The sequence below is a fragment of the Ziziphus jujuba genome, chromosome 2 (genome assembly GCF_031755915.1).
Source record: "Ziziphus jujuba cultivar Dongzao chromosome 2, ASM3175591v1".
NCBI lineage: Eukaryota > Viridiplantae > Streptophyta > Magnoliopsida > Rosales > Rhamnaceae > Ziziphus > Ziziphus jujuba.
The window spans coordinates 10,910,569-10,979,040 of record NC_083380.1 but is presented as its reverse complement, the minus strand read 5'-3'; the positions used below and the strand labels follow the sequence as shown (position 1 = coordinate 10,979,040).

At 33.6% G+C, this 68,472-nt stretch overlaps 11 protein-coding genes and 3 long non-coding RNA genes across 21 annotated transcripts; 7 read left to right on the top strand and 7 right to left on the bottom strand.

Annotated features, from left to right (window-relative positions):
- The first annotated feature begins 7,088 nt into the window (after positions 1–7,088).
- Positions 7,089–11,340, top strand: LOC107418304 (protein JOKA2). Its single transcript, XM_016026991.4, has 7 exons — positions 7,089–7,421; positions 8,070–9,193; positions 9,287–9,410; positions 9,492–9,749; positions 9,954–10,103; positions 10,238–10,831; positions 10,986–11,340. Exons 1-7 carry the CDS (start codon positions 7,398–7,400, stop codon positions 11,079–11,081), a joined length of 2,370 nt encoding a protein of 789 aa, XP_015882477.3. The 5' UTR covers positions 7,089–7,397; the 3' UTR covers positions 11,082–11,340.
- A 2,373-nt stretch (positions 11,341–13,713) lies between these two features.
- Positions 13,714–17,761, top strand: LOC107407629 (serine/threonine-protein kinase STY13). The gene is made up of 8 exons (XM_048473046.2): positions 13,714–14,026; positions 14,167–14,283; positions 14,554–14,689; positions 15,262–15,394; positions 15,586–15,781; positions 16,750–16,874; positions 16,986–17,144; positions 17,275–17,761. The coding sequence occupies exons 3-8, from the start codon at positions 14,559–14,561 to the stop codon at positions 17,587–17,589; spliced, it is 1,059 nt and encodes a 352-aa protein (XP_048329003.1). The 5' UTR covers positions 13,714–14,026; positions 14,167–14,283; positions 14,554–14,558; the 3' UTR covers positions 17,590–17,761.
- Positions 17,762–18,125: 364 nt separating this feature from the next.
- On the bottom strand, positions 18,126–20,743 carry LOC107408559 (pentatricopeptide repeat-containing protein At1g08070, chloroplastic-like). Its single transcript, XM_016015965.4, has one exon. It carries the CDS (start codon positions 20,400–20,402, stop codon positions 18,300–18,302), a length of 2,103 nt encoding a protein of 700 aa, XP_015871451.3. The 5' UTR covers positions 20,403–20,743; the 3' UTR covers positions 18,126–18,299.
- Positions 20,744–21,717: 974 nt separating this feature from the next.
- LOC107407897 (uncharacterized) lies at positions 21,718–24,009 on the bottom strand. 3 transcript variants are annotated; one of them, XM_025069901.3, is made up of 2 exons: positions 23,066–24,009; positions 21,718–22,219 (listed from the first exon to the last, which is right to left on the bottom strand). In XM_025069901.3, the coding sequence occupies exons 1-2, from the start codon at positions 23,335–23,337 to the stop codon at positions 22,093–22,095; spliced, it is 399 nt and encodes a 132-aa protein (XP_024925669.1). In that variant the 5' UTR covers positions 23,338–24,009; the 3' UTR covers positions 21,718–22,092. The 3 variants fall into 3 exon arrangements, with proteins under 3 accessions (XP_024925669.1, XP_060670461.1, XP_015870717.1); XM_060814478.1 differs by having other exon boundaries at positions 21,718–22,213; XM_016015231.4 differs by lacking the exon at positions 21,718–22,219 and having other exon boundaries at positions 22,884–23,842.
- Positions 24,010–24,138: 129 nt separating this feature from the next.
- LOC107406500 (pachytene checkpoint protein 2 homolog) lies at positions 24,139–28,051 on the top strand. The gene is made up of 14 exons (XM_016013630.4): positions 24,139–24,402; positions 24,553–24,616; positions 24,787–24,893; positions 25,153–25,220; positions 25,318–25,421; positions 25,498–25,602; positions 25,941–26,030; positions 26,127–26,202; positions 26,365–26,434; positions 26,518–26,588; positions 26,740–26,830; positions 27,127–27,254; positions 27,378–27,506; positions 27,604–28,051. Exons 1-14 carry the CDS (start codon positions 24,273–24,275, stop codon positions 27,742–27,744), a joined length of 1,374 nt encoding a protein of 457 aa, XP_015869116.2. The 5' UTR covers positions 24,139–24,272; the 3' UTR covers positions 27,745–28,051.
- Positions 28,052–28,405: 354 nt separating this feature from the next.
- Positions 28,406–30,458, bottom strand: LOC107407107 (pentatricopeptide repeat-containing protein At3g48250, chloroplastic). Its single transcript, XM_016014339.4, has one exon. It carries the CDS (start codon positions 30,360–30,362, stop codon positions 28,470–28,472), a length of 1,893 nt encoding a protein of 630 aa, XP_015869825.3. The 5' UTR covers positions 30,363–30,458; the 3' UTR covers positions 28,406–28,469.
- Positions 30,459–32,282: 1,824 nt separating this feature from the next.
- Positions 32,283–33,553, top strand: LOC112490087 (uncharacterized). The gene is made up of 2 exons (XR_003054369.3): positions 32,283–32,649; positions 32,833–33,553. It is a non-coding gene; the product is annotated as an uncharacterized LOC112490087 (long non-coding RNA).
- A 5,206-nt stretch (positions 33,554–38,759) lies between these two features.
- Positions 38,760–42,915, top strand: LOC107418302 (protein DEHYDRATION-INDUCED 19 homolog 5). 5 transcript variants are annotated; one of them, XM_048473048.2, is made up of 5 exons: positions 38,760–39,080; positions 40,845–40,909; positions 41,163–41,240; positions 41,326–41,540; positions 42,514–42,915. In XM_048473048.2, exons 1-5 carry the CDS (start codon positions 39,002–39,004, stop codon positions 42,605–42,607), a joined length of 531 nt encoding a protein of 176 aa, XP_048329005.1. In that variant the 5' UTR covers positions 38,760–39,001; the 3' UTR covers positions 42,608–42,915. The 5 variants fall into 5 exon arrangements, with proteins under 5 accessions (XP_048329005.1, XP_048329004.1, XP_024929843.1 ...); XM_048473047.2 differs by having other exon boundaries at positions 38,763–39,080; positions 40,797–40,909; XM_025074075.3 differs by having other exon boundaries at positions 38,766–39,080; positions 40,695–40,909.
- A 1,549-nt stretch (positions 42,916–44,464) lies between these two features.
- On the bottom strand, positions 44,465–46,333 carry LOC107418301 (elongation factor Tu, chloroplastic). The gene has a single exon (XM_016026987.4). It carries the CDS (start codon positions 46,179–46,181, stop codon positions 44,712–44,714), a length of 1,470 nt encoding a protein of 489 aa, XP_015882473.1. The 5' UTR covers positions 46,182–46,333; the 3' UTR covers positions 44,465–44,711.
- Positions 46,334–47,226: 893 nt separating this feature from the next.
- Positions 47,227–52,052, bottom strand: LOC107418314 (probable serine/threonine-protein kinase WNK3). 2 transcript variants are annotated; one of them, XM_048473978.2, is made up of 8 exons: positions 51,560–52,052; positions 51,286–51,323; positions 50,868–51,095; positions 50,533–50,756; positions 50,276–50,424; positions 49,321–49,504; positions 49,107–49,244; positions 47,227–48,783 (listed from the first exon to the last, which is right to left on the bottom strand). In XM_048473978.2, the coding sequence occupies exons 1-8, from the start codon at positions 51,644–51,646 to the stop codon at positions 47,951–47,953; spliced, it is 1,881 nt and encodes a 626-aa protein (XP_048329935.1). In that variant the 5' UTR covers positions 51,647–52,052; the 3' UTR covers positions 47,227–47,950. The 2 variants fall into 2 exon arrangements, with proteins under 2 accessions (XP_048329935.1, XP_048329934.1); XM_048473977.2 differs by having other exon boundaries at positions 50,276–50,433; positions 51,560–52,051.
- Positions 52,053–54,026: 1,974 nt separating this feature from the next.
- On the bottom strand, positions 54,027–56,786 carry LOC107418297 (uncharacterized). Its single transcript, XR_001581474.4, has 2 exons — positions 56,141–56,786; positions 54,027–54,387 (listed from the first exon to the last, which is right to left on the bottom strand). It is a non-coding gene; the product is annotated as an uncharacterized LOC107418297 (long non-coding RNA).
- A 1,758-nt stretch (positions 56,787–58,544) lies between these two features.
- LOC107418279 (uncharacterized) lies at positions 58,545–60,441 on the top strand. Its single transcript, XM_016026967.3, has one exon. It carries the CDS (start codon positions 58,899–58,901, stop codon positions 59,889–59,891), a length of 993 nt encoding a protein of 330 aa, XP_015882453.1. The 5' UTR covers positions 58,545–58,898; the 3' UTR covers positions 59,892–60,441.
- Positions 60,442–61,574: 1,133 nt separating this feature from the next.
- On the bottom strand, positions 61,575–65,448 carry LOC107418293 (uncharacterized). Its single transcript, XM_060814019.1, has 9 exons — positions 65,316–65,448; positions 65,024–65,223; positions 64,647–64,727; positions 64,413–64,499; positions 64,160–64,292; positions 63,986–64,057; positions 63,026–63,175; positions 62,406–62,549; positions 61,575–62,161 (listed from the first exon to the last, which is right to left on the bottom strand). The coding sequence occupies exons 2-9, from the start codon at positions 65,210–65,212 to the stop codon at positions 62,064–62,066; spliced, it is 954 nt and encodes a 317-aa protein (XP_060670002.1). The 5' UTR covers positions 65,213–65,223; positions 65,316–65,448; the 3' UTR covers positions 61,575–62,063.
- On the top strand, positions 61,849–62,259 carry LOC125422243 (uncharacterized). The gene is made up of 2 exons (XR_007240599.2): positions 61,849–61,986; positions 62,088–62,259. It is a non-coding gene; the product is annotated as an uncharacterized LOC125422243 (long non-coding RNA).
- Positions 65,449–68,472: the final 3,024 nt, after the last annotated feature.

Here is a 68,472-nt window from a genome sequence, read left to right as displayed (position 1 = left end):
GTAGCTTTACCTTTCAATTTTCAGAAAACTATAGTCGACGGCAAGAGGAGGAAGTAGAAGAAGTGTGGAAAACTTAGAAAATTATGTTATTTGGAATTAAAAAGGTTTAGGCAGACTCTGATGCGACAAAATTTCCAAAACGTAGCTTTACCTTTCAATTTTCAGAAAACGTAGTCAACGGCAAGAGGAGGAAGTAGAAGAAGTGTGGAAAATTTAGAAAATTATGTTATTTGGAATTAAAGAGGTTTGAGTAGATGCAATAAAATTTCCAAAACGTAGCTTTACCTTTCAAATTTTCAGAAAATTAGGAAATAGATATGTTTTAGTAATATTCTATAAATAAGAATATATTGGCATATTCACACTAATAAAAGAGTTAAATAACTTTGTTTTCATAAACGGGGTTTCCGTTCCATTAGAACCTTAATTTATGAGTTATGTAATAAAATTTCCCTCCAAATGGCTCTTGGAAAAATCTCGGGTTTTTCATTTTGAAATCATTTTAGAAAAACTTTTTAGAGAAATTTGTTAGAATACATATTGTAGAATATATCTTTGAAACAATTGTACGTGTTGCTCATATTATTATAATTTTTTACCATGCTTATATTTTTAATTGGTTAGATTTGTTTCCTTTTTACAAAATATGCAAATATGTACGATATAAAAATAATCATAAAAAAATTTAAAGATATTGCTAACCATTTTTTTTCAACCAAAAAAATGACAGAAAAATCCCATGAAACAAACAACTATTAATCCATATTTTTGATAAAAATAAAATCAAATACCATGAAAGAGAGATGAACAACAAACGGACCAATAAGGAAAGAAGATCAATTCTTCGCACTTCAAGATCAATCTTATCAATATCCCCTATCTACCAACTATTTCAAATTTGGAAAGTAATAGTAATTAATCACATAAAACATTCCCACCCCATTATTTGAACCCACTACTCGCCTTTTTTCACTCACAAATATATTCTCTTTGGCATACCACATACATTATACCTATATAAATATATATATATAAAGTTTGGTGTTGGTACAATTTTTGCCGACCTCTCCATGTGCACCACATGGTAGCCAATTCCTTTCTAATTCCAAATCTCTCATCAACCAAATAATATAATCAGAACAAATCCCCATTACAACCACACAGCACCTTCCTCATCATCATCAACATCTTCTTTCTTCTTCTATTCCATACACATGAACCTGTCTATACCCAGATCAAGAAAAACCACGTTGTTTTTCTTTTTCTCTGTTTTGGTATCCTTTTTCATCTTATTCTTTTCCTACACACACAATTTCACAGAATGGTCTCCTCCCCTGATCTACTCCTCTGTAGTACTACTACCTCTTTTGGGTGTGCTTTTGATATCAGCATTGGTTATAGTCGCGGCCCGAGCCGCCATTGTTACGTGGATCACGGTGTTGGTGCTCTTAGCTTTCGCGGGGAATCGCCGGAAGGTTTTGGTTCGGCAGGGATGGAAGATCACCACGGATATAGCAATTTTTTTGGTCAGAGTTTTGCTTAAAGAAAGAGACTTTGTTGCTTGTGCAATCATTGTGAGCTTCATGGCTGTGATTCACATAACATAGATGTTAGGACCCTGTTTTGGCATGGGACGTGCATGCCTACGTGGGCAGTGGGTGGCTTTGCCTATTTTCTTGTTGTTTGGGTATTCTGCTATAGTAGGTGAATTAGTGGCTGGTATGTAGGAAATTAGTGGCTGGTATGTAGGAGTTAGTGGGACTGTTTTTATTATGATTATGAATGAAGTATAATTCCTCCAACTGCTGCTTGTGATATTCTTTCTCTCTTCTCTCGCGGTCTCCTCTCTTCTTCTCTTTCTCTTTGTCTCTTCCTCTGTTTCCTTGCTGCAAAACGGGACTCTTTCTCCCCTGTTCCAACCTTTATTCTCTTGATACAAAATAGGAACATATCAATAGACTGATTTCGATCATTTCGTTATAATAATTTAACATACTCATAGCTTCAATTGTGTAGTTTACTTTAACTGTTTCATATGAATCTGATTAAAAAATAAAATAAAATAAAATAAAAAAATCATTACTTGTTTGCAATGTAAATTTTGTTATTACAATGATATATATATATATATATATATATATATATAGGTGGTCTCTTATATTGTTGATATGAAATCATGATCACCTTCATTTCTCAAGATGTGAGCTTGGGAATAATTTCTTTCTGGATGTAAATATGTTTGGTAAAATATTCAATACATAATTAAATAATAACTTACAATTAGTTAATCCTCTTGAAACCCAAAAAAAAAAAAAAAATTATAATTAATTAAGGAAAAAAAAAAAGTAAAAGAGAGAAATAGAGAAAGAGAGTTTCATCACTGGTAATTTCTTAATATATATACCATTTTTTTTTTAATATGGGCAAAAAACAGAAGAAACGACAAGGAATAAAATAAACTAAATATGAGTTGTCTTTTTCCAAAAAAAAAAAAAAAAAATCGAAATTGAAAAAAATTCTCTTGATGACCATCTAATTCTTTTAGGATAGTTACCAAAAATCTAATTCTTCTAGGACCGAACATAAACCTTTGGTTGATTCCTAAATAGTTTGGAAAAAAAAACATAAAAGCAAAAACCAACTTTTTAAACCATTCCGTATAAGTTAACCTGGGGGGGTCTATGTTGAGAATATTACAATTTACAGTTTTTTTTCTTTTCCCCAAGCCAACTGTATAGATTCTGTTGACAATTTAGTGGGACGTTTATTATTCGTTTTCTAAGTTTTTTTCTGGTGCTCATGCTATGGGTTCTATTATGTTGGTCAAGGTAAGAAAGATTTTCTCGTTTAGAAAATAAATAAAAAATAAAAAAAATAATCTAATTTTTCGTTTCTTTTGATGTTTTTATGTATGTGTTTGGAGCTGTTGCAGGTAAAATATAGGGATACAATTAGGCGCTTCAGTGCTCTGGTTGATGATTACAATGAGCTCGAAGTTGACATGGATGGACTGAGGGAAGAAATTTGTAGCATGTTTAATTTTTCCCCTGATGCTGATCTAACTCTGACTTATATTGATGAAGATGGTGATAATGTTTTACTAGTTGATGATGGTGATCTATGTGGTGCAATGGACCAAGATTTGGATTCCTTAAGAATTAGTGTGGTATTGAACAATGACAACAAACATGGAAGTTCTTCCAAACAAAAACAACACAACAAAATCAATTGCCGAACATCAACTCTGTTGCTGCTGATATACTCAAATCTCTCACTGTGCCACTTCCACAAGCTCTTTCTTGACTTTGCTTCAAAATCTGTGGCTGAGCTTGTTAGCTCTGTGTCGAAGATGGCGCTGAATGATGGGGATTCTGGTGCAGCAGTGTTATCAAATGCTTCAGAGAAGGAGGATGATGGCAGGCCAGAAGTAGTGTTGGCAAAGAATGCTACAAGTTACAAAATCAATCAGAAGATGGATATTGATAATGCTACTATTGCTTCTCTTAATCCAAATTCCCTTGCTTCTAATTCTAATCCACCTGAGAATTCTCCACCAGTTATGTCAACTTTTCATGCTGCTGATAACAGGAAAAGGGGAAAGCGGAATGTGAAGGATGTTGATGATCATAATCCTTATGGTTACTCTTTCAGTTATTATGATCCTTGGAAACTTAGACCGCTTCCACAAAAAGCAAAATGCGTTTGACATGACGGTTTTGAGTTTTAAATCATTTCATAAGGGGAACTTCTTGGAGCTATTCATGATACGAATTTTAGGATATCTTTGAGTTACACAGATAGTTGTTCAAAATGTAATTACTTTTTTAATGTCTAGTTTTGTTTCTTTCAATTTTCATGGAATTTTATTTAGTTTCTCCTTTTGGTGTTTGATTGTTAACGATCTTGTCATATTGTCCATGTTTCTTCTTCATCAATGGTTCAATCACATACTCAAACTGAAAGCCATAAGGGGGAATTTACATTTGAAATCTTTTATTAACGTTTACTAAAGTGATAGGTTAGGAGATGAAAAAAAAACAAATGGAAATTGGTTGAGAGGATAATCATTTTTTTTTTTAATCAAGATATTCTACTTTATAATAAAGTTTTTTTTTTTTTTTTGGAAGGCTTTTATAAAGTTAATATAGTGCAAATAAGTTAAAGATACATTGTAAATGATCAATTTATCCTTAAATTATTATCCAAAAAAAAAAATTTGTCCTTAAATTATTCTGATGTAATCAACCACTGTGTTCAATAAATCCATCTAAGTTATGGAATTTTTGTATACCATAATTACCCTTTTCATAATTTCATTGGGATTACTCTGATTGAAATATTCGGCATGTTTCAACATGCTCAAAGATTCAATTTTGTATAATAAATAAAAAAAAATAAAAAAACCTTCAATTTTGTATCCAATTAACAATTTCACATGAAATTGACTCAATATATATATATATATATATATATATATATATAAAATATTGGAAAAGGAAAACACGAGCCGAAGTAATTAACTTGTTAAGCAATCAGTACTTTATATAAATCTGGGGAGTCTAAGTTGAGAATATCAGAATTAATATACTTTTGCTTTTCTCTAAGCAACTACATAGAGTTGGTTAGCAACTGGGACGTACGCTTATTCTGTTTTCTAAGTTTTTCTGGTGCTCAAGCTATGGCTGTTACTGTTTAGTTGATCCTGGTACAAATTTTTTTCCCCCAAAAACAAAAAAGCAATTTTTTTCTTTTCTTTTCGATGGGTGAATTTTATTTAGCTTGATAGTTTTTGGGTTATGTCTGCTTTTGGTGGCTGAAAAATGCTTGGAAATTAAGGCATCCAAATATGTTTATTCATGCTTGTTTTATTTTATATACAAGGGACTGTCAAAGCTTTTAGTTTTTCTAGTTTTCTTTCTATCCAAGAAATAGATTTTACATTTTCACTATAACCAGATGAAACAATTTTCTATGTATTTAGTGGAAATTACATTCAATTTTTTTCTGTTACCATTATTAGTGAGGATACAAATTATCATGAATGTTATACCTAGAAAACCATTACAAACAGAGACAAAAATAATAATAAAAAAAAAAAAATAAGAGAATATGTATATAAAACTCATATGAAGATCGAAACCCAGAAAAATTCTAAGTTTAACGGATGAAGTTCGAAGAGTTTGTGATACTTAGGATGTTCAGTCTTATAGTAGCAAAAGTCGCTTGGAAAACCCAGTAGTTAACCAATTGTTTGAAGAAAATTTCTCGATGGCTAAGAAACATAAGACACCACATTAAAAAAAAAAAAAGAAAAAAAAAAGAAGGTGGATTCATAGATGTTGTTGTTGTGTATGTTTTTGAACCAGGTTAAATATGAAGATACAATCAGGCGCTTCAGTTGTCCTGTTGATGATTTCGATGAGCTCAAAATTGACATGGATGGACTGAGGGAAGAAATTTGTAGTCTGTTACAGTTTTTCCCCAGATGCTGATCTAATTCTGACCTCTATTGATGAAGATGATGATAATATTCTACTGGTTGATGATGGAGTGGATTCCTCAAGATCTTTCTTGACCTTGCTTCAAATTTTTCTTCTTCAAAATCTGCGGATGAGCTTGTTAGCTCTGCATCCAAGATGGCACTGATATAAATTTTTGGTGCTATTGATATCAATTTTTGGGCTACTGGTACAGGTAGTTGCTCAAAATGTTATTACCAATGCTATGTATCAGAATAATCATTCTTTTAAAAATAAAAATAACTATTTATGAAATTAGAATATATAAAAACAAAATAATAATAATTTTTATTTATTTATTTGATAAAAATATTAATTTAAAATCAAAATAATTAGTTTTTATTATTATGTTTTATAAAAATATTCAAATTTAATAAAAATTAATTAAATATTAAATTTTATATTTATTTATATATTTTTAGTATGTGATAATTAATGTAAATATAAAAATATTTTTTAAAACAATCATGCAACAAAGATTTGGTTATGTTTTAATTTCCATGGAATTAGATGATGGATATCAACACCGACTTGAGTTAAAGAATTATCTAGAGCATAACCTATAGAGCTTGGGCCGCAAGTAAAATGTTTGAATTGATGAAAATATCTCTATTGAAATATCTTGTATTACCCGGCTTTCTAGAATTATGTAAGTCGGCAAATATAACCGATTATATTGTAGGAGTGTAGATTTATTGTTTATGCATTAATCTTGTAAAAGTCATTAGTATGATATAAATTAACCAATATAACTGATTTTTCCCCAACATTAGTTTCTTTTTTAGTGTTTGATCTTTTATAAAATTAAATATGAAAATAATATTAATGTATTAAAATTTTTTATATATTTAAATCAATAGTAAAATATGTATATATATATGGAAAGAAATGTAAATTTGTGACATTATATTTTTAGGAGCTACCTCTTACGTTATTCATTGATAATAAATGTCTCTTTAAAATTTTGCAAACTTGAAAATAAGATGATATTTGCCACCTTAATATTTCTTTAGAGACTAATCAATTAAATATTAAATAAGATACATTCGGCCAATAATTATTCTTTTTTGATTTTGAAATCAGGTTTCAAAAAAAAAAAAAAATTAAATACACATTACATTTTTTTTTCCTTCCCAGTTTCACAAAATTAGATGTTAATTTAATATTATAAGAAAAAAAAAAAAGTGGACCCACTGGAGCCCGCAAAACTGGCTGATTAATTGAAAATAATAAATGCCACACGGGTGAAATTATCAAGGAGAATATCATCCACTGCACTCAAATCCATAAAATATTCCTACACTCCCTTACGTGGCAAAAGCATATAGAAAGTTGCGGAAACAGAGAAACGGTTTTAAGCTCCGTACGGTGCGCACTTTTACTGGAGTGCTACAGGACAGAAACTTCCTCTAATTTCTTAGAGAGAAAGAAAGCAAAAAAAATAAAAATAAAAAATAAAATAAAATAAAATAAAAAGAAAGAAGGAAACCCGAAAAGTCAAGCAAATTTCTTATCCGCTAAGCCAATGCGTAGAGTATTTAAACCATAGAGAACGATACGTTTGGATTATCATCGCTTTTTATAGAGAGAGAGAGAGAGAGGGGAAGATTCGGTAATAGCGGCTTACGGGTACGCTTAGGCTTCAGAGAGATCCTCAAAAACTCCAAAAATCTTTCTTGTTTTTTAATTTTGTAAATCATTTTCAATTTTCCTCCGATTAAATCGTTTAGGGGATTTGAACGTTTCGTTAACCTTAAGTCGAATCTAGGTTTAGGGTTTGGTAAAGGGGTGTGAGTGTTTTAGTGGGTGTAAACTTGTTTAGCGGCCTACAGGCACGCTTGCTGTTTTTTTTTTTTTCTGTTTTTCTTTGCTGAAGCCATGGCGTCCACTATGGTGATCAAGGTGAGATGTTTTTGCTTTTTTATGACAGAATTTTTTAGTCTATGTTAACGGGTCATTTTGTTTTTGTGAAAACTTGGGTTTTTTATGTTTAATTCTTGGAAAAGGAATGAAATTTGTTAAATTTATGATAGTTTCTTATAATGGACTGTGATGGTAGTATAAAACTGAAGGTTATTTTTTATTGGGAATTCTGGGAACTTGAACCGTTTTCGACTGGTTTTACTTTTCCAGGTTTCTACTACCCTGTTATAGATTGAGGATATGGAAATTTGGACACCCTTAAATTAAGGATGAGGGGTTGAAAGGATGTTAAGATATTCAGCCTTCTAGCTTTAAAAAAATAAAAAAAAGTGATTAACCAATTGTAGAAGAAAATCTGTAGTGGCTAGAAAACCGTTTCAAAATCCTTAAAAGACCTGACGGAACAAATTGAAACTGTTACAACGTCTATGGGAATTTCTTTTATGTGTTTTAGTTGCATATATTGTGAAATTATTCCATTGTAAGCTTTCTAACCATTTCAAAACGGTTAAAAGCGCTGGTAAAACAAATTGAAACTGTTAAAGCGTCTTTTATAAATCTTTTATGTATTTTATGTTTTATATATTGTGAAACTATCTCACTCTTATGTTGCTGGAGTTGTTGCAGGTTAAGTCTGGGAATTCACTTAGGCGCTTCAATGTTCCTGTTAATGAAAATGATCAACTGGATCTTGACATGGATGGACTGAGGGCAAAAATTTTGAGCCTCTTTAGCTTTCCGTCTGATGCTGATATTACTCTGACATATGTCGATGAAGATGGAGATGTTGTTACACTGGTTGATGATGATGATCTGCGGGATGCGATGCAGCAGCAGTTGAAATTCTTGAGGATTGATGTGCTGTTGAACAATGAGAAAGGTGGTAAATCCTATGCTAGATCAAGTGGAAGTTCTACGCCCTCAAGGTCTCCTCGAGCCCAGCATCCACTGCCAAACATCAACTCTGCTGCTGCTGAAGTATTGAAATGTCTCCCTGAGCCACTTCGTGAATCACTTGTGAAGCTCTCTTTGGACTTGGCTTCAAAAGCTACATCTTCTTCCAGTCCAATCTTTTCTGAGCTTGTAGATTGCTTGTCCAAGATGGGAATATCTTATATGAATTCAGATTTGAGGCCTCAGTTTGGTGGAGATGGTCAGAGTAGGGATTCTGAGATCCGCATGGGTCAATCAGTTCCTGCAGCTGCAGGGTCAAATGCTTCCAAGCCTGATGTCAGAGCAGAAGTCTTGGGCCAGTCTACTTCTCTAGAATCAAGTTCCAATGTCAATCGGGGGGTGGATGTTCAGAATGTTACTAGAGCTGTTGGGGCAACAGTTAACCCTGTTGCTGCTCCTGTGGATCTAAATATTCCTGTGGATTCTAATCCACCTTGCCCTAAAAATGAGAATTCTACACCAGTTGACTCATCTTTTTGTGTCGGTGATAAAAGGAAGGAGGCAAAGCAGGTGAAGGTTAATGCTCTTGGGAAATCCATTGGTTGTGGTGGTTCCTCAAGTTTTCATGGCCCCCAGCTATATAGCCCAGTTTCTTCACAGACTAATCCTTTTACTGAATGTCCATTTTTGGGGATGCCCATGTTGAATGATCCAGCTGCACCTCCTAGTACAGGTCGAAGAATCCATCCTTTTAAAAGGAATCACACTGATGCAATGGGTGGAATTTTCCATAGAGGTGTTAGATGTGATGGTTGTGGTGTTCATCCTATAACTGGACCTCGGTTCAAGTCCAAAGTGTAAGAATCATATTCTACTTTTGATGTTGAGCTTGTTATGATCTATTACTAAAGTAAACTTATTTATTTATTTGTTTATTTATTTTTTTACAGGAAAGAAGATTATGACCTTTGCAGTATCTGCTTCTCAGAGATGGGTAACGAGGCCGATTATATCAGACTAGACCATCCCTTGACTTCCAGGCATTTACGGTTGTTCAAGGGATTGCGTGAGCAAGTATGTATGTTATTCTTTATTTCTATTTTATCATATTTTATAAATTACCATTTATTCTTAATCATTCTTTTTCTGATGTAGGAGCATGCTCCATTTACTTTCCCCCCAGTATTACATCATCTCTCAAGAGATGGTGCGACTAAGACTTGTCGACCTAAGCTTGACAGTCGATTTGTTTTGGATGTTAATGTGATGGATGGAACCATGATGGGTCCATCTACCCCATTTACCAAAATATGGCGGATGCGGAACAATGGAAGCTTAGTGTGGCCCCAGGGAACACAACTTGTGTGGATCGGCGGAGACAGGCTTTGTAATGCTACTTCAGTTGAGATTGAGGTATGTATAGTTAGTGTTCTGGAAGTGCTTTTGTATTGTTTCTGAGCATTATATCATTCTTTTGCTGCTTCCTTCTTAATGATTTTTGACCTTCTGAGTTGGATGGTAATGGATGATTTCTCTGATTTCTTTCGTTTGTTATGATTATTATCATTACTATTATTATTATTTTGTCCTTCGCTAATTTTTTTTAACTTGTGTCAGATTCCTGCTAGTGGTGTACCTGTGGACAGTGAACTTGACATTGCAGTTGATTTTACTGCTCCTGAATCACCTGGTCGATACACCTCTTACTGGAGGATGTCATCTCCATCTGGTCAAAAATTTGGGCAACGTGTTTGGGTGCTTATCCAGGTACTTCACGATAATTTATATTTATATATATGCTCTCTTTCACCAGTACTATCATCTTTAATTATCTGGTTGTATCTCCCCTGAAGTTCTCTATGAGTTGATTGAATGACTTCAACTTATATTTATCCATGCAGGTTGATACCTATGTGAATGATTTGTTATCGGAGAGCTCTCAGGGTTTGAACCTGAATCTGCCCCCTAAGACAAGTGAATCTATTGGCCCAGAAATTATGGATGTAAATGTTAATCCAGAGGTTGATGGTGACTTACTTAAGCCAAGCAGCTCTAACTCAGTTATGGAACCTGCAATTTCTACCTATAATGCACACAGAGACAGTGAACAGGAGATGCATCTCCCTACAGATGAAAGCTTACATGTTGCTCGTGGTGCTTCACCTTCTCCCCTCATTGATACTTCTTCACCTGTTTCATATCCAGTCGTTGACTCCTCGGGGCCTGCCTTATTCTCCGAAGTAGCCCCATCAGCAACTGTTGTTGCCTCTCCAACACCAACTACTGTTGTCAATATGACACCCTTACCGGAAGAGACCAATCCAAGTACAGCTGTGGAGGAGAGCCTCCTTAAAGAACTGGAAGAGATGGGGTTTAAGCAGGTTGATTTGAACAAGGAGGTATTGCGTATGAATGAATACAACCTACAGCAGTCTGTGGATCATCTCTGTGGTGTTGCTGATTGGGATCCAATCCTTGAGGAGTTGCAGGAAATGGTATGCTCAACACTGAAAGCATGATAAAGTCTTGTATTTTTTGGTTATTTGTATTGCGTAGCCCTCTTTAACTTCTTGTGGTTTCATCGATGATTGAATGCTTGACCTTAGTAGATATGGTACTTTGGAAATAATGCTTTATGGGATTTTGCAGGGTTTCGCTGATACTGAAATGAATAAGAGGCTGCTGGTGAAGAACAACGGGAGCCTCAAGCGGGTAGTCATGGATCTTATTTCTGGTCAGGAGTAGAGGAAGTGGTATACGAAGAAAACCTATCAGGTTAACATAGTATATATATAATACTCTGTAGAAATAATTGCAGTGGCAAATCAGATTGTGAGGTGGCAGTGCTCTGGTTTGGTATCTAAATTGGCTTTTGAAATCGTGTTTTGGGTTTTAGATTTGGACCGTGTTTTGGTAACTTTTTATATGGCAGTATGTTTAGTATTAGTATTTGAACTATAAAAATTCTGGAATATATATATATATATATATATATATATATATATTTGTATATACTAATTTCTGGTGTTAGTTATAATTTTATATGTATACAAAGCTGCTGGTATTGAACTGTTGAAGTAATATGGATCTCAATGATTTGAAATGAGTTTGTGGCCAAGCTACCCCGCCCCCCCCCAAAAAAAAAAAAAAAAAAAAAGTTTGACAAGCGGTTTATGGGGTAAATTGCTTATTTATTCGATTCCCTGATCGATATTATATTATTATTTCTCTATTTTCACTAGCATTTATTTTTAATTCCCGTCAAAAATTTGAGAACCAATAGAACAAAACAAGAAGCAACTCTCCTAACACTTATTTTCAGAGTTTTATCAAGATTTTTGGTTTTGTGACGAAGTGACTTGGTATGTAATTAAACTGGTTAATAATTGTTGTATCTAATTAAAAGAACTTACGAAAATCCTAATGACCTACGAAAATCCTAATTTGCATGTCATTTTTTATGATAGAACTCCATTTTGGTTTCTGGAATTATACAATAGAATATTCCAGATCAATAATTAAGTAGTGTTTCAATAATCATACTTGAACAATAAGCTAAAATAAGCTTTTAAAAGCTATCTTCCACCCCTTTCTTGTACCATCACTCTAATAATGTTCATTTTTTTTTGTTTTTAAAAATATATTTACATTTTACACCATATGGAACACATTAATTTGGTATTTAGGGGTAAATCTATTATTTTTTTCAAATAATAATTCAAGTTCAAATCTTTAACTTTCAATATAAAATAAATCTATAATATATATACATATATAAGTAATATATAAAAATTTATACTACGTGTCATCTTCATATTCATTCATCATATTCCATTATTTAAAAAAAATAATAATAAAATAAAATTCAAAAATAAAATTATCTTAAAAATTCCACAATTTTAAAATCATTACCATATATCATCCTTAAATTTATTTTATTTCCTTCCAAAAGCGTAATAAAAAATTAAAATCTAAAAATAAAATTGTTTAAAAAATTCCATAATTTTAATTAAACGTGAAAAAAATAATTAGATTTTGATTTTTAAAAATTTCCATAAAATGTAAATATTATCAAGATTTTGTTATAAATCTTTGTAATAACGTGTACAACAGTTTTGGCATAATTTATATAAATGATATTTCCACAAATAATTTATATAAATAATATTTTCACAAATAAAAAATTTACAATCTTCACAAAAATTGGAAGTAAAAATTTAATCTTGATTTTTAAAAATTTCCATAGTTTGTGGGTATAAAGATTTTATTTTTGGTGATTGAACAAAACTTGGCAAAATAAATTTTTTTTTCTCCTTATTTGGTTTCTTTTTAGATTTTTTAAAGATGAGGTAAAAAATATGTATATAATAAAAGATAATTTTTTATCGTTAAAGATGTTTTTCGTAAAAACTCTATACACTAATATATATAAAAAAAGGAGGAAAGGAAAAGTATGGAGGAAAAAAATAATATTGACATAGGTATAGTTGTTATGAGAATATCTAATATTGTAGATGTTTTAGATGAATATTTTCTAATATTAAATTTTATCTTCAAATTATTTGCTCATTTTTTAAGTACAATAAAACATGATGAATGTGAATTATTTGGCATGTATAAAATTGATTATATAATGATTTATACTTTTATAATTGATATTTTTTTTTTGGTCAATTTTATTGAAGATATAATTGAAGAGAGTGTAGTTGAAAATAATGTTAAGTGCTAAAAATTTTGTGGAAAGGCAAGCAAATTCCTTGATATTGTGTTTCAGAGTCAAAAATTACTTCATCCATAATTATTTAAAATATTAAATGATAATTTTATTTACATATATCATTGGACGAGTTTTGATATATATTTTTTTCATAAAATAAACTTATGTATATTTTATAAATAAATTTGTATACAAGATTAATGATTATTTAGAAATAATTACCATATTTCAAATATACAGTGTCAAAATATTTAAAAGTTATATTAATTTATAATTTTTAAAATTTAGATATGTTTTAATTAAAAATTTTATTTTTGAGATACGAATTATACAATGCTTTAATATTTAATTTGATTATAATTTATTAATTTTTATTAATAATTATTGGAATTATTTATAGCAGTTACACTTTTTGTGCATTGCGCAGGATTAACACTGGTTAAATAAGTAACACATTAGTGAAAGATAAAAATGTATGGAAATAATTTTTTGTGTTTTTATTAGTATTTGGGTGGGGGAATTTAAATAGAGTAATTGGATGTAGATAGAGAAGAATAATTGGATTCCAAAATTGTGGAAACGTGTTATCTAAGTGAATTAAGATATGATAAGCTTTTGAGTAAGGTAAAGTTGACATCTCTTTTAGAGGGTACATAAGCTTTTGAGAGTGAGAAGATAGTAACCGGAACAAGTGTTTTAAACATTTCTTATAGAGTGGTTTGTGTCCCCATGTCGACAAGATCAGTTTCCATGTGCTATTGAGTAGTTTATGGGTTCCCCACAGTCTTTATTACAATAATATTCACAAATCTCTCACTCTCTCTCTCTCTTGCTTGCCACACCCAGATTCTTAATTGAACATAACTCGATTCCTTCCATGATTTTGTCTGCAGATTAAGGAGTGAAACTTTGTACCCACTTCAATTAATTAAAACTCAAAAACCCATCACTTCCATCAAGCTTCCTATAATGGGTTTGTAGAATTTTCAATGGGAAAATAAATAAAAAGCTCAAAACTTTCAGTTTGAGAAATCATTGATTGGTTGTCTTTCATTGTTTCCGTTTCTGGGGGATCCTTCTCGTTTCCCGATAAATTTTTTTTTTTTCTTGAAGGTATCTCTTTGGGCTTTGGGCTTTGTTGGGGGTTTGGTGTCACAATCTCTTTTCTGCAAATTAACATGTGGGGTTTCCTGCTTTTGCCTCCTCAAATGACATCCGAGGCATCCACCTGTGAGTTTTGATCTCCGGGCCTCATTCTTGAGATGTGGTTAGCTGCAAAAAAAACACTAGGGGCTACACAGAGCATGTCTTGTATTGTTCCACTTTTTTCATGTCAGCTTATCCATTTCCTCTATTAATGAGCTCTTCTTCAATGCTTCCTATGATTGATTCGGGCTCTGAATCTGATATGTGATTCTGATATAAAAAACTGGATGATGGATCTTGAACATGGAGCTCAGTAGAATATAGATGTTAAATTTTTTTTTTTTCCTTCTTTAGGAAAAATGGAATCTGGGAGTAGATTTTTCTCAGCTGATGAGTTCAGATTAGATGCAAAATGGTTGATTGATCCAAAACATCTCTTTGTTGGACCAAGGATTGGAGAGGGAGCCCATGCTAAAGTGTACGAGGGCAAGTAAGTTTACAAAGGACCGAGTTTTGATTTTTTTTTTTTTTTTTGGGGGTTCTTCCTTTTAATTTTCCTTAGTTTACTGATTTCCAAGTTCCTACTCGAGCTTCTTTTTTTTTTTTTTTTTTTTTCTGGGCAATGCCATTTCCATAGCTTGCTTGCGTCTTGGTTCAGAGGAAAATTGTTCAGATTTGCAAATTCTCACTTTGCCTTTTGACAAATTGAGGGGCCAAGATTAGTTTTTTTTTTTATGTGCTTTCTGAAAGTTGTTGTCTTGGAATACTTTTTCTTAACTGTTCTGCAAGGATTTGATGCTTCATCCTAAGTTTCATTCTTTGGGGTTTAGCAGAAATTTTTTTTCTAGTTCTGTGATTGGAGTTCCGTTTGTTTGATGGGATTCACCACTTTTGTAATCTTCGACAAATCTGGATTGAGATCCTCAAGCACTCTATTATTTCTTTAGCTCTTATATTCCCAAAAAAGAAAAAAAGAAAAAATTGAATGGTTTTTGTTTTGCATCTGGTTTTGCTGCAGTTATCTCACTCCATTAGTTTTTGGTCTATTGGCTTACTTTTCAGATACAAAAACCAGACTGTTGCAGTTAAAATTGTTCACAATGGAGAAACTCCAGAGGAGATCGCCAAGAGGGAAGCACGGTTTGCAAGAGAGGTTGCAATGTTGTCTAGAGTTCAACATAAAAACTTAGTGAAGGTTGTTGGATTTAGTTTCAAAGATCCAAATATTAAAAATAGATTCCAAGCCTCTTAGGATTGTTATTATTAGCATCCATTATACATTATTGTCAATTTGCGATGACAAAGAGTTATGCAGCAGAGCAATCAATATGTTATTGTTATGTGTCAACATCTAATAATTAATATTGGAACCTTGTGTGGCAACAGTTCATTGGTGCTTGTAAGGAACCGGTCATGGTGATAGTTACTGAGCTTTTATTGGGAGGGACATTGCGTAAATACTTATTGAACACGCGACCAAGGTGCTTGGACACACGAGTTGCTGTTGGTTTTGCACTTGATATTGCTCGTGCCATGGAGTGCCTACACTCTCATGGGATTATACACCGCGATTTGAAACCTGGTACTCCTTTCTTTTTTTTCCCTTCATTTTTCACCTCCTTCAAATTCTATTTGTGATTAGATTTTTTAGGGATTGGTTTCATTAGATTCGCCTATAATTGGTTTCATGAGTCATAAGTCTGTCAAAAAATCTGAAGTGTGTAAATTTCCTACTCATCGAGGCAACTTCTCTTGCTGGAACACACATTCAAACTTCTCTAAATTTCTAGTCTAACAGTTTCTTTTTTCCCCATTCAAATTGATCATGCCAAAATAATTCTTGTTACTTTCTTTGACATGGTTGTTTTGAGAATAAACTGATATGGGTTTCGGCTTGTGTGTTTGGCCAGCGATTTTCTCTGACTGTTTCATAGTAAGAACTGTGATAGACAAAAGAATAAGCTTTGGATGAAATAAAGGAAGTAAATAGTTCATTGTCATCAACAAGATACTATGCAGACCGTAAAAGGCATTTTTTGATCCCGGTTTACCGCTCTTTCTGCAATTATTATTATTATTATTAGGAATCTTGATTGTATTTTATTTAATTGTTAGTCATCTAAAATTTAGGATTAACTTAGCTCTAGAAAACATGATACGTTTACAATGTATACAGGGAAGTTACACACCGGCACTGTTGCAGTACATGATCTTATCCACTTGAAAGCTTTCTGCACCTAAGGCAGAAAATGTCTACTACACTTGCTCAAACATTTGATCAGTCTTTGACATCTTTGCATACAAATGAGTAGAACTGCATATGGTATTACTGTATAAAAATGTAGTTCTTGATTTCCTTATCTGCATGACGAATGAGATTGGGCTATTAAATCCTTGTCAGTATCATAGCCAGTGAATCATTAGGTTGAGTATACATATAGATAAGATAGATGCATATATACCTAAATGGCATAAACTGGGAAAACAGTGTTCATCTTGTGAGGATGGATTATAATATTTCATATTTTCTCTTGAAATGTTTGGGTGCAGAGAACTTACTCTTGACTGCAGACCACAAAACAGTTAAACTAGCAGATTTTGGTTTAGCAAGAGAAGAGTCTTTGACAGAGATGATGACTGCTGAAACAGGGACATATCGTTGGATGGCTCCAGAGGTACCTCACTAGAAAAGGAAACAGTTTTTGGCTCTCAATTTCTCTCTCTCTCTGCCCTCCTCCTTTTTGCACTTTCAAATTCTGCTTAATTTATGATGTTTTTGGGGGCAGTTGTACAGTACTGTTACTTTGAGGCAGGGAGAGAAGAAGCATTACAACCATAAAGTGGATGCCTATAGCTTTGCAATTGTTTTGTGGGAGCTCTTACACAACAAATTACCTTTTGAAGGCATGTCAAATCTCCAGGCAGCGTATGCGGCTGCTTTTAAGGTGAAACATATCTTGCTTCATACTATATGATATTCTTATCTCGTTATATTGATTACTTGGGCTAGTTATTCTCTTGATCCTTTCTGGTACTGCTAAATTTTACTGAAAAGTAGATACTTTGCCATTGCAGAATGTTAGGCCCAGTGCTGAAAACCTCCCAGAGGAAGTGGCTCTTATTCTAACTTCTTGCTGGCAGGAGGACCCAAATGCTCGGCCTAATTTCAGCCAAATAATCCAAATGCTACTTAATTACCTTTACACCATCTCTCCTCCTGAACCCGTGATTCCTTCTCGGATTTTTGCTTCTGAGAACACTGTCTTGCCACCGGAGTCTCCTGGTACAAGCTCATTGATGGCAGTGCGAGATGATTCAGAGGAGACACCAAAAGCAAAGATGGAAAACAAGTCGAGAGGACTTTTCTTCTGCTTCAACCAGTGTTATTAACCCCTGAACAGTCGATGAGAAGATTGACAACTTTGATCTTCCTTTGGGGCAAGAATGTCAGAAGGGGAAGCTTGGTAAAATCATAGTCCTAGTCCCGTTGAGTACATTTGGTAACATGGTAAATGTTTAAGTTGATTACATCTTCAATTCAAGTTCAGTTCTAAGATGAATACCCTACAATATATCTTTCTGATGTTCCTCCTAGATTCAGCTTCTAGATTTTAGTTTTCACTAACTTCTAGCAATTAATAGTTTCGACCAATGCTTGCTTGTAAATTCCCAGATGGAGAGAAATCTGGTTCCAATTCTTTGTAAGCAAAGAATTAAATGAAATCCTGATACCATATACATCGTTCTGCAGAATCACCGAGTAATTTCTCCCCAAATCATCATTCTATAAATGTACCTCCCCCGTAAAAATGGAACATATTTTGGCTTTCGGATGAATGATAACTGAGTAAATTGATTGGATGCTTAGGGTTGTTGCATCATTTGGGGATGCTTGGAAGGTGGATTAACAAGTTACTAAACCAGCTTTGCGTGAAATGAGGGATTTGATCCTAATGCTTTTAATATCTGAATGAGTTATTGGAATTGTTATTGCACTATTAGGACATTGATAAGAAACCAAAATACTCTCCAATTGAAACAAAAAAATGTGCAAACAACCAACCATGTGGCTGTACAATACGCATATGTAGCCTACAGTTCTACCAGTAGTCATTGCAGGAACATGAGCCTTCTTTGAAATGATGAAACCGGTTCCGATCCCTAACAACAATTTCTCTCTTGAACACCTTTGATATAATTTTTGTTGCATTGTGGCAATCCGTGCAGACTCTCAAATTCTTAGATATTCTAATTGTAGTTCCAGGAGGTGTTCTAATAAGACCAAAAGCAATGGCCAGCTTCTCGCTGTGGTGAGAAACTGAAGCTTCCTTATCATCTTCCTCTGCATCTAGTCTTGCATCTGCAACATTGGCCACGTATCCAGCTGACTTGATCTGTCTCATCATGTCTTCAGTTGCACTGTAAACCTCCTTTGAGTATGGACAAATATTGTCTTCTGCAAAAAACTCATATATTTCACCATCCAACTCAATCAGGCTACATCCAGGAGCCTTTCGAATTCCTTTCTCTTTCATTTGGTTCCTCACCCTTAATGCATCCTCAAGCCTACCACCCGATGCATATATATTTGATAGAAGAATGTAATCTCCACTATGAGCAGGCTCGGACATGATTATTTGCTTGAATGATTCTACACCAATTTTGACATTTTTGTGTGCCCTGCATGAAGCCAACAATGTTCTCCAAACCACAGAATTGGGTTGCGTAGGCATGTTCATTATGAACTCATATGCCTCCTCTATCAACCCAGCTCGACCCAAGATATCAACCATACAACCATAGTGCTCGATCCTTGGTTCGATACTGAAATCTCTGCTCATGCTGTTGAAGATCTTTCGACCCTCATTGACCAGACCTGCATGACTACAAGCAGAAAGAACGCCAATGAAAGTCACATCATTAGGATGGATGTTCTTCTCCCGCATTTCTTGGAAGTATTCAAGAGCCATTTTTCCTTGTCCATTACAGGCAAGACCATGAATCAGTGCTGTCCAAGAAAAGACATTTGTCAAAGGCATTTTATTAAATACTTCAATCGAACCGTCTATCGACCCACATTTTGCATAGAAGTCAACTAGAGCAGTCCCAAGCGTAACAGTCAACTTCATCTTCTTCTTCTTTATATAGAAATGGACCCATTTACCGGTTTCTAAAGCTCCGAGAACAGAACAGGAATAGAGCACACTAACCATGGTAACCTCATTGGGTTCCACATTGGTCTTCTGCATTTCATGGAACAGGTCAAGTGCCTCTCTACATCTATTGGCTTGGCTATAACCAGATATCATAGCACTCCAAGCAATGACATCTCTTTGATCCATTTGGTTGAACAATCCTCTAGCAGTATCGACCTGACCACATTTTGCATACATGTCTATTAGAGAAGTGATCAGAGCAAGGTTACCCTTTAGCCCATTTGCCTCTATATACTCACTGATCCATTGTCCTAACTCTAAGTCAGACAGCCTCCCACAAGCTGTCAAAACACTGATCATGGTGACCTCGTCAAACCCAGTTCCCGATTTCTTCATTTCCCGAAATAGCTTCACAACTTCTTCCCAATTCTCATTCTTGGCGTACCCCGCTAACATCGAATTCCAAGTGCAAACATCCTTCTGTGAAATTCCATCAAACACATGCCGAGCAACCTCTAGCTCACCACAACGCGCATACATATGGATCAATGTGTTCTGGATAAAACCATTCGAGCTGAACCCACATTTCATTATCTGGGCATGAATCTGTTCACCTTCATGTAATGCTCCTAATCTAGAGCAAGCTTTCAAAATGCTAGGAAACGTGAACTCGTCGGGCCGGACTGAGTTTTCTCTCATTTTCTTGAATAGAACAATGGCGTCGTGATCAGACTTCTTATATATGAGACCTCTGATCATGACGTTGTAAGCCGACGAATCGGGCTCGTCGATATGGCGAAAAATGGAGTTGGCATAGCCCATGGTGTTGGGAAGAAGTATGACAGCGGATTCGAGTAGGTTTTCCATCACAGCAGGGCTGTGTACAAGGCGGGTTTTGATGAGGTGGGCATGGATTTGGTTGAGGTCCCTGGCGTTCCTGCTTTGTTGAAGAATTAGGGTTTTAGGGTTCCGAGGAAATTCAGAGATGGTAGTTATGGCCGTTATGGGTTTGGCGGGAGATGGTGGGTATGTTGTCAATGCCGCCATGGGTTTGCATTGGAGGTCAAAAAGAAAGCTTTCTTTTTCTATCAAACATATGAGTTTGAGGTAAATTTATAGTATTTTAAAAAAATTCCCCACCCAATAGTTGCTTCAGACTATAATTCAAATTTCCATCTTTTTGTCTTTTTCTATTTATAATTTTTCTTGGAATGCTTTGGTGAGATTTATTCAATAATATATTTACAGCTAATATAAATTCTTCAACTACTATATAGAATTACTATAAAGTTCCAATCTTGAAAGGTACTTGAGCATCCAAAAAAGGAGCAATTGAGAATGATTTATCTAGTACTGAGACTGTTTCAGAGCCTCCTCTATGCCTGATCTCTGTTAAATGATGTAAGCCTTGGGAAAGAATTTATCTTCTTTTTGGGTGTTCAATTTTTTGTGGTAGCTATATTCTAATGGTTGAATCTATTCATTTGACATGGACAAAAAGATGGAGAATTAGATTCAACCTTATCATCTTAGAATAATGTAAAAGAAATAACAGAAAAAAAACACCTCCATTTCTGTCAATAAATATTGCAGCTTCTCTTGTGATCTTTCATTGTGGTTGCCGAGAAAGACCAAACAGAACAATGACCAGCGGGTACTACGACCACCGTCCCAGCAATCAGTCTAGTTTTGATAATTCTCACCCAGATTACCGTGCTTATGTTTCGAGATTAGCCAAGGCACAGAGTGTCCTAACTGATATCCCCCACTATGAAGAGACACGCAAGACGTTCAACAACACGAGGGTGAGTCACAAGGAAGATTATGAAGATCAACCAAGGAATCAAGCCACCACTCAGTCTAACGAGAAGGAGACTCCAAACGATGTGAATGGCCAAGGTGGTGAAGAAACCGTGTATGCTGAAACTGATAACAACCGCAAAAGCCAAAGGCGCAGGGGCTTTGGATTAATCAATTGGAAGACGTTCGAAAGGCATTATTAGGCTTTGGGAGATGATCTTTATGCAGTAACTGATATTAGCAGGCAAAAGAAACCTCATAAATATAGTGCTTTACTTTCAAGCCTGCATAAAAATAAAAGTGCCTGTCTCTGCTTGATGTATGCTTTCAACTTACTTCCTCGGTTGTCACTTGGATGGCATGTTGAATGCCATTCTCATATTAAATAAAAAGATAATGGTATTGTAAGTTTTCCATTATTCATAAACATGTAATGGATATAATGGATTTTCCTGCACTTAATATAACTCCTCCTTCATAAGGATTGTAATTTCCAGATCAAAGACTGCTTTTGTTAAACCAAGCAATATATATGTACTTTCAATAAAAAGACAGTTGGATAAGAAGAAATGGGGTTTTACAATTGAATATAGAGCTCTTTTAAGTATTTTATATGTTAAACCAAGCAATAGATATGCCACATATGAATTAATATCTTTCCCCTTCCTGTGCCTACCTCTTGCAGTCTTAGCAGAATTTTCTTTTCTTCCAAACAACTGCTACTGAACTATCTATTATCATATGTTAATCGCTTGAAACTTATTGCAAGATGTCCAGGACCTCCCATAAAATATTATTGTTGAAATCACATGCCCTTTTCAGAATGCACAATCTTTGTGTTGGGAATAACATACCCTTTTCAATATCCACTAGGTTTATACCTCTAGATAATATTTAAGAAGAATCCTATGGCAAAGTTCTCCACTTGTTGGCAATTTCATATTCCACCAAATGTTTTGAGTACAAGATTTGATGATGATGGAAAGTTGATCAACTGACTATACAACAGTGAAACAATAGTGCATTTTGGAAGTAACCATCTGTTCAATGCAGAACACCTGGGGCTACAAAGTCATCAAAACCAGAAGAAATTTGGAAATCAACGCAAACAATGATCGTAATGGTATTAGTTTAAATCAGATATATATGGAAAATTCGCAGAGAATATTTTCGTGCATAAATATCTACATCCATTTGGGTAACAGACCCATGTGGGGTACCCAATTCATGTTTTTCTTGGCACTAAAAAAAAAAAAAAAAAAATTTGTCTGTAAGATTTTTGTCCAAGCATTTTTCTTTTTCTTTTTACTCCTTTTTTGTCCAAGCATTTTTCTTTTTCTTTTCACTCCTTTTTTATTTTTTATTTTTCCCAAATCTGGGAAGAGGGGGTGCTTACTATTTAGGCTGCACCAATTTACAGCTGCTTAAGAATATGATTCCCACTTAAAATGAATTTAAGCTGCAAAATTGTTCCCAACGCTGCATATATGCTTCTCTATATCTAGGATCTCACAACATGAAAGTGGATGTACCCTTTTTTTCCACAAAACAAAGACATAATCTTGGTTTCAGAATACTATGTACAATACCCAAGTTAGCTATCTCTACTCTCTACCTTGAAGAATGAAAGAAAGAGAAATTCTTTTTTTTCCCAAAAAATGGAACACACATTGAAAAAGGAATCAGATTGTATCAGCCAAAAACTATGAAAAAAAGAACCCCAAAAAATAAATAAATAAATTTATGAATCATTTATCCTTTGAATGGTAGCCTCATTAAATCTCCTAGAAGACATTTGGTTAAACAAACTTCTAAGGCTGTTTTTACTCTCTTTACGTTTCCTATGAACTCTAACATGAGCATCTGCCTCAGTAAAAGGAATATTATCAAACACCAACCCTGCCTCTAACCTTTTGGACATTGTTACAATCTCATATGAATCCCAAAGTGATTGCTTAAAGTCCCAAGTTCCACAAGAACCATTTCTCTCAGCTGCTCTCTTACCCATTGCTTCAATCTTGAATCTGGAAGGTTTGCCATTGAAGTTCCTCCGATGGGCATCAAACTCATTCATGGGTCTAGAACTCCCTGAGTGACTATGCCAAGCCTGTGCCACAGCCTTGAGAATTTCAACTTGTTTTTGTTGTTCATCACCTTCAAGCTGCCCTGCCTTCTTCTTCATGGCCCCCCTTTTTTTTTTTTTTTTGTGTGTCTAGAAAAGTCTTCTAGTATGGGCCATGATGTTGCTATGTTATCAAAATGAGTAAATAAGAGCCTCACATTCATATATTTTTTGGGGATTTGGATTTCATATATGTTTTTGGTTCTATGAGAAGTCATTTTTTTCTTTCCTAAGAGGGTGTTTTTGGATAGATAATTGTATATTTTTTTGCTGAAATAGATTATTGTAATACATTATTTGTAGGGCAGGGATCACTCTGTTTGTTACATCACTATCATGCGTGTCCAAATTTTTTTTTTTACAAACATTTTTTTTTTCAATAACTTGTGGATGAGAAAATATTTTGTAGTTGGTAACTTTTTTTTTTGGTCTAAAATATACAAATAAATAAATAATTATTGTTGCCACCGCATGTTATGTTTTCTATTTTTTTTTTTTATTTCTTTAATGTCTATAAAGTTTTGGATTTCTATTAGAAAAGTAGAGAAGTAATAAAATAAAAAAAAATTCACTGTTTTTAGAGAGAGACAAAAAAAAAAAAAAAAAAAAGGTTTGGTTGACATTTTTTACTTTTATTTTTATTACAAATTTCTACAATTAGTTGTACTTCTGCGGGATTTTTGTAAGAATATTTTACTAAATTTATTCCATAAAATAATAATCATAATATACTCTTTATTTATTTTTTTTTTTTGAGGGGCAAAATCCCAACTTTACACACGCTTGAAAGCGCGTGCTTGCAAACGCTTCCCCTTTTTCATAATTTTCCCGCTCATTATGAAAGAAAGCTCTTCGTTTTTTTTTTTTTTTTTTTTTTTTGGGGTTTTTCGTGCCCTAGAATTTCGACTGGGGACCCAAATTTGTTCTGCTGCATCTCTCTCCTCCAGATCTTCTGCGTTTTCGTTGCAGTGAATATAGTCTCGCGAACCCCAAAAATGAGTACTCCCATGGAGATCTCAGTGAATAACCCTCCAGACGCCGACGTTTCTGTACAAAACGGTGACGTTCCCCACTCAGCTCCTCCTCCTCCTCCTGCGGTCTCCGATGACAAAGTTCTTGTTTCGGGTCCGTACAATCTCGTCCTCCAACCCCTCCATTTTTCGCTATTTATCGCTTTCAATTTTTGAAATTTTCCATTTCCATTTTCTTTCAGCTTCAGGTTTCGTAAAAACCATTTTTTTTTTTTTTGAACGTTTTATTTTTCTGGGGTTTCAGTTGAAGTCTGCCTAAAACCCTCAAGCACAGCTCGGGTTGAAGATATACGTTTAGCCGTTGAGAGGTATAAATTATTATAGTATATATTTTATGTAAAGTTGTTAATAGCTTTTAATAATATTGGGTTTTATTATAATCTTACATGTTTGTTATAATGCCTGTTTACTTTAATAATTTGATGTATTATACGATTATTGAAAATTCACAGTTTGGTCTTTCTTTTTGAATACTTAGAATGCTTGAGAAAAGGAGTTTGAGCTATATAGACGGACCCATTGCGTTGCCGCTGGATGATCCGCTTCTTCAAGAAAATGTGCAAAGGATCCATATTTGTGACACCGGTATGCCTATTTTGTCTATGAATTCCTAGTTCTACTTAGTTTTTAAGTTTTTGAAGGGAAAACATAGTTAATGAGAATTGAAACAATGTTCTTCTTGGTGAACATTGCAACTTAAGAATGGGTTTTTTAATTTTTAATTTTTTACTTTTATTTCAGAGAACAAAAGTTGGAAGGTGTTTTTAACTTTAGCTTTCTCATTAGTCATATGGTGGAGTGGGTTTTAGGTTTTTTGTGTTGATGCTCTAACTGTTTATTGTAGATGAATGGGTGCAGAACCATGATGTACTTTTGTTCTGGCAAGTCAAGCCTGTTGTGCATGTCTTTCAGGTAAAATTATAATGTAGAGTGAATTGTTTGTCCCTCTTGATTTTGTGAGCCTGCAGCAATCTTTTCACATTTTTTTTATTGGTATTTGTTTTGTCAGCTTAGTGAAGAAGGGCCTTGTGAGGATTTAAGTGCAGATGGACAACTTTCTAGCTTCAATGAATGGATTCTTCCTGCAAAGGAATTTGATGGCATGTGGGAAAGGTTTGTTTGCAACTTATCTTTTCCGTTAATAGTTGAAGATTGATAAATGTAACAAAATGGATAAACTTTTTTGCAGCTTAATTTATGAATCTGGCCTAAAGCAAAGGTTATTACGTTATGCGGCAAGTGCGTTGCTCTTTACTGAAAAGGGTGTCAATCCATTTCTTGTGTCATGGAATCGGTGAGTAAGTTTCAGTTATGATCTATTTAATCATAAAATCATGCAGTTTTGCTTAAAGTTTATTGTCCATTTATATAACAGTTTATTTCTTGATATATCGGCATTAAAAATTTTAATGTCTACCATACTGAAGTTTACCATGACTAAATGCTATAGGTGACACTGTATGACATAATTTTATCTGATGCATGGGCATTGGTTCTCTGTGCAGCTTTTTTATGCTCAATTCCTATGACATTTAGTATTATACAAGTAATATTTAAGGTGGTTAATTTGAAAGCTTAGCTAAGCAGCATTGATCTAATTTAACCTCCATGGCTGTTTTCATATTTTTGTAGCATTGTTCTTTTGCATGGACCTCCCGGAACTGGGAAAACTTCTCTATGCAAAGCACTGGCCCAAAAACTATCTATACGATTTAATTCCAGGTTCATTTATTCATTCTTCCACTGAATATATATTCCATTAAAATATACCATGTACATGTATATCAGCATGATTGCTAATTATTTTTTGGTTTATAGATACCCACAGTGTCAGTTGGTTGAAGTTAATGCACATTCTTTGTTTAGTAAATGGTTCTCCGAGAGTGGCAAGTTGGTATGTAGACTGCACCTCTTTTTTAATTTTGTTTCTTGAGTCATCTATTGCTGCAGTTACTGAAAGATACTTTTTGGAGTCAGTATGAGCTTTAGCTGACCTTCAGAGTTGAATTTGGTTAATGTGGCCAAGTTTGTCATTTGATACATCTCTCTGTTTTAGGTTGCAAATCTTTTCCAGAAAGTTCAAGAAATGGTGGAGGAAGAAAACAATCTGGTATTTGTTTTAATTGGTGAGATTTATTATCAGTGTTTTTAATTTAATGTCCTTATTTATTCCTGCTAAGTATGATCTAAATACATGGTGTTGCTGCAGATGAAGTTGAAAGTCTCGCTGCTGCTAGAAAGGCTGCTTTGTCTGGCTCTGAACCTTCAGATTCTATTCGGGTAGTGTCCTGAGCCTTGATATTCTGTTTGGACTTTCTCACATTCTTGTTAGTGCATTACTTCTACATTCTCAGAAAACAACATTTTTTTTATAAGGTGCTTACTGGTTGATTTACTAAAACCAAATTGCATTTAAAAATTTGCATGTCAGGTTGTGAATGCATTACTAACTCAGATGGACAAATTGAAATCAGCACCGAACGTTATAATTCTGACCACATCCAACATCACTGCTGCTATTGGTAAACCTTTAATTAACTCCTACTAAGTGAAGTTTACATTTTAAAATTCTTGCTTGGAAAAGTGAACTTACATTTCTATGTTAGATGTCATGATCCCCCATTTCTGGAAGCCAAATGTTCGAGGCTGAAAGCTTTTTATGTCATTAATTCTTTTTTGTTCTCTTTCTTTTTCTTCAAATTATATGCTGCGTTAATTTTTCATCCTCCTTTCATTATTCCTTGCCCATTTACTTTGTTTACCATATGAAAATTTTCAGAGTTTTTAGCATGTAGGATTACTTTTTCTATGGGTGCAGATATTGCATTTATTGATCGAGCTGATATAAAAGCATATGTTGGTCCTCCAACTCTACAAGCTCGTTATGAAATTCTGAGAACCTGCTTGCAGGAACTTATACGAACTGGAATATTATCAAATTTTCTGGTGTGTATCTCTCACCATTTCTAGGAAGTGTTGAAAGCTTTAATACTTTGTTTCCAACATCAGTGCTGGTACTAGAAAACTTTTAAAAACCTTAACAGCCGATAAATGTTGGAAATTTTGTAGGATTCCAATCACCTTATGCTTCCAAACTATTGTAGTTTGAAAGAGCAAGTGAATATGCCTGAGTCTCAGGAAGCTCGGACACTGCTACACTTGTGTAAACAACTGCTTGCAACTGCAGAAGCATGTGAGGTGAGGAGCAAAATTTTCTTGAATGACTTACTGAATAAAGAGCTTATTGAGTGTTAACATGACCTTTGATAAGTGATTTTGTTTCTGCCTCCCTTAGGGACTGAGTGGACGGACTTTAAGAAAGCTTCCATTTTTGGCACATGCAGCCCTTTCAAATCCTTACAGTTGCGATCCTACCAAGTTCTTGTGCACAATGATGGATACGGCAAAAGTGCAGCATTCTGAGCTGCTCGACTGAGCTTTCAATTTTTTTGTTGATGTTGTCATGCTCCATGCTAAAAAATGCTTAAAATCTCATTGGTGTCCTGGTTTGCTTGCAATGCTGATAATGATGGTTATGTAAGGAGTAGACAGATAAGAGTACAAAGGGAAGAATGTATATTCACTGTGTTCCATGGAAGGTTTATTACCATTCACCACCCTTTCAATGGCACTGTGTTGTTTTCTTCTTAGTACCATTTGTAACAAAATGTTAGAACGAGTAGAACAAAGCGTCAATGTCACCTTTCTAATATAAAAGCTGGACAAAGTGAGCATAGCCCAGATATTGATGGCGTATTATATCAGAAATGGGGTGAGGTGGCATGTTCATAAGACAAAACAAAGAGCTAATATAACTTTTTCCTTTTGTGGCAAAATTAAATCAAGGTTGTCCTGCATTTAGGACTGCACCAATTAGTGGATGATCATTGTTATTTCGGTTTTTTTTCTTTTTGGAAGGAGGATAGTCTTTGTTCTAAAAATTGAATATTCACCATGTAAATATGCCTGATTGTATTAACATGGATGTGGTAGGACATTAAAAAACAAAGAATAAAAAATGTGGTTGTTTAGGCATCGAAATGTATAGCTTTTGAAAACCTATCCAAAGCCTAAAAATGAATTTTAAAAAAATCGAATAATGTAAACAGCAATAGCTTTTGGGAAATTATAATATTGTTGGTACAAACAACAATTATGGAGTCAAGCAGCACTGGCGGTGCTATCTGTAGAACCAAAAAGTTTGCAAACTTCAGCATGTTTTCTAATATGGTGAGGGCACTTAAAAAGCAGATCTTTGGCCTCCGAGTATCTGCCTTCGTGAAAGAACGACTTTAGAAGATGAACATAAGCTGAGGAGGAAGGATACTCTTTCACAGTCAATGCCTTCAAAAATCCTGCAGCATCTTCAACAGTCCCAAACTTTGATATGTATTGAACAAAAGGATCTGGATATGGTGGGTAATTTTGTTTCTTCATCATTCGAAGGAGCTCTAATGCTTCTTCAAGTTTCATCACTCCCAATAGCTTTTCAATAAGATTTTTGTATGTTGCTTGCCAAGGCCTTAAACGAGTTCTATTCACCATTTCAATCAGCAAATTGTATGCACCTTCTATCTTCCTCTGACTAATGAAACCGTTTATTAAGACATCCACTAGATCAGCATCGGCATCATAATTTTTCCCCATCATACTTGCAAAACACATTAGTGCCTTATCCACTTCACCAGCAGCACAATGCCCTTGAATCAAAATGGTCCAAGTTTTGATATCAGGAACACATCCAAGAGCTTCCATTTCATCCAGCACCTCACAGGCTTCTTCAAGTCTCCTCGCCTTGCAAAGTCCGAAGACTACTTGGCTGTATGTGATATTGTCCGGCTCATAACCTGCATTTTGCATAACATTCACAATCTTCTCTGCTTCATTGAACCTCCCAGCACTTGTCAAAGACCTATGAATCCCATCATAAATAGCCTTGGAGAGGGTATGTCCTGTAGACTCATATTTCTTTGCAACTCTGAACACCAAATCCAAATTTGGGTTATCATTTGCCGAGATGCTTCGTAAAAGCATACTGCAGTCTTGAACCGAGGGCTTAAATGGACCGTCCATCATAAGTTCATAGAGCTTCACAGCATCCTCCATCATTTTGTTCTTTTGAAATTGCCTTGAAATCTTTATGTAAGTGTCAATGTCCATATCGTGATCTGCACCTTTCATTTCCTCGATAACGCTCCAAAATTCCTCAATCGAATCATGCTGACAAAGAACCCTTGCAATTGCATTATATGTAACAGTATTGTGTTCATAGCCCGGATATTTACCGACACACCGGAAAAAGCTAGCTGCTTTTGATGGATAACTTCTCAATTCCTTCAATACCCTTATTACAACATTATCCGAAAAGACAACATTAAGCTCCCCTAATTGTTTCTCAACATTATCATTCCAGACTGACCCCAAAATAACATCAACTACACTCCCCACAACTTTATCCATAGCATTTTCTTGAATCATCCTGTTATAGAAATGGGATAAAGCTGCTACATCACTAGCCATTTTTTCCTTTTTAAACTTCCCTGAAATTGTAAAATAAGTTTCCTCATCGAGGTAAAAACCTTCTTGTTTCATCTTCCTCAGAGTGACCCAAAATTGTTTCATTGTTTCCTTATCAGCTAGAATCCTAAGCATTATGCTATACAATGAAGAACTGTGTCTAAACCCATCTTTCTCACAGACCCAATTGAAGAAATCCGAAGCTTTTTCTGGGTCTTTATCCAGTTTCTTCAAAACGAAGATCACAGTTTCGTGGTTCCATGCTGGGTGCGAGTCATCCAACTCTTTCTCCAACTCAATAGACCACTCGTTGGCCAAAACGAGTTCCACAACCGAGTTGGGCGTTGAAGAAAAGTAAAGCTTTTGATGGGTAGGGATGAGATGGGAACTGTAAGACTGATTTGAAAGAGACGACAGAGAGGAGTGAGAGAACATAGTCACCTGAGAACGAAGCGGGCGACTTGTGGAGCAAACCCGAGTCGAGAGGAACGAGTTGGCGAGTCTTAGAGAGACGAGGATCGCCTTTGATCGGTTCATGGCCGCTTTGCGAACCTTCAGAAGCTTCAAATTTCTACAAATTAGAGAACCATTTGCAACATTTTCATTGCCTTGAATTCCATCCGAGGGTTTTGAGGGTTTAACAGCAGATTTCTTCAGCAAGAATTGGGCTTTTCTATTTTGGGGTACCGATTCAGGCCTTGATAGTGTAAGCCCAATATTGGTCCATATGTTTAGGGATAAAAGTTCGGGCCTCCATATGCAATCTTTTGAGTAAACGGGCATGGAAATTTTGAAAGCGTGGCAGGTTGTAATTGGGCTAGGAGAATCGGGTGGGTTCCAAGGGGACCCCACTTTTTGATAGGTGAGGGAGGGGTAGATCGAGGTCTGTGTGAGGTTGAAGATCAAATGGGGGCCCACATTGATTGTCTTTCACGCGAAGTTTCGCCCCGTTAAGAAAAAGTGATCATGGTCCCACACCCAAACACTAAAACCATTTTTCCTAGTAAACGGGCGTGCTTGGCTGCTCTGCAAAATTTTGCTTACGTGTCAGATTTTGATAGGAGATAGTGTGGCAGGTGGGGGCTTGTGGGTCCCTTCGGTTTTTGGTTATGTGAGTGAGAATATTCTTTCTTCTATTGCGAATTTGTAAGCGGTGGTCCATTGGGAAACTTTGACAAGTAACCGTTTGATTGATTGAAAGAGACTGTTGATGGTCCACTCTCTACCGTTGATCCATTAATGTGTCTCGCACTTTTTTTATTGTATTTTATTTTATTTTGTTTTATCTTTTCATCTCTTTCTTTTGTCAAACATTTTTTTCTTAGTATTCAATGTCTCATATGGTGCTCTTCCATCTTCGTTTTTGCTTTTTTTCTGATTAATCAGTAATAAAATCATCTTAAAAAGTTTTTTTTTTTTACTTGGTTTATTTTATTTTATGATAATTTTTTTAAATGAAATGAGAACAAAAATTATAGAAATTTTAGATTCCAATGTCTCGATATTCATTTTTATTTGTTTTGAAAATTGAAATTAAAAATTTAAATTCAGCATCATATTACATAACCATTTAATTTATAAATTGAACTGCTTTATTGGTAAATAAGGAAAGCGAAATATGAAAAGTGCATTTTACATTGCATTTGGATGTTCTCTATTTGGACTATCCCATATTGAATTAGGACTAAAAGTTTGTACAATACAATAAAAGTGTTCGATTAAATGAGTTTTGTTGCAATAAAAAAACAATTTCAAAATATTTTTTTTTTTATGAAATTACAAACTCAAATCAAGAACAATATCAAGCCAAATTCTCTATTTTCCAATATATTAATTAAATCTAATTAATATTTCATGTATTTATAGTTGTCAAAACAATGAATAATTGATTTATGCATGAAAAAAATTGAAAGGCTAGCTCTCAAAAGATCAGAGACACAATATTGAAATGTGGGTTTATTTAATCGTCAACACATAAATATGCATGATTAGCACTAATCCAAACTCAAAATCATATGTATAGATGTATAATTAATTGACTCGAATCCATGTGCATGGCTTATAATATATCCTCCCCCACTACAATATATATATATATATATATATGTATATTATTAAGATGTAGATAGGCAAAAGATGAAAGATGAAATCATTATTAACATGTATAGAGATCTTCAAAGCTTGCAAATTTAACCGAATTTAGCCCCACAAGTCACAAGCTATACATAGATATGGAAAAAGCCAGCAAACACATAAAAATTGCAATCCCTTTTGGCACGACCAAAACCGACCAAAAGATAAAAGAAACAAAGAGCCAAAAATTCAAACGCCACATTGATAAAGATCCTTTTGAAGGGTTTTTGGGCATTCAAAAAGGAGCTCTCTCTCTCTCTCTCTCTCTATATATATATATATATAAATAGCTTTAAAGGCATCAATATGTAACTTTAATTTTTCCCACAAACAACACACACACCTCTCCTATCCACATAATTCACTGTCTTCTATCTCTTTCTTCCTTTTCTTTTTCCTGTGGAATCGTGCCCTAGCTTGCACTGTAACATGTTAAAAAAGAAACATATATGCATGCGGGAATATACAAGATTTATAAGGGTGTTCTACAGTATGCGTGCACCGCAATATTTCTCTCTGCTCATCTCTGAATAAAGCCTTCCTATATGCAAATACTATTTTTTTATTATTATAATTATATATAAAAGAAGGGTGTAGAGATTCAAGCTTAAAATCATTGTCCGAAAACATTGTATAATTTTACTATTGTTGTCCCTATAAAGACCAAATACGACTCTTCCGACCTTAATTGGTACTACTTTCTACATTTATATATATATATATATATATATATATATATATATATTTAATTTCATATACAGATTTTATGAATCATATTATATGTCCATGTTTATTACCTTGCTCTTCTATATGTGCTTATTTCTCTTTCTCACTCTCTTATCTGTTTTCTTCTTCCTCATCTTGATCACTTCAGCTGAGATCATCAAAATCTTTTTAATTAATTAAAAAAAAAAATCTCCTTTTGATGATCACCATGCCTATTGATGCCTTTGAGTTAGTAATGAAGACGAAAGTAGTTGAGCAGAAGCCGGTGCAGATTATTAGGTTTGTCTCCTTTCAGATTCTTCATGAGGCGGCCTGCAACTACTGCTGGAGCTCTAAATATTCCCTATATGCCCCAGTTGAAGAACTTGCAGGTTTCTCCAAAACCCTAGAGTTTTAATCATGGATATATATGGATATATGGATATATGTTATATCACATATCTCTATCTATATATTCAGGTGGGGAATCAAGCGTTCATGGTCCGAAAACAGTTTCTTCTTCTTCTTCTTCTTCTTTTTCTTTTTTTAAATTATTTTGTGTTTTTTGATCGAGTGTGCAACAAATATCATACCATGTTGCTGCACTTTGATAATTGCTTTGTAGGATAGCTAATATAGCCAAGTATGTTTGTTGATAGCTTATATAGCCAAGATGGGTTTGCTAGGTTGTATTACGAGTGTTTAGAAAATAATATTAATAGTGAATTATGAATGATCATAATTAATATTGTTCATGTACTTTAAAGTTGGATAAGTGAATGTAAGCAAGACCTGCAGTTTTTTGGCTGTAATATATATATATATATATATATATATATATATTTCATGATTTCTTCTTATTAATGTATGTTGAAGTTAAATTTTGTTTACTCAAATGGGTGCATATATGGTTTTCCATTGTGTAAATGCTCACACAATACATTTCCAAAATGATATTAATCGTAAGCATTTATAACTTGGAGATTTAATTCAACTCAATTCTAATTTTGTTCTAGCTAGGAGGAACTTTTTATTTTTTTATTTTTTTCCTCCAATTTAGGTGTAGAGAACAGGAGAGAGATGACAATTTACCCTGCTTCCTCCTATCTCCACAGGGATCCATCCCTTTAAAAATGAGAAATCCCCAATTAAACAGGGAATCAGGATGGGGGGGCTCGTAATCAAGATGGGACAGTGATTCTATTTTCCAATCCTATAGATATATTATTAATAAAATATATATTTATATTTATTTTTTATATGTAAATATAATTATATTAATAAATAAAAATACATTTTACGAATATATAATATATTATTAAAAATATTTATTTTTTTTGTTAAAAAATGTTTATTATTATTCTTATTTTATGATGAGGAAACCGGGATTTCCCACCCCGTTTTGGTTAAAAAAAGAAAATGATGGTATGGGGCCGGGATGGATAATTTTCTTCTATGTGCATTGTGCACTATAAGAATGTTTTTAAGTATTGACCTTAGTTTGTAGCTTTGCAGCCTTTGCCTATTTGCTTTCTCTCTCAAACCTAAACCCTCAATTCAATTTTCTCTTTTACACCTAAGAAAGAAGTCGAATGTTTATCAATGGCTGACATTTCACTATATGCATGATGATGAGATCAAAAGCCTATATAAATATGTAATATAATCATGATGAATATGTAGCTTAAGGTTGACAATGGGTTTGTGATGTGCCTACTGGTATCCGGCAGATTCCAGCTACGAAGATCTTCAATCTTTAAACATAATATATAATAAAAATTAACTTTATTGTTTGTAATCATTCATCTCCTTCTTTTTACTTTTTTCATTAACTGCATCATACTAACTCTTAACTAAAGTTGCAAGTTGGACACAAGCTTCAAGGAAATAGATCTAGATGCACATGATGCATTATGACCAATTATATCATGACTTGTGGCTATATGACCTCCTGTTAATTTATTTTTTTATTTTTTATTTTTTTAGCATTAATTTTTCCTCTTTCATGTGGACCTTAAGATTGCACTTCCACGCAATTGAGAAATGAGATTCATGCTTATTGGAAAGCACTGAAAAATTACTTTGTCTCCCTTTTGCCCTTCAACCTTTCAGACAATCCCTTGGTTAGAAATCATAAAAAGGTGAAATTTGAATGACTTTTTACCCCGCCCAATTAGTACATATCTCTTTTGTGTTTTTTTTTTTTTTTTTTTTTTGTTTTTTTTTTTTATTTTATGGTAGAAATCAGCTCATATCGCTTTATGTCAAAGTATATGCCAAATTCTCATCATCTTGTGACCGGTTCAATGTCTTAAGACATTATAAAATAGATTATTGCCTTAAGGTCGTCAAGTTCAATGAGTCCTCTATAGGTTTTGCCTTTTAATTTAACCAGCAAGGTTTCATTTTTATTTTTATTTTTTTTATTATAATATATATTATATTTATAGGTGATTGAATTCAGATTTATTGTTTTAATAATAATCGCTATATAATGAGTAAGATTTCATTTTTATTTTTATTTTTTTTCATTATAATATATATTAAACTTCTAGGTGATTGAATTCAGATTCATTGTTTCAAAAACATTAACTATATAATCAGCAAGGTTTTATTTTTTTTATTATAATATATAATAGACTTGTAGATGATTGAATTCAGATTTATTGTTTAAAAAATAGTCGCTATATAATTGAGCAAGGTTTCATTTTCATTTTTATTTTTTTTTCATTATAATATATATTAGATTTCTAGGTGATTGAATTCAGATTCATTGTTTCAAAAATATTACCTATATAATGAGCAAGATTTTATTTTTATTTTTATTTTTTTCATTATAATATATATTAGACTTCTAGGTGATTGAATTCAGATTTATTGTTTCAAAAATAGTTGCTCTAGAATTGAGCAAGATTTCATTTTCATTTTTATTTTTTTTTATTATAATATATATTAGACTTCTGTATGATTGAATTTAGATTCAATGTTTCAAAAATAATAGCTATATATGCTATTGAGAATTTTTGTCACTGCAACTAATAAGCAAGATTGTGTAGTATATATTGTTGGTCTTCCACTAAAAGCTTCTTCCAGTAATATTCATTAATTAATTTGTTCATTAACATATGTAATTAAGAATGCAATGCCCTTGTAAGCAAAAAAAAAAAAAAAAAAAGAATGCAATGCCCTATCTAATTATTTTCTTCATATTATTGTCTGACGTAAAAATTTATAAATCCCATCAAAACAAGTGCTTTAATAATATATATATATATATATATTTTTTCCTTAAAATGGCCTGAATAGTAGTGAAATCCCCAAAAAATTGGAGGGAGAGCAGAGAGAAACTGATGTTGTACTACAACATTCTTTCTTTCTTTTCTTTGTTGATTTTATTAATAGGACCAGGTCATGATATCTTCATGATGGCCATAAAAACAGATTTTTGAAATCTTTGTACAAAATGGTCAGGTGACAAAAATTATTGCAAAGCAAATATCTGAAAACTGGTCAAGTTCAGAATTTGACTGAGTTTGGTTTGAGCTCCTTTTCAATATTGTCGGCTCCACTGTGACACCTGTTCTTGCTTAGCTTAACTTATTCACCTATTTGGCTGTTTCACTCACCCTTTGCCCTTTTTGGTGCTCAATTCTAGCTCTGTCCAGCTAAACTAGAAATTTTTCTCTCTTTGAAAAAAAGCAAAAATCTGAAATAATCTTCAAAATGTAGATTTTCCTTTATCCCTCTTTTTCCTGAGATACAAAGTATAGAAGTTAAGATTTCTGCATATTCATATGATTAATATATTATAATATGGAGCAAGCTATTTAAGATCATGTTTCATATGATTTCTGAAATACTGCTTTAAAACCACTTTTGGAAGGGCTTAGCTCTTTTAGATGACTTTATGCCTCCTTAAGAGAGAAAAACTTATAAAAATGTCATTGTTATCACTTTCAATTATCATATTCAACATATCTCAACAACTTGTTATCAAACACAATATTACATAATTTTAAAATAAAATATGTGGGTTCTATAAAATAGTTATTTAAGTGTCCAATTACAAGTGATATGTTTCATCAAATTACCCATACAATAAATGTATATGAGATTTATTTTATTTTATTTTTTCCTCCAAGAAATCAAAAAGTAATCTTAGACAAAGCTTAACATTACAGGCCTCTCATTAATAAGGTTTAGACTATAGCCCAAGTTGTTTTGGACCCAAACACCAACCAGCTGAAAAAGTCCTAAAGGTCCTAATTAGACCCAATAACCCATACTAAGTCTTACTATTTTTGGCTTTGTCTTTTTCCCCAAGATAATTTTACAAAAGGATTTAAGTTGAGCAGCAGAGATAGAAAAATGCCAATTGTTTGATGAATAAAATAATGGCAGAGCCTTTAATAATGAGTCTTTGTTAAAACCCTACAAAGGGGTTTTCAATCTTTAAGAAGAGCCAGCATAGATTAGTAGCTTTCCTAATAAGAGAATGGCCCACCACTGTGTTTTATTCAAATGTATGTGTTGGCTTTGTCTAGGTGTAATGCACCGTCCCTAGTTCAATTTTTTCTTTCATTATTATTATTATTTTTTCCAAGAACAAACCTTTTCTAGTCACCATCAATCCCTTGAGGACCTTGACGTTAAAGCAATTGTTTGCTCGTGCCCTATCTATGTGTTAATTAGGTTGTCTTGGTCTGGACCTTTTTTTCTTTTCCTTTAAAACTTACTTAGAATCTTAATTTTTTTCTCAATCACTTTCCATAAGAAGTTGTTAGACCTTAAGAGTATTGGTCGCCAATTAGAACCATACTACCTTTGAAGTCATGTTGAAAACAACAAACCAATTTTCCACTACGCATGGATTGGAATGTTTGAAAAGCATAGAGATTGACTGTAAATAATTTGTCTGTCGGTTGAAAATGGGGCTAATCAAGCTAATCACTATCGGTCCAAAATGTTGGACTAAATAGTTTTCTTTAAAATGAAAATAGGATTAATCACTATCGGTCCAAAATATTGGACAATTTTATAATATTTTTTGGAGTACAACTTTTATACTCATAAACATATAAGTAAAACCCATGTGTAGGAATTTACCCCCACAATCAAAAAAAAAAAAGAAAAAAAAGAAAACATACATATGTTGGAAGTAGTATCCGGAAATAGTGTAAATTTTTTTTTTCTTAAATTATATATTTGATCGCTATTGCAAATTAAATAATAGTGTATATAGTTTTGCTTAACATTTGAGAAGGTAGTTTGATGTTCATCAAAAATAAAAAAATAAAAATTTACGAAGGGAGTTTGATAAATGAAGATAATTTGATAATAAAATTTATTTTTCTATTGGTTTGGTAATAAATTTTTTTTTTCTAGAAAATTTACATGGGGTTAAAAGCAAAAAAAAAAAAAAAAACTTATACGATGAGAATGGTTTAAAATTTGTTGTAATAATGACCCGGATTTCCAATTAACAAAAAAATAGACCACGGATTTCGGATTTCCAGAAGAAAATGTCTTTGTTTGGTCAGGAGAAAAACAAATGTATGTTTAAAAAAAAAAAATATTTCTTATAGCTTAAACTAAAGCCATTTACGTACAAAAGTAACAAATAGGGAAATAACAATTGGTAAAAAGAAAAAGGAAAAACAAAATAGTAAAAAAAAAAAAAAAAAAACAAGTTGATTCCTCACTCCTTTTCTCATATTTAAACCGTGCAAAACTAAACAAAGGTTTAGACAAAAGCTAATAAATTATTTATTTCCATTTTTTTGTGTAAATAATAAATCATTTATTTCCATGAATTAACTTGTTAAAGAAAATTTAATCAAAACATATAAAATGCACCCAAAAAAAAAAGAAGCATTTATTTACCAAATGAATTTTTTTTGGGCATAAATGTTTCTTATCTCTTTTTTAACACATGCCAATAAAGATTTTTTTTTTTTTAAAAAAAAAAAAGAGAAACATTATATTAATCATTTTTTTGTTTTTTTTGTGTAATTATTATAGAATAAGTTGAACCCCCAAAAAAAAAAAAAAAAAGTCATAGAATTACAGAATTTCAATGGGTATGTCCACGTGTCAGTTATCCATGGAGTAAGCTTTTGTGTGTCAGAGAAAAGCTTTCTCAGTGTAAGAGAGAGCAATATATGTGAAGAAGTAAGCAATAGAGCTCCCCATGTTCTTCAACCCATAAACAAAACTGATTGATTCTCTTTCTCACAGACTTTATCATCTTAAACCCAGTTTCCCAAACTCCAGGATTCTTTCAATTCTCGCCCCGGAAAAAAAAAAAGTTGACGTCAGGTCGCCGGTAAGCTGACGCCATGGATGTTGACTTCTGGCCTTCAAAGGTTCACACCGCCAGACACCTTTCTGCTGTCTATGCTGCTCGGCTTCACTCTGGTAATTTGATTTTAATTTCTTATTTTTTTCCTACTTGATTTGCTCTTTTGAGTTTAGAATGTGTTTTGGATGTTTTTAATTTTGTTTTGTTGTTTTTGTTTTTTGGAAGTAAAATTAAGTAATAGAATGTGTCCTAAGGTGGAATCTGGTGAATTTTTGGGAATTTGGGGTAGCACAGGTTTAGAGGTTTTTAACTAAGTCTAGAACAATGGCTTATTTGATCTCGTAGGAAATGGATTTTTTTAAGTCTTAAGGTCTTTAAAGTTGTTGACTTTCTTATGCTACTCCAACTTGGGAAACTTTTTGTTTCAAAGTTTTCTGTTTCCTTTCATTTGTTTGCTAAAAGCAACAATTTTTGTTAAAAAGAAAAGAAAAGAAAAAAAAACGTTTTTGCTAATTTAACTTCATTTCATGTATAGAACGATCTCTTTTGCTTGAATTACCAATCGCTTAGTATTTCTCTTTCATATTTCTTACATGGGTATGTTCCTAAAGTAATCTTCTCTTTGAGACAAAATCTATATTTTTGTTGTATTTTCATCGGAAAGGATTACAATCTACCTTTTAGATAATGGTAAATGGGGAATCTGAAGAGTTTTTAAGCATTTTCAAGCTACCATAAATAATGAAGGATTGTCAGATTGCATTTCCCATAAGAAGCGCCTGAAAACTTTAGAATCTAGAACTAGGTTGCCATGTTTAATTAATATTTCAGTAAACTACATTTTGGAGGCTAAACCAATTCCTAAAAATTGATTACAAAATCAATCAGTATGATAATGCTACAACCAAAATCAACAATGTCAGGAGTCACCGTGTCTAAGGTTGGAAGAGATTGTATGAATGTTTCTAGATTTCAGAGGTCTCTGGATACCCCAAGATTGCAGATATTGAAGGACAGAGATAATTGTTCATTCAAGTTTTGGACTTCTTGCACATTCAGAGATGAACTGTTGAATGAGGAAAATATTAAGCCGATGCCTTTGATATCGTTTCTATTGAAGATGTAGACGATGTTGATTCAATTTCAGTTGGTTTTAATCAAAGTGAAAGATATAATACCTGACTGAACTTTGAAGAATCAGTCCAATTAAAATGAAATAGGAAAAAAGAGTTTTATGGACATTGGTTGTCGAATTGTTTACTTAGAGAGCATAAAAAGTACTGCTAGTCCTTGAATTTGATGCTGTTATCACTAAGCATACGCTAAAGGAAGTTTTCTCTTTTTTAGGCTAAACAAAAGGAGTTCCATTTAGTAGTTTTTAATCGTATCTGCATAAGCTTGAAAGGTCCTGGCTTTAACACAACAATCCATGCAAGTCTTTCTCTTTTCTTTCTTTTATTAGAATGACGTAGTAATTGAGATGTTCATTTAATCAGAACTTTATTTTTTCAAAGAGTATAGACCTTCAATATATGTAAGAGACCAAAATCCTCTTGATGTGGTTAATCTTTTGCTGCTGTCCTTTCCATCGTTTTACTGCTGTCTTTTTCATTGTTTTATTGGGGGTTTACTTTTTCTTTAATTTTCATTATGATGATGTTGTGGATTTTCTTTAAATTCCTCTGTGCTCGATAAAGTTCTTATATCTGCTTCACTATTTAATGTTGTAGGTATATAACCTCTCTCTCTCTCTCTCTCTCTCTCTCTCTCTCTCCCCTACTACTTCGTTTTCATGAAAACAGATCATAATTTAGCCATGGATGATTCTGAAGGAGATGATGATGCAAAGACATGTTTTCCATGCCCTTTCTGCTATGTAGATATTGAAGTTACCACTCTCTGTATCCACTTGCAGGAAGAACACTGCTTTGACTTAAAAAATGCGGTACGTGCATTTCTTACCTATGAATCTCTTGAGTGTGCAACTCATTCTAGTTAGAGTTGAGCTTTTTTATTGAACAATCTCAAGTGACTAAGAGACTGTTTATTGAAGGATGGATTATTTCATGCTACTCAAACTTCAAACACCAGCTTTTCATTGTCTAAAAAACTTGAAATAAATGAAACATGTAAGTTGACATTTTAGTTTTGGTTATATGTTTAAGCTGATGGTTTTTTTTTTTATGTTGCTATTTCAGGTTTGCCCTCTTTGTGCAGCAAATCTGGGGAAAGATGCAATTGGACATTTTATGGTGCAACATGCAAGCTCCTTAAAGGTTTGACACTTATTTTAGATTGCCATATCGTTATAACTTTGTTGAGCATATCGTCAAACCTGAAAATAAATTTGGTCTTTTCCAGCATAGAAGAAAATCTCAGAAATCTGGCTTTTGGACTAGTAGTTCAGCAGCCCTTGGCAAGGAACTGTCTAGAAATGGAAGGGCAAATGCATATGACTCTGCACCTGATCCACTGCTATCACCATTTATATGCAGTGTATCTCTTCAAGATCCTTATAGTCTTCAGAAAAATGAACTTTCTGGTAGTGATGTTGCTGTCACTGCTGATGTGAAAAGGTATACTTCAACCTCCTTTCTTTTTGAAATCACAGTCAGTTGTGGTGCTGATATTTAATGAGTGTAAACCTGGAAACTTTTGCCTTTGAAAATGCACCATTGTTGTGTGCAAAACAGTCGATGACAGTTGTTAAAAGTAAAAGCAGATTCCAAACCATAAGCTAACTTTTTTTAGGAAATCTTGTTAAAGTTACATAAGAATACATAAAATGAAGAATCATAGTTATGAATTGTTATGAATGCAGCAAGCAATGAAGTTTTCTAATCAATTGGTAATGAACTGGAATTCCTAATTATTATTCCATAGCTTATGTATTATGAGATATGCTAGAAAACGAGTTTCCTATTTTCCTATTTTTCCTTTATCCTCTACTTATTTTCTGTTTGACATGGTAGCTCAAGTGCCAAAAGAACCATGAAAACTTTTTCTACGTGGTAAACTAGTAATAACTGATAGGCAATTACAACTTTTTCTTTTCCTTATTTGCCTTCTAGTTTAGTAGTTAAAACCCCAATGGAAGGCTGAAATCGTGAAAGCTTTTTGATAGTATACTACACAAGTAGCCTTTTCTTTTCCTTTAATACTTTTTTAAGCACATCCTTTATTAGTTTGAAGGACTTAAATCAGCATCTGAAACTAAAATTAATGCACTTTGCCATCTTACCTGTTACTGGTATATCTTTGGAATATGGTGGTCCGCCCAGAAATGGACCAAAGAATATATATACATATAGAAAAGCTATTGATTAGAACTAAACACCTATATATCTGTGCATGCATATATAAATGATGCAAAATTGCTATGATCAGCATGAACGTTGATTTTAAGGTGGGAGATGCACACCATAAATTCCACGTTCACGTGTATCACATCAGGCCTGATAAATGCTGACAGGCATTTGAAATTTGTAATTCGTAATTCTCAAGAAATTGTGTATTTTTGCCGTCTAATTATTGTTTTTGCTTGTGCAGCAGTGAGTCCTCTTCACATTGTGATGAGGATATTGAAGAAATAAAGCGGAAAGCAGAATTTGTGCAACAGTTGATTGGGTCCATCATTTTCTAGGATTTCTGAGTATTTTGGAGTTTAAAACTTTTGGAAAATGCAGGAGGCTACTGCTTCAGTAATACAGTTATCAGCGTGCAACAAATGATGCTACATCATCAGTAGGCATTTCATTTTAATACTGGTGCATGTTTTTAGAAAGGCATATAGATTCTATATTAGGTATTTTAGAAAGAGTTGTCCTTGAATGGCTGATGATTTAAGTCTCATCAAGGGCAAGGGCAACATGTATTTACTGAAATAGATCTATCCAATCTATATATATATATATATATATATGTAGCCTATTTTAAGGCTACTTTCTATAATATGCAGAATCAAACGCTTCTACTAGAAAAGTTTTCTTTTCTACAAGATTTAACATTCCCATACAATATATGTGTACTATGTAGTATATAATTTATAATAATGTCTAGATGTTTATATAAGTGACTAACACAATTTACAGAAAATAGAGAGTAGAGACTAGTCTGTTGTAGCGAGCAGAAGGTATGGTCTTTGGCAAGTGCTGCTTCCTGGATTTACTGGTAGTCCTGAATACTGCTGGTTAAAATTCATTTATTTATTCTTTTCACTTTGGCCTGCTTGAGAGCATCCAGAACCCTTGGGCTTATGACCATGCAGAGACTTCGTTTTGTAAGGTCATAGGCAACTGAAATTAGCTTATCTTTTTTTGATATTGGGGGCAAGGGATTCAAATTGAAATCATTGTTTGAGGAAATAGTGGTTTTTACCATTGAGCTGTTCCAAAGAGACGCCCAAATTAGCTTATCCAAAGGCTTATGAAAACCGACATTGATGAAAAAACTAGTTTGGTTCTCAGCATTCAACTTGGTCTCCCAACAATGGAGATTTTTTTCAGAATGTGTGATGTACCGCCCGAACTTGCATTGCAATTTGATGGGGGTGGAACCAGATAGGACCATCTTAAAAATAGTCTATCTTTCTCATCGAATTCTGCATATACATTTTCAAACTAAACTAGTTATTCTTGAGAGCTTAATAGCATATTATATATTCATTATTTGAGAGCATATTACCGTATTCGAGAAAGATCGATACCTGCTTTGTCAAAACTCAGAACACTCTTACCATTTATTTATTATTGATTTGTTTATTTATTGCTTTTCTCCATTCCCATCTAACCTCCTGCCATACGACACTGCCAGTTCATGCAAAAACACACCAATAAACCCTTCAATCGACTTCTACTTTTTTGTTTGTTTTTGTTTTGTTTTTTCAGTTTTTCTGGATAAGCCCTTGGTTAATTTATTTCGTAGGCAGATGCAGGTGATGAAATATTAAAGCAATCTTTTCTATTATCATTTTCTAATAGATTTTAAAAAGAAAAATTCAATGATACTGTTATATATGCGTGCACGTATATACGAAAAAAAAAAAAAAAAAAAAAAAAAAAACCCAACAAAAAAAGAGAGAAAAAGGAAAAGGGAATAAAGGATGAGGAGATTATTAATACAAGGCCTGTAATCTGAACGCAATGAATGGGGTTTGCTTTCTTTCACAAAGTTTGGGATCTCTTCTATATTTGCTTCCCACTAATACAGAATGCTATGAATTTATGGCACGAACTTTCCTGTTAGAGGGTAAGAATAATGTTGGAAAATAAAAACAGGGAAATTAAGGTCTTGGAATGCAGGACCTAAACCACAGATTCAATAGAGGCAAACATATCTAGCCTCAGGAAATAGAAGCAGCCAAATGTCAGAGCATTATGCGCATAACACAGCTTAGTTTTCATAAAGACAAACTGAAAAAAAAAAGTATCAAACTTGCTTAGCAAAAGAGATCCATTTCCAGCAGCCTGGTAACCATCCAATTTATCAGTGCAAGTTCAAGTGAAAGTTAAAGCGGAATTTATCACAACAACATTATCCAACTACACTACCAGATGAACAAAAAGCCAAGGGAAAAGGATAACAGTCCTACAAAATATATGACATTGGATTCATGAAAAATTGAGTAAAATGACAAAAACTAGATAAAAATTTTCAGCTGAGGATAAAAAGGTTTTGACACAACTCAAAAGTGAAGAGCATTTTACTGCCATTGCCAAAGATTGTTCTTTCCTTCTTCCTTTCTGTTATCACTCAATTATGGATTGAATAACACCGGCACCAACAGTCTTCCCTCCTTCTCTGATAGCGAACCTCATTCCTTGTTCACAAGCAACCGGAACAATTAGTTCAACAACCATCTTCACACGGTCACCGGGCATAACCATCTTGGACTCTTCATCCTTATCATTCATAATCTGAGTCACTTTCCCAGTGACATCAGTAGTCCTCATGTAAAATTGAGGCCTATAACCAGCGAAGAACGGCGAATGCCTACCGCCTTCTTCCTTCTTCAACACATACACAATTGCAGTGAACTTGGTATGCGGAGTGATGGTTCCGGGCTTAGCCAAAACCATACCTCTCTGTATATCAGCTTTCTGAATACCTCTAAGCAACAACCCCACATTATCACCAGCCAATGCCTCATCAAGAATTTTCTGAAACATTTCCACACCAGTAACAGTGGTGTTCCTTGTTTCCTTCAAACCAACAATTTCCACAGTCTCTCCAACCCTAACTTTACCCCTTTCTACACGGCCAGTGGCCACAGTACCACGACCTGTAATCGAAAAAACATCTTCTATGGCAAGCAAAAATGGCAGATCAGTTTGTCTTTGAGGAATGGGTATATAACTATCTACTGCATCCATAAGTTCATAAATCTTATCAACCCATTGATTCTCTCCTCGGTTAATACTAGGATTCGCCATTAAAGCCTCTAAAGCTAACAGAGCAGAACCAGAAATAATTGGCACATCATCACCAGGGAATTCATAAGAAGAAAGCAACTCACGCACCTCCAATTCAACAAGCTGCAAAAGCTCCTCATCATCAACCTGGTCTTGTTTGTTCAAGAAAACGACCATATTAGGAACACCCACTTGCTTAGCCAAGAGAATGTGCTCCTTGGTCTGCGGCATTGGGCCGTCGGCGCCGGAGACGACGAGAATAGCACCGTCCATCTGTGCAGCACCGGTGATCATGTTCTTAACGTAATCGGCATGGCCGGGACAGTCCACGTGGGCGTAGTGGCGGTTCTCGGTCTCGTACTCGACGGTGGCGGTGTTGATGGTGATACCACGAGCTCGCTCTTCCGGGGCGGCGTCGATTTCGTCGTATTTTTTTGGGGCGCTGTTACCCAAGGCGGCCAAAGCCATGGTGAGGGCAGCGGTGAGAGTGGTCTTGCCGTGGTCGACGTGGCCGATGGTGCCGATGTTGACATGGGGTTTCTTGCGCTCGAATTTGCCACGAGCTGCTCGGATTGTGAAAGGGCGGTGTTGGCGGGTTGTGGTGGTGGGTGTGAGGTGGAGAATGGTGGAGGGGTTGAAGAAGGAGGAAGAAAGATGGGTTAGCTTGGAAGTGGTGGGTTTAATGGTGGAGGAGAGAGAGAGGGAAGTTGGGGAAGAAGAAGAAGAAGGGGATGGTGATGAAAGTGAGGCATATTGGCTTTTGAGCTTTGAGGAAGTTGAGGCTGTTGCTGAAGAAATAGCTGCCATGGAAGAGTAGCTTCTAAGAAAGAGAGAAGGGATTGGGAGGTTTTGGTTTTGGGAGATTTGGGAGTGAGGGAGGGAGGGAGTGTTATCTTTTTAGGTAAAGAAAACAGGGCCTCTCATATCAGGGTCTGTTCCTATTCTATCCGTTTCCTCGCCTCTGAGTGTATTTCGAGCTACTAGTGAAGTCGATCACTTATGGAGGTGCGGAGTTTCTATGCAATTTGAATGAGAAGATGACACGTGTATGATTATTCATACTTTCGATTTATTTATTTATTTTTTTAATAAAAAAATTTGAGGTTGTGGGTATTGGCCAATCAGGTGGGGATGTGGAAGCAGTGAGACCATGAATGATGATGATGATAATATTGGTATATTAGGAAAATTTGAATCATTATCCATTAAAAAATATATTTTTTTTAAAATGGCCTATTTGTTGTCTTAGTTTTTTCCAAGAAGCAAAGTCGCCTATTTGATTTAGCAAAAAAAAAAAAAAACTTGCCCGTTTAATTCCAATTTTCCAAATATAAAAACGGACCTCAAATATTTTTTCATTCTTTTATTTTTGGGCCCAAATTGAGAACACTATTTTCTGTTTGATATGAGCGTCAAACAGTGTTTAAGGGTACTATTTTTGAAAAACATACATCGAGAACTTATGAGAGGCACAAAATCTTCTGAAAGTTTGAGCATCAAGTGGGGTTGTTTGTGGCTCATAACAAATGAGATTGACTACTGATTGCAATTTTCACTCATTGTGGTTGTAGCCCACAAGAGACAGCCTCTACAAATATTCCACGTATTTGATTTTGGTACTCTTAATATTATGGAAACATTTGGTTTCCAAATCCACCGTAGAATATACTTTTGATCTTTTTTTCTTTCTTTTTTTACGATAATAATACTATTTTGATCTTGCTATGAGATTTTGAGGGGCTATGCAATTCACATCAGACTGAACATCATCCACAGAAAGAAGTGGTACATCAGACTTTTAGACATTTTCACTCTTTTTCAATGGACAGAAAAAGGGTTAAAGATAGTAAAAGACAAACAAAAACGAAGCCAAGTTTCATTTACTTTTCAACCAGGGCCAAAATTACAACAAAACAAAGTCAATAACTTTTGACTTTAAGCGTTTTATCATATAGATTTACAGATACAAGTAACCCCGGAAAATTGAAAAAAATAAAATCTTGATAACTCAAACTAATAAACAGCCAGACTGGTATAAATGAAACAAAGTCAATGAATTTCCTGTACAGGTATACGATCGATAAAATTTTCACGGTCCATGTCAGAACTATAAGTAGGATGTTGATCTTAATGCATGCACAAAATTATAGTACAGAGTACGTGATTTATCAGGCTCATGTCTAACTTCCAAAGAACCGAAGAATTCAAGAGAAATAAATATTGTGCTCAATCCTTGGAGCACAAAGATGATCTACTCGAAGAGCATTCCTCTAATCCAGACCACGGCTTTGCTGCATAGTTTCCGAGCATCACACTAGGAAAGCTATAAATAGTCATATCATTTTTGGCATTTCCTGTCAACAGGGTTGCATCCAGCAGAAATGATTTTTCAAGCTAAAATGTTCATCCTTCTCAAGAATACCAACATGCGAATATCTCCAAGAACATTGGAGTCGTTATTCTAGTGAAACTAGAATTATCTGTACCATGATGTACTGAAGTTTGGAGCCTTTTAGATCCCTCAAAGCTACCAATCCACTAAAAAGGCTTCATTCCAAAAATATTTGATTTAGCATTTAAAGCATTTTGTACTCAGGAATCTTCACCTTACAAAAGTCTAAAACCTTTCGACAGGTTTCTTGGGAAAGATCCTTCAAAACATCATATCTTGCTGATTGGTGCCGCTTCTTGAGTTCATCTAGCTCCTCTTGTTGCTTTACCAACAGCTCCTCAAGTTTCTCAACAATTATATTAATATCATCAGATTTAGTGTTTTCACCCAAAGAATGGGGTCCATTTCTCATTCCTATATATTCACCACCAGCATTTATATCCCTTGTTTGTAAATCAGTCTCCCCACCGATTTCCTCCTCATCATTAAGAACATCCGCATCTGTGCATATATCCTCAGGCTGTCCACATAAATCAGCATTATCTAGATTAGTTTCATCTCTATGGCTACCAGGAGATTTTTCTTCATTTTCAGTTAAGCTACCTCCTGTCATAAGCAAATCTACAAGAGTAGACGAGTTCGAACGGCCTAATTTAACTGGAGAGTTTCCATCAGCTCCCTTAGGTGGTGAGTCAAACCAGTACTTTCGGCCTGAAGGAAATCTTTCCAGTGCAAGACTTCTAGTTGAATAACACGACTCACTTGCCAAGGGAGAAGCATCATCCTTCATTTCAGAGACATAGCTATCAGAAATTGGAAACTCCCCACCGGAATAATCTCCAGAGAGTTCTTTCTGGGTCCAATCAGGAATATGATATCGAATTTCAGAGTCGATCATTTCAGCAATTGTTGAAACATCTTGATCTGTAAGGTCTAACTCTTCCACCATTTCACTCGCAACTGCAATTGCAGTGTCTGCTTCTATATCAAATGGGAAGTGTATATTTCGTACATGACCTGAATCAACAAGGAAACCCGAAAAGTTATTATTTTTTTTTTTGGTCAATTAATATGTTTTTACTTGGCTTAATGTTAGATACAATATTTGCTGTGCTGATGTATATGGTTGGGCCTCATTTCTTACCGTTTAAACATTTTGAAATAAGGATAACTTCATATGGTTTCAGAGCCTAATTAACCATTTGGTCTTGTGTTCAAATCCTACTAACACATATTAATTAATTCCACTTCCTAATAGCAAAAGCTTTTAGGAACAGTGACAACCAAAAATAAACAAATTACATAAAAAAATAATAATAATAAAGAATAAGAAAAGAAACCTGAAGAGTCAGCTATCCGTAGTTTGAGAAATATTGTGTTGACGTCTTTCCTCTGACCTTCCACTGTGAAGTCTCTGCCTGTCTCAGCAGGAAAATCCTTAGCATTTGCTCCATTATCACTTTGCTCAGAAATTCCTTCTGCATTATAAATTGCAGAATGTGAGGAAAGTAATACTGTAGCGTGTCAGCTCTACATAGAACAACTTGAAGTTACCTGAATTATGGTTTTTAAGAAGAATATGACGATGTATACTTTCGTGATCTCCATCTGACTGGAGAAATGGATCCATTAAAAGTTCCTTGGCAGGCAACCGATCAGAGACTTTTGCAATGCATTTTTCTATAAATGATCTAACTCCAGGATCTGTAACTTTTGCCAATGATGCTGGCTTTATTCCCTAACCAACAGAAATACATAAAAGAACAATATCACAATTTTAATTAAATAAACTAAACTTCCAATATGAAGACAGACGATTACACAAATTGGTATTTGACAAATACATGAAGAGAAGTTGAAACGAAGTTTCCACTTAAAAAATTACTAGGTTTTCTGATATTCCCAATTGTTCAAAACTATAAAACATCTAACTCTATAAAAAAAAAAATAAATTAAAAAAAAAAAAAAAAAAAAAGAAGAAGAAGAAGTAATATTGCTGAATTTGGGCAATTGCAAAAAATTACATTAAAAAATGAAGTGTCGACTGATAATTAAGTTAGAACTAATTCATCAAAAATCGAAATTAGTACTTTGACACCAAATCTAAGACTATGATTATTATTCATTTTATCTGCATTGTGTATGTGTACATAAAAAATAAAAAATAAACTAACATCAAATTTGCATTATGCATCAACAACAAATGCATGCATCTACAAATATATTGAACTATAAACCAAAATCAAGTGCAAAAAAGCCTTTGAGTCCATCCAATAAAAAATTAATATCAAAATTGGTCATGGCTGCAAAAACAAGGAGCATGGACATTTCAAAAAGTGAAAACTTGACTAGATATGCAAATCCAGTGAGATGTTTCCAAGTTCAAAGAAATTTTTTCTTTTTTTGAAGGAGAACCCTAGAACACGTAAACAAAAAAGATAATAAAACAAAAAGTGCAGTTTGCAAACTGCATGGCAATTTAATAGGCCGAATGTCAGAAAATCCTTACTGATGTCACTTTCTTGAATATTTGAGCAGCATTAGCACATTCCACATATGGATACTCGAAGGTCACCAACTCTAGCAAACACATGCCAAAAGCATATATATCTACAAGCTCATTGTATTCCTCTTCGTAAAGCTCTGGTGCCATGAACTCTGGAGTACCTAAAGTCAGAATAACCATCAAGTTACTGCTCCTATAAAAAAAGGTTATGCAGTTACATCCCACAAAATGAAACTAATTATAATGGTAAAATTCCTTACCAATGACACTGTGGGCAGAACGAGCCTGACGGAGAATGGCAGCCAGTCCAAGGTCACCTATTTTCACCTCACCTTGGTTCCCATTAACAAAAATGTTATCGCACTTCAAATCTCGATGAATAACTGGTGGGTCGTGACTGTGAAGATACAAAAGGCCTTCTAAAATCTGCCTAGACCATTTCTTCACTGCCCTCAAGTCCACATGCTTATGTTTCTTCCGGTATCTAAAATAACAACATCCAACCTTAAAACGCTTTAAAAAGGAAAAACTAGAAACTGAAAGTCAAATAAACAAAGCCAAGTGAAAATTTATAACATAAATTATAAAAACTCACTGCCGTAACGTTCCAGAAGTGAAAATCTCCGTGATGAAGTTGATATTCTCATTCTTGGTATCCACCCATGAATTGTAAAACTTAATTATGTTTTTGTGCTTCAAAGTTTTGAGCAAATGAACTTCTGAATAAAGGCGTTCCAAATCTTCTGAGTTGCGCAATAGATCTGCCACCTTAACCTGATTCCAAGCTACTTCAATTCCTTCCAATTCATCAAATGCCCGATATCTTAATTCCCACATTTCAATTAAGGGAACAAAAAAGTTCTCCAAAACTTGGGCATCAATGAATATATATATATATATATATATATATACACCAAATAAATAAATATATATATATATATATATATATTCACATACTACTTCATATTATATACAACTACACCAAAATTCATATTACGAAACAAAAAGGATACACTTTTTTGAATGCCCCTTTTCCTAGAACCTCCTTATACTGCACCATTTATGAAAGAAACGCATTAATAATATTAATACTATAAATGAACCCAAAATCAAATTTTTTTCAGAACTATTAAAGATTGGAAATTCAAGAATACCAGTTTTTCGATCAAATTCCAAGTAATTGAAAACAGATTAAGCAACCAAAAAAAAAAAAAAAAAAAAAAGATTATTAAAAAAAAAAAGACCTTTTCTTAAAGGGGGGGAAAAAAAAGTGAGGAAATTACTGACCCGACCGTACCGACCACTGGGATCAACCTCAACGAACTCAGCATCAGAATCGTCCTGGTCTTGCTCGGACGATGCATCCTGCGGCATTCTCGTCCTTTCAAAACGCGCACAAGAACACGAAAAAACGAAAATCTCCCCCTCCCAAAAAAAAAAATCAGAGAATCTTCAAAATTTTCTATTTTATCCTAATAAAATGTGAAAAGCTCCGCCACCCTTTTGATTATGCAAAAAGCTCATAATCGAATCCGATATCGAACAGAATCAGAATCCACCAACGTAACGAACCGTATTCGTAGATACAAAAAATACCCAGAATTTCCAAAACGACATCACAAGAAGAAGAAGAAGAAGAAGACTGCAACGACGACGACCCAGAAGGGCGTGGTAGATGAGAGAGATTGAAATGTGGAAGAGAAGCCGCTGAATTACGCAGCGATTTATTAACTGAGTATGACTCACTGTCTTCCTTAAACGCATTCCGTATTAAATATATTACAAAAATACATATATAAATATATATATATATATAATTTGTTTTTTTTGAAGTGAGATTTTCTGATTCTCAGTGTAAAGGACAACTTTGGGCTCATGTGGCCACGTGGGTAAGCCCAAACTGGGAAAGTGGGACCTACTATCTTCCTTTAAAGTCCATCTTGCTTACGTGGCGATATCTCAGTGGAGGAACTCTGTAAAAAGTCTGTGGATAAACTTACTTTGCCATTGCCTTGCTTTTCTTCTTTCTGAAGTTCTGGAGAGGAAAAAGTATTTTTTCATGTAAAATATATTGTTTTTTTAAAAATAAATTTATTTTATTTTTATTTACTTTTGGTAGATCGGATCTACTTTTGAAATATTTAATCATTTTTTTTTCTTTTAAAAGGTCCTATTTGTTAATTATAAAATATCAATTTTGATGGAACAGCGAGAATTTCACAACTTTTGAAATATAACAGCTTAATAACATCAATAAACAAATTAGTTTTTGGTTAATTGGTTTAATCCAAAATTAATTGGACAAACAAAAACTTGAAAAGAGAAGGTAAATAATTTGGTTCTTACTTTCATATGCAATAAAAAATTTAAAGTGCCTTCATCCAACTCACCCACCACAAAACCACAATATGCAAAAGAAAATCAATTATTTGTTTCAAATTTTAAATTTAAAATCCATATAGAACTGTTTATTTGGCCAATTGGATGAAATTTAATCATTTTGTTGCAAAGATGAATAAGTTCTCTCAAAGTTACCCTTTTATGAAAAACTTCAAATGGAATATTTTATACAATTTTTCTTCACAATTTGGAGAGAAACAAACATGTACAAGAAATCTCAGCTGAGTCGATCTAAAGTAGCCTCACAAAAAGGCATTAAATCATATAGATTAGCAAGCAATTAATAAAAATATAATAATTCTACCATTTGATATGAAGGACCACATCCACTTACATTGTTTTATTATATCAAAATTAAAATGGTTTAGTCCAATCCAAAACACTTATTTTGATTGCATCACATTTGATTCCAATGATGGTATAATCCTTTTAATTAATTTTTTTTTTTTGGTAATATTTTTATCAAAGAATTATGTGTGCTGACAAAAGTGTCTATTTGTAATAACAACAACAATAAAAATAATAGTAAAATTCAGACAATTGGATTTTTTTTTTTTTTTTTTTGGTGGCACTGAAAGGAATAAAAGATTAAAACTGACAGGCTCATGAAGTAAATGTTAGCTGTTTCTTATCCATTAACTCCCACGAGGTGGTGTCAGAATCAGAAAAAGAAAGTTATGAATCATGGTCACAGAGTTCATTTTCATCACCGTTAAAATGCAAAAGGTTTCAGAATCTGAACCAAAACCTCTAATGATATTGTAATTACCATCTTTAGAGGACAATTAGTGGACACCTACCCGTGACTGCAATGCAGCATAAATTGATTTCATACAAACTAAGCACAAATAAATAAATAAATAAAAGTTGATACAAGGAACAAAGTTATATAAACTATTATGACAGAACATGCTGGTGTGTTTTCTTTCTCATCAACACGGGCAATCTTAGGTTGTAGCAAAAGACTCGTGATTTTGAAAAGTTAAATCTGATGCTGTATACAGTAAATTTTCACGTGTTTCTCAATATTCACATCATTTTGACAAAAAGGTTTTTGGCATTCAGCAAATTATTATATAGGTCTTCCACCCACTAATCAGCATTGCTTGGAGTTTAGCACCAATTAGAGAAAAATACAAATAAACAAGAAGAAAATGTGCAACTCATTAGAAAAGTATAAACTTCTCATAGAAAGATTTGGACATGTCCTTGGACTCAACAACTACCAAGAACCACTAAAGGCCCATTTGACCTAACAGATCATAGGAAATGCTAGCTGTCCATCTCTACTTATATAAAGGTCCATGTTGAAGAATGAGTTTGTACAAATGTAATTTCACCAAAACAATAATAATGATAATAACCCATCAATCATAATTCTGTTGACGCGAAAAATATTCATTAACATAGTAAAATCAGATTTATCAGTTTTGGCAAAGTTGTATTGAATTAGCAACGCTGGCCTCTCCCATACATTAACTAGACCTAATTCCAGAGTGGAAAGAAAAAAAGTACAAAATGAACTTGAAATTGGCAACACTTTATCAAGGAATCTCCATGAGCCATATTGCCTTTTCTAATGCTTATTTAAGTGTTTCCAATTTTCTTCTGAGACAGTACAACTTGGCCCCCTCACTTTCTTCTTGTCAAGCACCCTTTTTATCTCCTTTTTGGCTAGGAAGATCCTTGTCATACATCACCTACACGTACAGAAACTGAGAGAATTAAACAGCAAATGATCAATACGAGGACCAACCAAAAAAAAATAAAAATGAATTGTTTTGCCAACTGGATTTAATATAAAACATATTCATAATGTTGTGCAGCTGTCTAACATACTGATGATGTAACCACAAATCAGAAGTTAAGAAGAGAACTATCAGCTTATTGGTATAACTCTATACATAAGTTGCTTTTGAGGCTATATTCAACTAGAAAAATGATGCTTCTTTTCCAAACTAAAAATGAGCAAATCCAAGATAATCTTGAGGGCCATACAAAATCAAATCAATAAATGAAAAAGAGAAACTCAATTATCATGAAAAGTGTGATTTAATACTAGCCCCACTCACTAGCCTCCTTAATGCAATGTTTATACACGACGACCCCAAAAACCATCCTCAAAGGCTATTTTCGTTAGTTGTAGTTATACCAGCATTATGTCCTACTATGAGAGTGCCTTTTAAAGATTGAGAAAACATCCCATGTCCTCACATATTCCTCTCCTTATATAGGAGGTTCATAAAGAATAAATAAAAATCTACAATAAGGAACAAACAAACAATTACAGTAAGTTCCTTTAGCAATAATTCACCATAGCACTTTAAATTGCTGAATAAAAGTAGACTCAGCATATATATATATATATATATATCTGGTACTTCTCTCTGTGTCTGTGTCCTATATATCTGGAATTCCTCTCTGCGTCCTCACTTCGTCTACAGCTTTCTTATCTTAAAGTCTGAATGTATAATATCAATATACAAATAATGGGAAATAGAAAATATGCTTGCCTTATTTGCTTGGTAATTTAAGAAGGCCTTTTTAAATGAGAGACAGAGAACAAAATCAGAGATAAATGCAGATTAATCTCGAGAAGATATTAATTGTATTTCCAAACTTCAAATATTAAAACGACAGTGAAAGCTAATCACTACTACACAACGATGATGGCTCAGTTTGGAAGCAGATTTTTCTATGGGTAGAATAATATAACAAACATTTTGAAGAGAACATAAGACTATATTATTTTTCTTGAAAAACCTAACCAGGAAAATAACGTTAATGATTCAATAATGAATATTAAACAATAAATCGTCAAGCTATTATGTTCTCTGACGAGTTCATATGATAAGAGATAAGGCTAATTGGTTTTCCAATTTGGTAATTAAATAAAATGAAAAACTATAAAAGAGACAAAGCACTGCTGGACAAAAGAGAGAGATTTTTTTTTTTCTTTTCTTTTTTGGTTAATTAAAAACAGAGAGAATTTCAATACAAAAAGGTTTAAAATTACTAAGAAATAACAGATATAATCTGAAGCAATCAAAAAGATATATTAATATTAATGAAACATCCCATTACCATAACAATGGCTAAACTAGACAGACTCAATGCTAGAATACTGTATATTGGAATATCCCACATACCCAGAAACAGTATATTGGAATATCCCACATACCCATTAATTATTTTCACTGCCAATCAAAATATGCAAAAATAATCCTCTCTATTTATGCCCTAAATATATATGTTCAGAAACACCAAAAAAAAGAAAAAAGAAAAAACCCAATGTTATGGACAATGGTTTTGAACTCAAAAACTTAAGCTTAATCTACTTGAACAGAAAAGAAGAGTAAAAACCCCAAAACATAACACCAAAAAAAAAAAAAAAAAAAAAAACTATTCAAATTAGAGAATTTATAGACATGATATAAATAAGGGTAAGAAAGCGCAAAAAGTGTATACCGTGAATCCGAACAAATGAATGGCTGCGGATAAAAAGAGACGCAGACTCGAATAAGCAGCCCTATAAATTCAAGATCCGATCGAATACGCAACCCAGCACAAATGGCTTGATGGTGTCTTTGGGGGACCCATTGAATGTCTGCTGGAAAACAAAAGAATGCATTTTTTGAAACTTCCAATCCAACATTAATGTTTCAAAATCTTACAAATCTAGGAAAGAAGATACTGTTTTTCTTTTTAGGTTTTTTTCTTTTTATTTTCTTGTAGTGCTTTCCCAATTTTCTTCTGGTTTCTTGGAAACCAAACAGGAAGCTATAGAGAGCATGATTTGCCGCAAGAAGTTCAGATCGGATTGAAAAAAAAAAAAAAAGGTAGATTGTTGTAATGCGTTCTAGAAATAGCCGAGCCAAGAAGCTAATAAGAATGATAAAATAATAAAATTCATAGGCAAAAAAAATTAATTAATTTTATGAATTAAAATAACCTTCTTTTTCTATATTTTTCTTGAAATTGTTTTTTATTTTTATTCAAAAAATTTGTTTTTTATTTATTTTTTAAATACAAATCTATTAATTTTACTAAAGATTGAAGGGGAAAAATAAAACCTTATTCTGTGAAATATTTTTCTAAAATAAGATGATGACTCCATTTTACATAAAAAAAAATGAAAAATGAAAAATGACAATCACGAATTAGATAATAAATTTTAAGAAATAATATAATTCTATTCCAACAAAACAATTATCACATGGCTCTGTTTCAACATAATGTTGCTCTTGTTTTCACATTCTCATAGAGTATATAGGTACTTATTACATCTATTAGGGACCAAACTTTTTTTTTTTTTTCTTTTTTTTCACTTCACTTTCTGCTTTTTTTATTCTTCAATGTTGAACAAACGTTCAACTAAAATCTTATCATTGATATACCATAAAAGTTCTTAGTTACATGAAACTGGCATAATTTAAGGGCATATAAAAGAAATACCTTTTTTCCTTATTCATTACCGCAATGAAAAAAAAAAAAAATTTAAATAACACATGGACCTCGTTTAGTATCAAATTATTCTAATTGAAAGTGTACCAATTGAAATCTTTCTTGTTAGGTTTCTCAATTTTTATTTGTTCTTTGGCCACCCTTATTTACTATACCAACAAGACAATCATAGTCATTTGTTTTCATTGTTGAAAGCAACCATGTAGTTACAACTAATGCGGTTGCCAATGTAACCATAAATCTCACATGTCCAAGAAAAATATTGTTTATTAAATAATCAATTAGGCTTCATTGGACACCTTACTATTATAATATGAGATTTCTCTTTTCTGTTATCAGAATTATAATAATATTCTACTCTAAAAAGAGTTTAGAAGATAATTTCTATCTTTATTATCTCTAATAATAAAATATAAGTGTTATGATTATCCATGTAGTTATAATTCTCTCAAGTCAAAAATAATAATAATTATTATTAATACTTATTATATAAGTTATTTTGTGACTTCTGGTTATTATTCATTACAACTATTGACAAAGGGTATAAGAAAAAAGAAGTAGGGTATTTCTCAATTTTAAAGGCAATCATATAATGATAAGTGGTCAAATCACAATTATCATTGTCACTGCTAATGACAATTGTAAAATAACAATTCTCTTGAATCAATATTTAAAATTTTATTCTCTCCAGCTAATTGCATCTTAATAATTTATTCATATGGGATTATGAGATAATTCAATTATTATCTTACCTTTGGTTTTTCTTCATGTTTTTTGTTTTCTCTTTCTGAACCTTTTTTTTTTTCCATTGGTATATTAAACTGCATAAAACCCAGGTCTTGTGGTTGAACAAAAGCAGAACAACAGAGGGTTTTGATTCAGATCTGCAGCTACAAAAAAAATGTAGATTCCCAGACCTTTTTTCCCTGCAATACCACGACCCACTAGATTCCCTCTGTGACTTATCAATGAAAAAAAAATAAATAAATAAAAAATAAAAAGGTTAACAAGCTAACATCTAAAACTCTCTTCCACTTGAAAACTTTATAAACATGAAAATTCAAACAAAAAAGTAACAAACAAGACCCACTTTGGAAAAGGAAAACCCTATAATAAAAATTCTATCTTTTTTTATTTTATTTTATTTTTACCTTTTTTATTTTTTTAATTTCCTTTCATAAGTTTTGACTAGTCTGTGCTTCCAAGAATCCCATCTGTTATTGTAGAAACCTATACACCAAATCTGGTGAAAAAAATGACTTCTCTGCTTTTAAACATGCATTGATACCAGTATTTTAAGCAGAGTACAAGCAAAAACCCGCCTAGGATTCAATAAAGTCGCACAGTTAAAAGCAAAAAAAAAAAATAATAATAATAAAAAAAAAATAAAAAATGGAAATTGTTTTTTTATTTAAGGAATAGAATAAATCCAGGTAAGAACTGTTAAGGTAGAGGTACAGATTAGTTGAATATAAAAAGGGTGGTTCTTCACTCGCTCTCACTCAATGCCAGTCTATTTTGCCAGTTTGGAAATATTATTTTAATTTCTCCAATGCTGCCAAGAACACCTCTGGCACTATCTGTGACTCAACACATCTTTCTCCCTAAGATCTCTCACTCAACCCATGCTCAAATTTCCACCAAAATTCCAGTTTTTCTTCCAATTTTCTCATCCCCATCTTCTCCTTCATTTCTTCTTCTTTTTCATCATCGTCTTCTTCTTTTTCTTCTGCATTGAAAGATTGACTATCAGCAAAAAACTATGCAAGACCCAATTGGCATCCCTGCTTGTTTCTCATCCGGAGAGAAGCTAAGTGATGACCCAGCAGCTGTAACAAGGTCAGGCCAAAGTGTTTTCATGTCTGTTTATAGAACAAAGATTGCTGATCAGTGCCGCTTGATCACAGTCACTTGGTGCAAGAATTTACTAGTCCACGGACTATCTGTCTCTGTGGAAGGTCCAAATGGGGAAAGCCAGTACACCTGCAAAGTTGAGCTTAAACCATGGTATTTCTGGAGGAAACATGGGTCAAAGCGTTTTATGGTTGATGGTAAAGCAGTAGATATTTTCTGGGACCTCAAAGCTGCAAAATTCAATGGTGAAACTGAGCCAAACTCAGAGTATTATGTTGCAGTTGTTTGCAATGGAGAGGTTGTATTGCTACTCGGTGATCTGAAAAAAGATGCTTATAGGAAAACTGGTTGTAGACCTGCTCTGATCGATCCCATATTGGTTTCCAGAAAAGAGCATATATTCGGTAAGAAAAAGTTCATCACCAGAGCCAAATTCCATGAAAAAGGTAGATTCCATGAAATCTCAATCGAGTGCAAAAATAGAGCTACAAGCTGCAGTGGGAACACTGACAATGGCAATTCGTTAAATGGGTTTGAACCAGAAATGGAGATCAGGATCGATGGCTACTTAGTCATTCATGTCAAGCACCTTCAGTGGAAGTTCAGAGGTAATGAATCAATACATGTCAATAAATTAAGAATAGAGGTTTACTGGGATGTCCATGATTGGCTATTCAATCCAGGTTTAAGACATGCTCTGTTCATTTTCAAGCCGAGTTTGTTATCAACATCTTCATCATCTCTCTCTTCAACATCATCATCATCACCACCATTGTCTTCTTCATTGACATCGACACCATTGTCATCTCAAATAGGAAGTTCAGGTTCAGTAGTAGAAGGGTTTAATGGAAGTGGGTCATCTGAGTTTTGCTTGTTTCTATATGCTTGGAAGGTTGAATGATAGAAACATATCAAAATCTAAGGCTATGGGTTTTTTTTTTTTTTTTTTTTTTTGCATCATCAACACCAGGAAAAAAAAAAAAAAAAAAAAAAAAAGAGAAAAAAAAGAAAAAAGAAAGAGGAGTTGGGAAGTGGGAAAAATGGAAAAATGGGCATTCAAAAATCAATGGGGCCAGAATGGTATGCTGAAGATGCAGATTGGTTAAAGAGTAACAGGATTAGAATGAGAAGGTAAGGGAATGGTGGGGTCAGAAAAGAGCAAAGGTTTTGGAAGTTAGTAACAGCTGGGATTGAACAAGTGGGCATAAGTTGGACAAGACAGGATAGTTATCAAACAGCATGCTCAATAATTCCTCTATCTAGAGGCATCTCCATATCTGTTTTTATACAAATTTCTCTTTCCTCTGTTTACTTTTATTTTGTTTTATTTTATTTTTGTTCTTGATCTGATCTTTGATGATTAAGAAAAATACGTATTTCTAGAGATTATGTCTACCACCAATATGTATCTTCTGCAAAATTTTTATATATAAAAAGAAAATGTTGACAAATTTCATATGTTTAATAATGGGTCATTTGGATGTTCTGTATCTGGCAAAAAATTGCTGTTTTATTGTGACAGAGAAGAGGAGCTGTTGGTGATGGAAAGAATAAACATTTTTGTGGATGTGGAATGCACATGAGTTATATTTAATTTCTCTATATTATTTCCCATTTTTTCTTTTATTTCATCTAACTTTTTAAGTATGAAATTTTAGGCTTCCCCTACAAAAAACCCCACCACCCCAACCAAAAAGAACAGGTAAAAAAAAAGAAAAAAGGTTGACAAACTTATTGCTTAGAATTTATTTAAAGATGATACGAAAAATCCAAATCCAAAGTATCTCACTACTCGATTGTATATTTCTATCAATAGATATTCATTAAAGAAAGTTATAAATAGATTCATCTCATTGATTAAAGCAAATTATGAATTATACAACCATGGTTTTTTGATAAACTAAAGATTTTTTAACAAATTAAAGAGCATCTAATTATATAGCATAGATATTAATATTGTCTAAATCTAAATTTTATAAATGTAAAATTTATTTTAAATTAATTTTTCAATGGTAATATACAGAAACCTATTTATGACTATTAATTATATATATATATATATTGTTAAGTTGTTTTTTTTTTAAAAAAAGAAATTAACATTTTAAGAAAAATTATGATTTTAAAAAAACTTTACAACATCTAATAAACCCTTTAGAAGTAAAATGTCATATTAATAGTGTTTATTTATTTATTTTTTACCATATCAACTTAACAACAAATCTACTGAAGAGGTTGACCATCTATTTTTTCTAATATGACAAAAAAGACTAACAATAGATAGAACAATTGAAAATGATCTAAACTATTCATCATTCTTCTTGATATCGGGGGAAAAAAAAAAGTTTGAATTTGAATTACTGTTTAAAGAAACAGTGAATTTAAATTCGGAATTACTGTTGAAAGAAACAGTTGTTTATCAATCCTTGAAGAGGGGTGTCACTTTTCAACATAACATATAGGGACGTATCAACCATGGTGAAAAGATTGTTTCAGTTAAGTAATACTAAGAAAGTATATATTATTACTTTATGACAAAATGATTAATGGACCTTCTCAATTCTTTAAAATGGTTAGGATATAAAGATAATCCAAAACAAGCTAACTTCTCAAGGAAAGAATAGCAAAAATATTTCACTAGACAAGAACAACATTATCTACAGCAAAATGTCACATCATGAAGAGCAACAAAAACAATATGACAACAGAGAAGAAAAGGTGTGTATACATATCCTTGGCCGATATTACCAATACAAAATAATCAGCTGCCAAAACGTGATCGTCGTTTACAATGACGATAAAAATAAATGAATAGGCGACACACACTGGATGCCATGTACGCCATGTCGAGCTATTTCAATCCTTTTCTGAACACTATGCAATCAGACGTTTAGGGACAAACACTATAAGGTATGGTTATAGTTTGAATGAATCCAACTTACCTTTTGTTGACCAGTCGGTAATCCAAGAAATGATATTCATCTTACAACAAAATTCAGGTATTACTGTCTGCAATTTGCAGTTAGCAGTTGGAAAGAATTTTTTTTTTTTTTTTTTTTCCCCCTCCACATTTTGCTCACAAACCAAACCATTTTGCCAGGAAGAACTTGTTCTTTCCACGCGGCGGATCAGGTGGTGATGGTGCTTTGGGATTTGATGATGAACTTGATTTAACTGTAAAGAATATGGTGTCAGAGGGATCAAATGTATAAAACCATGTTTTCTTCTTCTTCTTCTTTTTAAATAAAAAAATCAGTTATCAGAAAATTGCAGACATTTGTGCAACAATGGAAGTTCTCAGGAGTTTTAGGACCACATAAAAGATATAAAAAATTCCAACTGCGTTTGCCAGTGTAAAACTCTAAACTCTAAATGATGTAAACAGTAAAGGTCTAAAAAGTAAGTGAAAATATTAAACCTGATTTTTGTGAAATCTTTGTAGGTTTTTCACTTCTTGCATCAATAGACTTCTTGTCTGAATTTTGCGTGCTACCTTCATTGTCAGGAATAGATCTTGATTTCCTCTCTGAAGGCACTTTGGGGCCTGATGAACTTGCTCTACCTGCAAGGAAAAGTTTTTGTGTCAAAAGCTTTATGGATCAAATCTTAAATTACATGTTTTCTTTTTTAATTTTCTAAAAAAATTTCAGTAAATTAGTAAATGGTGCCCTAGGTTGCAGATATATGTGCACAAATGAAAGTTGTCAGAAGTTAAGACCAGCCAAAAATAAAACCAAAAATTTTCAAGCCTGTGTTTGCCAGTGTAAAACCCCAATTAATGTAAACATGAGTAGTAAAGGCCTAAAGGGAAATAAAATAGGGTGGTCCTTCGACCACCTATTTCTTCAAGGTCCCTCCATAAACTTTTTAACACATGGCAAAAATTATAATAAAAAGTTCAAAACATTAAATCATATCAAACATTTTAAATCATATCATTAAATTTTTGCCACATGTAAAAAATTTATGGAAGAATTATGTAGAAATAGGTGGTCCAAAGAACACCTGATTTTTTTCTGGCAAGAGCATACACTCAACCTGATTTTGGTGAAACCTTTGTAGCTTTTTCACTTCTTGCATTATTAGACTTCTTGTCTGAATATTGCACAATATCTTCACGGTGAGGAATAGATGTTGATTTCCTCTCTGAAACCCCATGCTCCACATGCTCCCCATTCTGATAGCCACCTTTAATCATCATGAAAATTACAAGACACCAGTCAAGCTTACAGAAATGTCAAAGAACAGAGCATAATCGGAAAATACACCTTTAAGATTATAGACAGTATCACTATAATATCCTACTTCAAAACGTGCTATGTATATGATGCTAGACTAGCCAGGCTTTGGTCATCACATAAGAAGGTAGATATGCATCTCCTCTTTCCATTAATCAAAACAAAAAAATTATCCTAGTACTATAATAAGTAATGCCCAGCTACATAAATTCTTTATTACAAACTTACAAACATATAGTAGTGCTTCTGGGCTCTAAATGACCCACTGATTGATTTAAGGGGGTCCATGTTGGATGTTTGAAACAGGGCAATTTCAACTTATCGAATCTGCCTAATTGCAAGGTGTCAACTCAGGGCTAGACAAATTTCAATGAATTGACTGAGTTTTGACCCTAGTAGGTATATATCTAGGAATACAGACATGAATTATTATATCAACAGCATTCCTGATTAAAGCAATAATGATAAATATCATTGACCATGCAAATATATGGTGTTTAAAACCTACTACTGATAAAAATGGCACTATCCCCATCAAAACTATTATTCAAAATTTTACTGACTTCTATTCCATTAGGATAAACTGAAAATACCATAGTTTCATTGCTAAAAGTGCAGCTTTCCTAAATAATTCAATTATGTCAATCGAACAACCAAAGATGGAAAAGAACCAAAGAATATCAATGACCTGAGTATGCCCTTTTATAATTATCATGGTAACGTTAACATCTTTTAGGAAAAGTATGTACATATAACTTACTCTCATCAAGAGGAACCCCATAATTACACTGCAGGGCATCAAAAAAGGAATTATCGCTTTGATCTTGGATCACTGATAAAATACTCAAGAGATAAGTACTTGAAGACTTGAAGTAATGATATGTATATAAATTTGAAATATCCACTGCTGAAATAGATTAAGAAACCAGTGTACGTTGGTTAAAAAGGGAATTGCGGTAATTGGGGGTTGAGCCAACTAAAAGCAGCTGAACTGCCTCCGCATCTCTTGTCATAGAAATTTGAGAAGAAGCATTTAGATTCTGAGTGTCTAATAGGATAGCTGCAAGCTGCAAAAAAATGACAAGGGTGAGAAAGAAAGTTCTTGTAAAAATTTAGTAGAAGGAAGAAAAGGAATGGAAACAAAATAGATGGCTTCAACTCCTTCACAAAAATAAACTGTAATTTACCAAAAGTTTTTTCACCACAGGGGTTTGAAGTAGATCATAAGCATCTTCACAATAATTATCAGTAAGAATGGTGCACTGAGATCCATCCTGTAAAATAATAATGACATTAACATTTTGCCAAAACCATACTTGTTCTTCAATTTCAAACCATCGGGAACTGAGATGCATATTTACACACACACAGACACACACACACACAAACACACACACACACACATATATATATACACCAACCTCGCCGTTAGTTTCGAGAACATCTTGCCCAACCACGAGCATGCTTAATTTCCCAGCCATCATTAGACCTTCCACGTCCACCTGAACCAAGTTGAAGTTGCAAAATCAATGAGCTTTTGCTACTATTCACACTAACCAAAGAAATGCTTTTGCACATGGAAAGGAAGGAATAGCAGATATGGTTCTCAGTCTCATGCTCACTATGCCCAGCCAGATTTACAACCTACTCCTAATTTCTAAATTATAATTTCTAAGTGGTTATACCACAGTAAATATACATATACACATTTTTTCTTGTATAAAAGTCATTTTTTTACAGCATCTGGGTAATATATACAAAATGAAGCCGAAGATTGAGAGAAACGGTAAACAAGTACCTCGTCAGCAAAAAACAATGAATTAACCTCAAGACCAACATGGTAAAAGAGCCAAGCAGCCTGTTTTTGCTTCCACATTTTCTCTCTCCTCACATTCATCACAGGTATCACCACAAATTCCTCTCCATCTTTACTTTCTTTCCTCATTCTGTTCTCCAACAACCATGCATAACATATTGCCGCCACCATTGAACTCGTACCTGCATTTCCAAACCATCTAAAAATTCAAAAAAAAAAAAAAAACAATTCTTTTTGTTTTTAATCTATTAATTCACTCTATAAGTTCCTTAACTGTTCGAAGGCCCGGAAAGCACAATCTTGACTCTGGCATCAAGCTCATAGTCCAAGACTTTCCCAACTTTGATGCTCTGCTCTTTGAGAAACCCATTAAGGCTAAGTTCCCGAGCTACTTCTGGTTCAGACGGCAACCCATTTGAAATGGATTTCGGAGCAATCTTCTCGATGGAACACGTCGAAGACGATATGGACCTCCGGTGAGCGGACTCGATGATGTTTTTGGGAGGAGATAGCAACTGGGTGTCCGTCAATGGCGGATTCGTAACGCGAAATGTCCGGCGGTGCGGAACGGGGATTCCCTGCTTGCTAGGCGATGATGGGCTGCTTTGGAAGCGGGTCTTGCGGTGCAGAGATTGGCCAGAAGGGAAAGCAGGGGGTGGACAGTCGAGGATTGGAGGAGGAGGTTTGAGGACGTGGGTGAACCATTTGTGGACCGAAGAAGCAGGGGATGCTGATGGGTCGGAAGGGGAAGTGAGTATTTCGATGGCTTCCGATTTGTTGCGGCTGTGTTTCGCCGACTTCGATAAGATATCGCCGCTGAAGCTCTCCACTGCCCTGTACCTGTTTGTTTAAATGCCAAAGAACAGTTTGAGAAGGCTAATCATACATTTGCATTTCCTCTTTTTCTTTTGGATGCTGAATGTCTTTGTAATTACCATTTTTGACAATTATGTAGATATTATGGATTTATGAGCATTCATCGAAAAAAAATAAAAAATTATGAGCAATCACGTTGAATTTTTAGCTTATGAAAAAAAAATAAAAATAAAAAATGTATTGTTAATTAAGAGCTTGCTGAGATTTTCAGCACAACTCTAAATTTCTACACTCTTTTTCAATAACCCAAAATTCTGCACACCAAATGAACTCTTAGAAGTTTGCATATAAGAGTGTATAAATGAAATCAAAGTCCAATAAAACTGGCTCTAGCTAGTTCGGGTCAACATAGAAACCTTCCATATATATGCTGGAGTAAATATTGACGTAGCAAATAATATTAGCATGATTCGGCAAGTTGGCATAGGTAAAGCTTCTTATAGATATGAAGCATATATCTTCACCAGTTGAGGATCAATATCAAGCAATTAGAGAAGAAATCATTTACTTAGATAGAGATTAACCACTTGTGTTTTTAGATTAACTACTTGTGTTTTGTTTTGAGAGAAAAAGCTTACCTAATTATCAGCAGCAGAGACATATAAATTGCCCTTTGTATCTATAGCTAGCTACATAAATATATACAAATATATATATATATATATAGTTATCAAAAAAGCTAGATAAATATATGTCTATAAATGTATACCTTCTGGCAGACCTAGAGATCGGGTCTCTTCTGTCAAGTAAAGGTGCTGATTGAGCTCCTCCCCGAACTGCTGCAAATCTTGGGGAACCAACAAGCCGAGAGGGAGAGTCACACCGGGAAGGAGACAAAGCCACCATGCGGCGAGCTTCTTCCAACCATTCCTCATGACTCAACCTGGTGCTGTTCCTGCTTGTTGAGCTAGTTTTCTCAATCTCCTGCTGAACATCATGATCATCATCGTGGTGATCATCATGGTCTTCCATTTGAAGGCCAGTCAAGTTATAGACCTTTTTTTGTTCAGTACTAGTGCTCTTGACACTCCCAAAAAACATGTCGTTCATGAAATCAGTTAGGTCTGGAACATGTTGTTGTTGTTGTTGTTGTTGTTGTTTTACAACATGTTGTTGGGTTTTACGCCCAGATTCAACAACAGTACTAAGTTTCCTCTGCTGCTGCATGGTAATAGTAGTATTACTACAAGACAACCCTTCTGGAGCTAGTGTGGTCTCCTTTGAGAGCTGTCTGTTGAATAATCTCCTTTCCATATCCGATCTGCAGGAAAATTATCTGCAATAGAAGAGAGACAGAGAGAGAGAGAGAGAGAGAGAGAGAGAGAGAGGTTTTTGGAGGTGTAAATTTTGGGCTGAGAATGCAAGGACTGCATGAATATTATGAGGGATAGAGAGAGAAGATATATAATAGACTGTCTAAGAAATTAATTGGCCGGCCTCATTTCGGTCGCTGTCTTTTCCTTCGTGTGCTTCTACGTGGTTAACAATATTGGCGAGGTTTCTTTGCTTTACAAACCAAATCAGATCGGTTTTTATATTTATATATTCATTTTTACTATAAACAAGAGCATGGCAAAAAGTATTATATCAACTTCTATAATTATATTTATATATATACATGACAAGACTCTTATCATGTGGATTTAATGGTTCTGCTATATATATATATATATATATATATATATATATATATATATACACTCAGTTAAATTAATTAGATGGTTTTACTATTAAAATTTACTTTTTAGTATTTGTATTATTTTAAGTATTGAAAGTTTGGGATTAAAATATGATCATACAATTCATCTTGTCCAAATAAATTGTTAGTATTTCATTAATTACTCCATAATTACATAATTGAATTTAAAATTTTAATAATTAATGTGATTTAAAAACTAATTAAAAATTTAATATTAAAACTATCATATAATTTAATTTGAATGTGATTTATATATATATATATATATATATATGCTCATTCATAGTGTAATTAAGTCTATTTTAGTTAAGTTATAGGTTATTTTCAATTAGATCTAACAAGTAAAACCATAAAAGAAGCTAAAAGAATGTTAATGTGGGTTGAAAACAAAAAATTCATCCAGTTAATCATCCTTTTACTAAGGTATGATGGCATGTTATTAATTTAAGTATTTCTTTCGTCCTTGGGGAGAGATCATTGTAAAACTACTAGTTTTGTCATACAGATTTCAATTCAAATTAATCTATCTCTATATTCCAAACTAACACCCAAAAAAAAAAAAAAAAAATTCAATTTTTGCATATCCCTACATTTTTTTTTCTTTTTTGGGTTAAATGTATATCCTATCTATTGAAGACTCATAATACAATTACCATATCTAATAGGAGGATTTTGGTCATTCATTCTTACTTCATATGCTATGCATGATAATCATTGCTTTTTAAACATATGATGGGTTTGATCTGAGTGCCCGTTGTAGATTGGGAAATTACGAAGCACTATTTTGACTCGTAAAAATAGGCATTCAAAATACAATGGACATTAGAAGTCCATTCAAGATCAACATTAAACATGT

Bases quoted from the DNA above. Each gene is read 5' to 3' on its own strand.
- LOC107418304 (XM_016026991.4), top strand. From the start codon at position 7,398: ATGGCGTCCACTATGGTGATCAAG. The intron at 7,422-8,069 runs GTGAGATGTTTT...GAGTTGTTGCAG, and splicing joins CGTCCACTATGGTGATCAAG to GTTAAGTCTGGGAATTCACT. The intron at 9,750-9,953 runs GTATGTATAGTT...AACTTGTGTCAG, and splicing joins CTACTTCAGTTGAGATTGAG to ATTCCTGCTAGTGGTGTACC.
- LOC107407629 (XM_048473046.2), top strand. From the start codon at position 14,559: ATGGAATCTGGGAGTAGATTTTTCTCAGCTGATGAGTTCAGATTAGAT. The intron at 14,690-15,261 runs GTAAGTTTACAA...CTTACTTTTCAG, and splicing joins GCTAAAGTGTACGAGGGCAA to ATACAAAAACCAGACTGTTG. The intron at 16,875-16,985 runs GTACCTCACTAG...TTTTGGGGGCAG, and splicing joins ATCGTTGGATGGCTCCAGAG to TTGTACAGTACTGTTACTTT.
- LOC107408559 (XM_016015965.4), bottom strand. From the start codon at position 20,402: ATGGCGGCATTGACAACATACCCACCATCTCCCGCCAAACCCATAACG.
- LOC107407897 (XM_016015231.4), bottom strand. From the start codon at position 23,337: ATGAAGAAGAAGGCAGGGCAGCTTGAAGGTGATGAACAACAAAAACAA.
- LOC107406500 (XM_016013630.4), top strand. From the start codon at position 24,273: ATGAGTACTCCCATGGAGATCTCAGTGAATAACCCTCCAGACGCCGAC. The intron at 25,422-25,497 runs GTTTGTTTGCAA...ACTTTTTTGCAG, and splicing joins TTTGATGGCATGTGGGAAAG to CTTAATTTATGAATCTGGCC. The intron at 27,255-27,377 runs GTGTGTATCTCT...GAAATTTTGTAG, and splicing joins GAATATTATCAAATTTTCTG to GATTCCAATCACCTTATGCT.
- LOC107407107 (XM_016014339.4), bottom strand. From the start codon at position 30,362: ATGAACCGATCAAAGGCGATCCTCGTCTCTCTAAGACTCGCCAACTCG.
- LOC107418302 (XM_016026988.4), top strand. From the start codon at position 39,002: ATGGATGTTGACTTCTGGCCTTCAAAGGTTCACACCGCCAGACACCTT. The intron at 40,910-41,162 runs GTACGTGCATTT...TTGCTATTTCAG, and splicing joins GCTTTGACTTAAAAAATGCG to GTTTGCCCTCTTTGTGCAGC. The intron at 41,241-41,325 runs GTTTGACACTTA...GGTCTTTTCCAG, and splicing joins AACATGCAAGCTCCTTAAAG to CATAGAAGAAAATCTCAGAA.
- LOC107418301 (XM_016026987.4), bottom strand. From the start codon at position 46,181: ATGGCAGCTATTTCTTCAGCAACAGCCTCAACTTCCTCAAAGCTCAAA.
- LOC107418314 (XM_048473977.2), bottom strand. From the start codon at position 51,646: ATGCCGCAGGATGCATCGTCCGAGCAAGACCAGGACGATTCTGATGCT. The intron at 50,434-50,532 runs GTAAGGAATTTT...TTCTGACTTTAG, and splicing joins TTCTGCCCACAGTGTCATTG to GTACTCCAGAGTTCATGGCA. The intron at 49,505-50,275 runs GTAAGGATTTTC...TCTGTTGGTTAG, and splicing joins TATTCAAGAAAGTGACATCA to GGAATAAAGCCAGCATCATT.
- LOC107418279 (XM_016026967.3), top strand. From the start codon at position 58,899: ATGCAAGACCCAATTGGCATCCCTGCTTGTTTCTCATCCGGAGAGAAG.
- LOC107418293 (XM_060814019.1), bottom strand. From the start codon at position 65,212: ATGGTGGCGGCAATATGTTATGCATGGTTGTTGGAGAACAGAATGAGG. The intron at 63,176-63,985 runs GTAAGTTATATG...TGATGATTAAAG, and splicing joins TGGGGTTCCTCTTGATGAGA to GTGGCTATCAGAATGGGGAG. The intron at 62,550-63,025 runs GTTGAGTGTATG...TTTTCCTTGCAG, and splicing joins AAAGGTTTCACCAAAATCAG to GTAGAGCAAGTTCATCAGGC.